At 36.6% G+C, this 72,089-nt stretch overlaps 3 protein-coding genes across 8 annotated transcripts in view; 2 read left to right on the top strand and 1 right to left on the bottom strand.

Moving 5' to 3' along the window:
* Positions 1-7,523: 7,523 nt before the first annotated feature.
* LOC104601365 (Eukaryotic aspartyl protease family protein) lies at positions 7,524-9,744 on the bottom strand. Its single transcript, XM_010264660.3, has one exon. It carries the CDS (start codon positions 9,554-9,556, stop codon positions 8,171-8,173), a length of 1,386 nt encoding a protein of 461 aa, XP_010262962.1. The 5' UTR covers positions 9,557-9,744; the 3' UTR covers positions 7,524-8,170.
* Positions 9,745-41,619: 31,875 nt separating this feature from the next.
* LOC104601364 (cytokinin riboside 5'-monophosphate phosphoribohydrolase LOG7) lies at positions 41,620-45,690 on the top strand. Its single transcript, XM_010264658.3, has 7 exons — positions 41,620-41,842; positions 42,904-43,001; positions 43,725-43,755; positions 44,236-44,335; positions 44,479-44,549; positions 44,977-45,120; positions 45,414-45,690. Exons 1-7 carry the CDS (start codon positions 41,735-41,737, stop codon positions 45,504-45,506), a joined length of 645 nt encoding a protein of 214 aa, XP_010262960.1. The 5' UTR covers positions 41,620-41,734; the 3' UTR covers positions 45,507-45,690.
* Positions 45,691-69,757: 24,067 nt separating this feature from the next.
* Positions 69,758-72,089, top strand: part of LOC104601363 (transcription factor E2FA-like) — a 10,847-nt gene continuing 8,515 nt past the window's right edge. For all 6 annotated transcript variants that reach the window (XR_016082995.1, XR_016082994.1, XM_088899154.1 and 3 more), the window contains exon 1: positions 69,758-70,296. Coding sequence is in view for 4 of the 6 variants with exons in the window: in XM_088899154.1 (XP_088755280.1) it covers positions 70,108-70,296 (189 nt within the window). In the remaining 2 variants the exon portion in view is untranslated. The remainder of the gene's footprint in view (positions 70,297-72,089) is intronic.

Genomic DNA, 72,089 nt, shown 5'->3' with positions numbered 1-72,089 from the left:
ATGAGAAAGAAAAATGAAGATCGATTTGGAGATTTAAGCAACCAGATTGTGTGCAATATCAGAATGCATGGAAGCAGCAAAACTACGCTGAAATCCGGGAGATTCATTTACTTCATTTATTAACTACCGAAAATAAATTTACTTCATTCATTTTCACATAAACGTATTAAGTGTCGGAGTACTAAGAATTGATCGACCCATCTGCAGGAAGATACCCACATAATGAGTGTCTCAGAGATCAACTACGGGACCAACAGCACTACCAATGTTGTGATCAAGCTCTATAGAACCCAAGGGTGCAGGAATTGCTACTAGCGTTTGGTGGTGGATAGTCGATATCAATAGCCCCCTCAACAATCCACAAACGTTTCACTTCCATGAAGTATGAATAATAATGGGCTCTAGCCCAGGCTCATTACATTAAGGCCCCGTTTGGGGCTCTAGCCCAGGCTCATTACATTAAGGCCCGTTTGGTTCATGAGAATAGGGGTCTAGAATCAGAATCGGAATGTGCTAGTTCGATTCCAACTGTTTTGTTGGGTGGAATCAGAATCTCATTTCCATTCCTGCTAGACTGGCCTTCCCCATTCTCTGTCCTTCGGAAATGAAATCTCATTCCTGCTGATTTCAATTCCCATTCTCATTTCTGTCTAAACCAAACAGAGTATGAGAATGGACCATTCTGATTCCCATTGTGACCAAAGTTGATGTGTAACCACATTAAGATTAGATACTGTATTATCAAAAAACATTAACATTAGATACTGACCCAAGACAGAGACCCAGTCTGCTGTAATCAACTAATCATCGTCCTAAGGGATGCAACTACATTTCCAATTTGTCTCTCTTTTTCTCTAGGGGTGCACCTCAGGGCCTTGGGCCGGGGTCATTCAAATATGACAAGTGCTAAACCTGATCCCACCCAAGTTGCATCAGTCCCTACTCCTAAGTTTTGATGGAGAAATTTTACTTTCCCAATTGGTGCTAGGAGAGAACCGAACAGAGGAGAGACCAAGAGCTAATCCTGCTAACCCTATACTTTGCTTAAACATTGTAGAAGCGAGGCTAAATAAGACTCATTCTTGCAGAAACAATCAAACAACAGTCCATATATTAGTATATTGGGTTCGATTATAATACCTACGGGAAAGATATGATATCCAAAAAAGCTTGTATCTAATCAACCAGTATCATAAATGTGTTAACCAATCAGATGGATTTTATTAAAATTCATGGGTGGAGTTTTGATTAGTCAAATTGAATCTTTAAAATAAGTCTTTAAACCAAGGCCTTGATTTACACCAGTAAAAGGGTAAACCTAGGTCCAACAAAGACTTGTTTGGGCCTGCACCCAGTAAAAGGGTAATCAAGGCCTTGGTGTAAAAACCTAGGTCCAGCCTGCGGGGCCTAGTGTAAACCAGGCCCATATCCAGGAACAATAATTTGAACTCACTGCCTTGTATGTTGGTATCAACTAAGGCTTAGGCCTTAACTAAATCGAGGCATGTGCCTCACTATCTTCCAAAATTCTTATTATCTAATTGGAAAATACAAAATTCCAGTTTGGCCTTGAAAGAGAAAAAAAATTGTATCCCAAAATGCATGAAGAAATTACAAAGAATTTTAGTTTGATGTTTGGATGTATTAGTAAACTAGAATATGTAATTAAGTAATGGATTAGTTCATCTCAAGACCATTAATTTGATAACAGCTGGTTTAAATTAAAATTTTATTATTTTGTCTTTTAGTGAAAGGTTTTTAAGGAGCTTGGGGCTTGTAGCTGAAGTTGAATGGATTACTAAAGCCTTAAATATTTTATTACAAAATTGTTTTATCTACTAAAACACAAACAAATAAATCATTCAATTCAGTCACTTCAGCGGTTACCAAATGGGAACCTAGTGTAAGTTTTATGCATATGGTTTGGAATTTGACCCGATTTTCAAAAGGTCTCTTTAGTTATTGTGAAGAATAAATAATTGTAGTACTGAATTTGTTTTGGCAAATCAAGAACCAATTAATTGTCTATGCCCAATGTGGGGTGTATCCTATCGTAACCATAGCCTCTTGTTAGAGTGAGAATGAGTTGAGGTACCATGAATTCTAAAACCATTTTTATGGCAACGTCTTGATATTCCTTAAAAGAATCCTACAAATTGTTTTGCTCCTGATATAGTTTTTCAATGTAAAGGGATTGGGTTTGGTTAGACCAAACCCGAGCCCGAGCTTAACCTAAACCAAAGCTAACTTGATGCCACCCCCACTGTAGTTAGGGAGCACGGGTTTGCCTAAATCCAAAGCCGACCCTCCAATGGTCACATCTGTACTAAACCTGACCCAACTCAATTACATGTAGTTTCCAAACCTGTTCTGACCTTATAGGGTTTAACCTAATACTCATCCAACCCAACCAATGGCTTTTCAATTATATTTTTATTTCACGCATTTTGAAAATTTAAAAGCCAATAATTTAAGTCAGAATTCATCCTCTCCTATATGGTAGGGCTAAAGAATTCTGAGTTGGATTGATCAGTCATTCTCCCAAAAAAAATTTCTAAAACTTTAAGATTATAAGATAAAAATCATAAAATATTACAAGAATACTCTATGCCATGACCCATTGACATCCCTAACTGTAGACTTGAACTGCACTGCAAATAGAGTGGGCCAAGGCAGTGCTAGAAGAATGAAATGGGTCAAGAAATGGAAGGGAATTTGGAGGAAAAGGAGAATAGATAAAAACTAATAAGAAAAAAGACAAAAATACTTAAAATCCATATAGTAAAGGGTCACATCATGCCATCTAGCCATCCCAAGCCGATCCAATCTGAATCCAATAATATTGTAGTACAAAATGTCCATATCTGCACAAACATTATCAAATATATGTATTAGATAAGCTGGATCGAGTTTTGGGTTTATTTTATTTATTTTATCGAAGGATTCTTCACTTCTAGATTCATAGAAGTTGAATTATTTTTTTTCATGTTTATGAGTGGTGATCTGAGCAAAAGGAAAAAAATAATAAAGATAATGCTAAAGGTTAGATCCATACTCAGTTCCTCCCAAGACCAGGGAGGCAGGGATGATAGGGACCAGCATTAGATGATGGCAATTCATAGTTTATTACTAATAATATGATATCCCAATTTGATCCAAATCAAATTTAATTTGACTCAATATGCTAATGGGTTTGTTTGGATCTAGGAATATTCTATATATTTGAATCCAACTCTTTAGCTGTCCTACATGCTTGTTTACCTGATTAACCCATGCCATTGGCATTCCTACATTACATCAAACCAAGCATATAAAGGTACTTTTGTGTGTTCAAGTGTCAGTGTTAACTATGCACATTCACAAAGAACCATACATGAAGATCCTAGAGCTTTTGTTAGAAAAACCATATAACTATGAAATTACTTAGACAAGGAGAGTCTACATCCATGCATCACCACACAAATCACGGCAGCAACGGTATCAAATTCAGTAATTCACATCTCAATCAACCCCAAACGCTTCAAATTCGTTCTATATAAATCAGGGTCACACAAGTTATTGTCAGCAGCATTGGATACAAGTGGTTCAAAACAGGCAAACTGTCAACCACACACCTCATAGGCTCTCCCACATTAATTCAAATATTAATAATGGATCCATAAACTTGATTATCAGATTCCAGCTCAGAAGGTACAAAAATGGGACCCCATGATACACTAGTGCCAAACAGTCTAGCTCCTCACGTAGACTTATTGACACTGATATGGGCCCTCCCCTTCCTAGTTTATATAAATTTGTAAACTAGTAAGCATAAACAAACAATTTCTGCACCGTATGTCTAAGAACAAACACGCCCTTCATTCACTAGTTATCAAAGAAACCTTTGCTTACCCGTGACAAGAAGCGGATATTTGAGTCTTCAGACTCTATTTCACCAACCTTGGTCACATCAGAAGGACCAAACTTATATGCCACCTGTCTGTTTCTTGGTGTTTTGGGTACATTAATAGTTAAGGTCGTGTAACTCTCACCCGATTTGATTTTTTGGGTTGAACTCGTTTCTTCACTTCATTTTGCTTTTTTATTATTAACTGGTGAATGAAGCACGGGGAATCGGTAATGTTAAATTTACATTATGGAATCAATACTGTTAAATTTATATTTATTAATATTTTAAATAATTATTAAAATTTTAAGAAATTTTTATTTCAAAAAGTAGCTTTTCAATAATTATTAGAATATGAATAGTAGATGGTTAATGATTTAATGAGATTGATATGGTTGTGGATAACTATTCTTACATTTTCTGCATTTTTTTAATAATTGATTGAAAATAGTGGTAGTGGGTTGTGGGCTTTAGCAATAACTTCTCAGAAAATACCACGTGTCTAACTTTCTAAAAAAATAAAAAGGCCATGTGTATGAGTGGTGGGGAGTTGTAGCCTAGTAGTGGGTTGTGGGATTTAACAAGAATTTCTCAAAAATTGCCACGTGTCTAGCTTTCTAGAAAATGAGAAGGCCAATTATCTGAATGGTGATAATTAGCTGAGCTTTATTATTAGAAAATGCCATGTGCCTAAATTTGAAAAAGCCACATGTTCGAACAATAGGATTGTAGCCTGAAATCCTTCCTTTAATATATATATATATATATTAGATTTTTTAGACTTGAGATAGAGAGGATCAAGGTTCATTGATTTTAGCATTGTTATATGTAAAAGGACAAAATTAGTAGGAATGGCAACGGGGTGGGGTGGGTTCAGGTCCGGATTAGGATGGACAAATACCATCCCTGATCCCTAAAGTTTTGGGTTTCACCAAAACTCAATTAATGGTCAAAAAACCTACCCCAATATTTAGTGTACTTGGAAAGGCCTCACTGGGTTGGGTTGCGTTGGCAAAGGCCTCAACCTTAACCCAAATTTCAATATCATCCAAACCCAACTGACCATTTTCATTTGGGTTTGGGATAACCTGGCCCAAGTTGCACCATTGTCTACGAGCTTAAGGCTCAGTTTGGAAAGAGTATAAATACAAATATGTATAATATTAAATACATATAAAACAATACAAAATACAAGATTAATTTTACATTCTATATATTTGTAATTATTCTCTTTCCAAACGGAGCCTAAGGTTTCATTCCCAGCAAGAAGGAAAAGAAAACCCCAATTGCCTGGCGGATTCATTTTGGTCCAAACTATCATCACTCTTGTATTGTCATGTATTCATCAATCCTTGCCTTGACTTAGACTTGCAGACTTTTTGGTTCCCATGGCCTGAGTTTTCTTGCAAATGACTTTGGCTGGTGGATAAAACTGCTCAATGGGCCAACCTTCTATGTCTTTTAGTTTTGGTCTTTTGTTCACTCCTAGGGTAAGAACAATATCTTCATTCCTTTTAGGGGAGAAATACGTATTGGACCTTTCATGGGAAAGTAAACTCTCATATTGGACCGACTTCCAATTACCCATAAAAAAATTGGACAGACTTCCAATTACCCATAAATCTTCTTTGTCACAGTATGGTTGCTATGACCCTTTTGGGTATACATTTGTCGCTATTATCCATTTTCTTCGGGCAAATTTCGCCATGAAAGTTTTTATTCTTTGGGGCAATTTTTCAAATATCCATAAGATACAGCTGTTACAGTTTGACATGCATCTCTTTTGGGCCAAGGGGCATGATACATACGAATTGGGCTGATACATATCTAAATGGTAAATAAAACTTCATATTAGAATTACATGTTTTTAAATTTAATTAAAGTAAATACAAAATTACAATTAATACTTTGTATATAAACTTATTTTGCCTATCAATTTCATTTATTTTTTTGGTAGAACTAGCCCAATACCTGCAAACGATTGACAAAGACCAGAGAATAGAGAAAACAAGATGAAAATGCGAAAAAAAAAAAAAAAAAAAAACTCGAGACAACACATACAAAATTATATCATTGAGCTTATAGCCTACCTCATAAGGGAGGAAGAGGAGCTGAAATTATAATATCCTACAAATTCACTCTTACAGATAATTCTGAAAAGAGATATAAATGCTTTTTGACTTTTTAGAGGCTCTGAACAGACAAGGTTGTTTGTATTGGATCAAACCTTCAGCATCTGAAATTTCTTAATTTTACTATTTTACCCCTAAAATAGACTATTTGGTAATTTTGAGTTTATTTTGTACTATTTCATAAAATATAATTTATTAAATTCAAAATAACATTGAAAAATATGAATAAAATATGAATAACATTGAAAAAAAATTAAAAACTTATTAAAATAAGAATAAAATTGAAAATACGTATAAATTTATAAATTAAAAATAAATTATCAAAAGTTAAAATAATAATGAAAATAGTAATAAAGTCCATGAAGCAATGAAAAATTATTTAATAATTATCGAATTATTAAATTAAAACTATTAAAATATTTAATAATTAATATAAATAAAAATTATAAAAAATAAAAAAAAAATTCTTAAAATAAAATTTGAATGCCACTACTAAGAGTTGTAATGGTGGTGGTGGAAAGACAGAGGGAGAGAAAGAGAGGGAGAGGGAAAGGGTAATTGAACGTCATTGTTGAGAGTTTTAGCGGCAGTGGCAAGAAGACTGCGGGGGGGGGGGGGGGGGGGGGGAGAAAGAGAGAGAGGGGGGGGGGGAGGGAGGGAGAGGGAGAGGGAAATCGAACGCCACTCTTAAGAGTTGCAACAGCGGTAGCGGGAAGACAAGGGGAGAAAGAGAGAGGGAGAGGGAGATCGAACACTGTTGGTTCATCGCCAGTGAAGAAGAAGAAGAAGAAGATGATGATGATGATGATGATGATGATGATGATGATGATGAGAGGGGGGAGAGAGAAGAACAGAGGGAGAAGCTTGCGGTGGAGATCGAAGAAGAAGGAGAGAGAGAGAGAGAAGGGCATAACGAGAATGGGTATTTTTGTCTTTTAACACAGTCTGGAAAACATCTAAGCTCATTAAGTCACTGGTCCACCTCTTACAAATTCAGATCTGAAAATGCATTTCAGATCCTTTTTTCATACTCAACCCAAACATAGGTGGCATCTAAAAAACAACATTTTCAAACTTCAGAGGTTTGAAAAGTATTATCAAACGCCACTTTAGTCTATATTTTTGCATTAGTCAAAGAATCCATATGAAAAAAAAAAAAAACATAACAATAACATATTTGAATCGTCGGACCCATAAATTGAATATGAATCGGGTCCATACTAACACCCCTCTCTTTTCACCACAAAACTACTATAAAATTTTGCCTTTGGATTGTTTTCTGCAAATGCAAATTGGGACATAAAACAAACTACAACAAGAATTCAATAGACACGACCAGCATATATATTCACGTATATTATTAGTTCGTAATAGGTTATATAATATATTACTTGATTAATTGAAAATTTTTCTTTAAATTTAAAAATCATAATAGGTTATTGTGTGTTTTGCATATAAACGTAAACAGCAATGGTTCATGTTGCTATGAGAGCTTCACTATCATATCCATGTGAATGTCAATTATTTATGCATTTGCCTTCAACAAAATAGTCCATAGAACCAACCAACAATCACATAGCAACGTCAAACAAAGTGTCATCAACAATGGGCCCAAGGCCCAAAACAAACATGCGCCACATCCGTTAACTAGCCTTTTGTATCATGGTCCACTTTCACTAGAGTCCAACCATACGGCCCAAAACAAAGAGTGCTTCTGTTATTCTGTATCGACGACTTGGCTCAAAACAAAGAGCACTACAGCCATGATAGCAAATATAGCATCCTTACAATTGCAACGCAATCCATGTTACCCAGAACCGTCCGATTGGAATCAACTCAGAAATAATTGACCACATGCCACCGGGGCTGAGGGCTTATTAAGTATCCTACAACATCTTATCAATCAAAGCACGAGCTCTCGACTGTCTGATTGGAATCCAACGCAAAAACGTTAATGGGTTTAAAAATAATAATTACAATATCAACGGCCAATATTACTCTAGACACTATGGAGTGATGATTTTACCATGTGGCCAATCCTCCACGTGGCAGAAATACAACAATTCTTGTAGGGAATTTTACACGTATCAGTGCAGCAAAATGACGTAACGTAACGTACCGGCATCTAGACGAAGCCGACATCCTCCGATATTCAACAAATCTGTTGACTAAACCCTAACCTGTCGTTCTCCAGATCGTACTCCACGTAGAAATTTTGCTGCTGATAGTTCCCCAGTATAATAGACGGTCCGCCCGATACGCCTGTGTCGGGGACAACGTCATCCGACACGATTGTCATGCAAACCACGCCTGCCTTACCGAAGAAGGAGTAATAATTCGCCAACGGTAAAGCCATCTCCGCACCTCCTTTGAAGTGAAAAACCAATTCCGGCAGAGATATTGTCTTTTCGGCCGATACATTGAAACAGGGACGCAACCCAGTCATGGTTTCCATATCAGTTGCTCTGCGGTAATGAGATACCTGGTTCTCGAATTCCCCTGCGACCAAGTCGAACACTCGCCTCTCCATGAAGGTGAACGTCGACCCAGAATCTATAATCGTTCCACCATTGCCGTCCGCTCCCAACGTGAGATAATCGTACGGGATCCTGACGCGTTTTCCGCCGACGGTGATTTTTCTGAGGCCGACGTAGTAGTAGACGGAGAATGCGTGTCTTCCGGTGGTTGGGTTCTTCGCGAACGGGGTGTATGTAAGGCCTTTAGTCTTTCCGCCGTCGGAATCTGACCCACCGTGCAACACAAGGGTGCTGCTTTCGGTGGTGTCGTCGAAGCGGTGAGAGACAAGACAGTAGGAGAACCTCTTCAGACCGAGCTGGGAGGGTAATGAGGGTGACCCACGACCGAAGCCGGCGATTCCCGAGGGTTGACGGGAGGAGAAAAGCGAGCATCCGACAATGAAATCGGGTACCTTTGTTTCGGGAAAATCGAGTATGTCTGAGAGTAAAATCCCAGCCGTCGAACCTGAACCATAGATAATTGCGTAAGGTGGGCAGATCTGTGTACAGTTACTCAAATTGGGGTCGCAGTCTCTGCATCTGGATTGAACATCTGGGTCGTGAATCCAACCACATTTTGGGTTTTTGCAGCCCAAAACCTTCGCACTGGAGGATGCTTTAGGGATGAAAATTGGGTCAGTCGTGAGATTCAGACTTGAGAAAGGACAATTCTTGCAGAGATAGCGATGGGTGCAAGGGAACCAGACCAGATCACTACCAGTATCCATGACAAAAGGGATGGTTTGAGCGGGAGTACCGAAGCTGAGCGGAATTGAATAGCCACCATAGCTACGAGCGAACAGAGGAGTTTTGGTGGGATGGGTGTCAGGTGGACTTTTGATGTGTTGGGCTCTGAGTAAAGAGGCGGAGACGAGGTGGGCGACCTTCTCCCATGGATCTGGAGATGGATTGTTGTTGAATTGTGAGAGAGGGACTGTAATGGTTGGCAATGAAGAAATGGAGGAGAAAAGGGAGAACAGAGAAAGGAGAGAGAAGAGAAAAGATGGGGATGAAGAAGCCATGATTTTGCTGTGTGGGAGAGAGGGATGGACTGGACAGGGAGGAGTTATACTGTTATAGGAATGTGAGCATTAGTTGCTTTTTTGTTTCTTATCGAAGTAACCAAGAGAGAGAGACTGAGGAGTCAAGAAGACGCAGAGAAATTGGCAGTGGGGAATCGAATTTGGGGTGGATGATATATAATAATAGGCCATTGCGGGGGTTAGAAATAGCAGAATTGCCATGTCTGTGTCTGTGTAAACTGTAAAGATAAAATCTAGGAATAAATGTTTATCACGGGTTTGCGGGATGACTGGTCTATCAGACTATCAGAGGGGCCTGGCCATCACATGTACTCGGTAGACGACTCACATGGCAAAGAAACTTCATAATTAGTGTTTGGACTGGCTCAACCATTCTTTCAAGTCGAAATAGACATTTAAGAATTTGAGAGAAGGGATTTCAGTTCACTCCGGAGTCTTAGACTTTTATTCCCAATTCCTCACTCCAGTGATGAAATGAATTACTTTGATCAGATGGAAACTCTTTGGATTCCAAGGACATTCACATAATAAGGAGCTGAGCTCTTATCGTGAGAGCATTTACATCTGCCTATCACTCTTAAGAACTCATATTTAACTAGGAAAAATATGATATGATAAAGAAATACAAATTCAACCAGGCTTGCTGTTTGTTTTAATTTAAATCCAGCTCCAAACTATCAACCACTTACACCTATAGTCAGCTTCTCTCCTATCACATATTTTGGTTTTGGGTCAATAGGGCAAATGAGTTGATATGGCCATCAACTACTTACACCCATGCAAAGTGGAAAATTTACCAGTGCTTTTAACCTGCCTTTGACCTGGTGCATGGTCAAAAACCGTCTAATTCAGACGGTTGGACTATTGACCTGTGTGATCCGATGATCGGATCATGGGTTGCACACTATAATTTTACATTTCGATGTTTGATTGAGGTGATTTTTTTTTTAATTTTGAATAGATTTTTGATATCTATGTGTTCTAAGGTGTCATAGGTACTTTGCCCCATTTTTTTTCAAGAATCCCCTTTTGTGGCCTCAAATTACAATTTTTAATATTTTTATAAATAAAAACTTTAAAATAAAATTAAAAAGTATAAATTAAATATAAAATAATACATATATTATATATAGACCATAATTATATATTATTTATTGATAAAATACATATATAATTACATACATAAATATATATATATATATATATATATGCGTGTGTATATATGTGTGTGTTAAATTTGGCATGGTCTGACCCGTTCGATCCAGATGGTCGGACCGGTGATCCATGTCAAGAGGCAAAAATGGTTTGGCCTCTAGGTAGGTTTTTAAAACACTGAAATTTACCACTATATCTAGTGAAGAACAAGGTAAACCGATGATCAAGGGGTTGTTTGGTTGATCGGATTGCAGGGCCTACAAGACTATAAACACTTAAAAGCCTATTTGGACCAGTGCCTACTATCAATTATTGTTAAACAAGCTATAGTTAACCTACCTTTCTCTCTAGTCACAATAATAGTCCCTCGCCTTGCTTTGCTGTACCAGTGCAATTGGACTTTTGTCAAACACCTACTCTACAGAAACTTAAAAGGGCAAATTTGTGTTTTTCTGCAAATTTAGGGATAGAGTTGTACAAACAGTCGTAGGACAGCAGAGCATGGGGATCGTGGAAAAGTGTAGGTACCCGTTGAATACTTTCTGGGTGAAGAACGGCGATCTAATCCGAAGTCCTTTGTGTGGAAGTTTGGAATCGTTATTTTGCTTTGGGCCCATGGGCCCCAGAGGACCCACGAACGAAGGTGCTTGCCTCTTTCTGGGCACATGATCCATCACCGGCCGCGAATATGGAGGATTGCGTCATCTTCACCGCAATTCCTTAAGAAAACTCACTGGATAGTGGGCCAATCAGGACACGCCACATAAGCTTGATAGGTGGACTACGACCACAGTAGACGTTTGGACTCAAGATTCAAGAACCACTAGAGTCCAAACACAACCTTACCGCTACAGTGCGACGCGCACCATTGTAGTGCGATCTACGCGTACCCATTACCATTAATCCATTATCCCTTCAATGACCATACTGTGGCTGTATTTGGCTGCCACGGACATTATTTATAAGTTGTACGTGCCATGTCGGCCCATGGGCCATGGTTGGTAGTTTACTACAATGACAGATGCTTTGGACCGACCCGGAGGCCCATGGTGTACAACGGATCTCTGACCCGTGTAGATAAAATAGGAGTAGAGGTCATTTGAGCCTGAATTCAAAGCGATGCATGAAAGTTTTTACTAAATATATACGAGTTATGTCGAGTGATATAAGATCAAACCGTCAAAATGGTATCTTAATATTAATTAATCTTACCTCTCAAAATGATGTATTAAGGTTTTATTTAATCCGGTTCGTCCAAAAAAGTATTCTCTTAAGGTCAATGAATTAATCTCAACCATCTGATTGATGCATCAAGGTTTCAAATAAATTTAGGCTGCGTTTGTTTGCGGTGTAAAATGTCACCACCGGTTTGGTTTTGTCAACGTCTGGATGCAATGTAAAGCATCATCAGCGGTTCAATTTTGTAGACGTTTGGATGGAGGTTTGGTTTATATTGTAAATCGATATAAAACATTATTTATAGTGAAGTTTTACACCGATTGTCGATGTAAAAACTACATCTGTAATTTTTACATTGATAGGCACATTTTCAATGCTCACTTTTTTCAAGGTTCAGTGTGAAACTCCATTGATGAGATTTACACTCTAAATAAACACAGCCTTAGGGTCCATTTGGTTTGCAATTGGAATCGAAATCAAAATCTATGGGTTATCAGAATTAAAATGATCTATTCCTCTCACCCTTTCAGTTCAGATAAAAATTAAAATTAACTGGAATAGACTCTAATTCCTAAGGAAGAGGAAGGGAATGGCCATTTCCTTCAAATAGAAGAATCCAAAACCACAAAAAATGAGAATGTAACTTACGGTTCCAAATCCCTATTCCCACAAACCAAAGAGACCCTTTGGTGGATGAGATTTATCATTTATCCATTGCCCTAAGATATTACTTTGATGGTCTAGTTTTTTTCCTGAAATTTTCATGTATTATTTGAATGGTTGAGATGAATTAAAATCTTGGTATATTATTCAACAATTATCCATTCACTGGTAACAGCGTCAGTGATGTGCCAAATTTTGGGAATCTTCTAATTAAACCAGACAGCAGAACCGCAGGAGATTTTTCTGCTGGGGACCGTTGAAGGGTGGGGCCCTGTTCTGATCGCACGGCTAAATGTTTAAAGGATTCATACAAGACAAATGCAAAAAAGTTGAGGAACGATAAGTACAAGTTAGGAGGATCGAAACGTAGATTAGATAAAGGCAAATTGGTTAGAAGCAAGTGCAAAAAGGGGAAGCCAGATTTGGACAAGTACGGCTGATCAATTCATCATTCAGGAACCAAGAAGTGTTTTCAGATGAATCAGATCAAAGTAAGACCACGTTGTCCTTTACTACTTTTGAAACCAGTAATTCCTGGAGTGAGGAGAGATTTTCTGGTCTGAGCTTGGCCCAGTTCGATTCAGAATTATAGGAATAATCCTAGATACTTGGAGTTTCGGGCCAGATTAGGCTTTAGGCTTTATCTACAACAATAGGTCCTATTTTGCCCCAATTCTGACTTGGTCCATGTTAACCCCAATTTGTGTACATTTTTAGAATTTTACTTTATGAATGTATAGGTGGTCTGTCGCTCTATTGTTATATGTTGCTCTTTCTCGGTGTAAAGGCTGTGTTTGGTTTGGTAAGAATACAAATATGCATGAAAATGTAAAATTGGTTGGTTTAGCAGCGATAAATTTTGCACAAATACCAATTTCAACATTGGAATCTACCATTTTTATATTGACCATGCAAAATTTACATTCATTTTTTTAAACAATTTTTTATTTCATTGTCTATGCAATATGCCAGAAAAACAAATTTTCGTAGTTTTCAATACAAAAATCTATTCTTTACCAAATATAGGTTAAATTGAAGCGAAGTACAAATTATCCTTGATTCAATTTTTACACTCTTACCAAATGCAGCCTAAATTCATGAATTGTACCAAATTTTGTTTGAGCTAACATCTATGTGATTTTGGGCCTTCTGGGCTAACATCAATCGGTGAATTTTGCCTATGGGGCTTCAAAAAATAATATTTGGTAAATCACTGGTTTTACACATTAAATAAAAAATCGACCCAATAGACAAAGAAATCTCAACCCAGCTAACCAATTCAAGTCATCAAAGCCCACTTTGATGACTTGGAAGCAGAAAGGTATTATTTCCTGTCATCTCCTGCCTCAAAAGGAAAGTAGATATTCTTTGGAAGTAGAAAGGTATTATCTCAAATTATTTGAAGAGGAGAGATCTGATCAAAGGAGATTGTCAGTATCAATATGTTTTCAGAGAAACAAATCAGGCCGTTGGCTGACTTGTTCATGAGGCTCTTTCTTCTTTTTCTTTAGATTTTAGCGTCACATCTCTTTCCCCTTCTCTTCTTCTTATTTATGACTTTTGGGGACGACGTACTACCCTGTTGTGTGCAATACATTTCTATTCTTTTCAAAAAAAAAGCCCACTTATTACGTGGCAAATTGGATATACAATAACAACCAATTTGGGTTGAATTTAACAAACCAGCCAGGCAAGCCAAATTATGATTGTGACAATTCAAGCATTTATGAAGGTTAAAACTGCTGACCATTTTTGTTATTGACCATCAGCCCAATTGTTACCTAATGTACTGAACTTTGTATCATTCTCCTTCTTAAATAAATAAGGCAAGAGATTCGGTAATTGAAGTAAAATAAAAAAAAAAAAAAAAGAGGATTAAAAGCCCCGATCTTCTGTTACTTACAAGATATATACACTACATTCAACACTATCCACATAAAAATTAGTAAAGATTAATTATTAGGGAAAATTCCCGATCAGTACATTTTACTTTGGGCCTAGTGCCACTTTAGTCCCCAAACTTTAAAATGCGACAATTCAGTATTCGAACTTTCAAAGCATGATAATCTAGTGATTGTCATTAACTAACTGTTAATCAGTCGTTAAGTGGCATTTGAAGAAGACACAAATGCCCTTTGAGTGTCATCTAACTTTCTTTATCAACCATCCAAACATTGACAAAAAATAACAGTCCCAAATCCTTGCCTCTTATATTTAAGAAAGTTGGGGTCACCAGAATACTCACTCAAATGTGACTTCAACTTTCTTAAATGGAAGAGGTAAGGATTTGGAATTGTTAATTTTTTGTCAACGTTTAAATGGTTGATAAACAAAATTAAATGACACTTGAAGGGCATCTATGTCTTTTTCAAATGCCACTTAACGGTTGATTAACAGCTAATTAACGGTAGGTACTAGATTGTCACATTTCGAAAGTTTGGGTATTGAATTGTCACATTTTAAAATTTGGAGACAAAAGTATAGAGTACTAATTAGGAATTTTCCCTAATTATTATTCAACTACATAAACCAAGTAACTTAAAATTTCCCCAGCAATAATAAATAGGTTGAGATATATGGGAACCCTATAACGTAGTCCCTTATATAACTTGTAAATATACTAATAATTATTGTAATAGTTGGTATTTGTTTTTTTTTCTTTTTATTGATAATAGACTATTGCATAGATTGAACCATAAATTTATTTGTCTTATACCTGAAAATCATGTTTGTTTCAAAGTACAAGATTACAAATTCATCATTGTCTTCTATAAAGTCAATTTTAGATTGGGTCATTTATTAGAATACCCCCTGTAGTTTCATGGATTTACTTAAAGCCTAACCTATAATTTTCATTTTACTAAAACGCCCCTATAATTTACAACCTATTTATTTAATCGACCTTTCATTAATAACTATTTGTTTTGCCATCTAAAAATCATAACATGATGACCTACCTATACTGAGTTGAAAATCAAAAAAATGTTCAAGGGCATGGGCCCATGGTTGTTTATTCCAAAAGTACTGCTAACACTTTTTCTTATAGAAGACAAAATTGACCAAATAGAGCAAAAACAGAGCAGAGGTTCATGTCTTATTAGGGGCAAAAAAAATATTTTTTATTTTTATTTTATTTTGATTAAATTTATTTTAATAAACAGATGTTTGGGTTAAAACTGTCATTTTACATTTTCATCTTTAGTAAAATGCAAAATCCATAAAACTACAGAGAGTGTTTTAGTAAAACATCGTTCTCGCAAACTTGTTGGTCTATTAGACAAATGCATCTCCCCTACTCGAGTTGCCTTTGAACCTGTAAGATGTATGAGTGATAATGTTATCGTTATATATGAGATGTGTCACTTTCTTTGACATAAAAAATGTGGTCCTGGATGCCTAAGGTCATTTTACTTAGGAGTGATGTATCCTCATTTATGAATGTATCTCTATAGTGCCTTTTTCAGTATTAATTAAATGGTACACCTAAGGTCATTTTACTCCAACATGAGGTCTTAGACAAAGAGAACCTTAGCTCTAATCTTTTCATCTTAGCTGTGGAATTCTTAACAAAGTTGTTACTTAGATCTGAAGAAGAAGAGCATATTCAAGGTATATATACAAACTTTTCACCAAGTTCTTTCTATTTCCCATCTATTCTTTGTGTATGATATCACGATTTTCTTGAGAACCCATATATACTTAGAGGTAATTGGTTCTAACTCAATTTAAGGACATGCTAGAGTAGGTCATTAATTGTGAAAAATCCAAACTTGTCTTCAATAAAAATTTCGTTGCCAAAGAGAAGACAAGTTTGGATTATTTAAGTTATATATACATATATTTTGTGTTATTTTAGAGATTAGATCTGGCTTTATTTGTAAATATTTGTATTTTAATAAATTTTTTGGTAGATGCATTTTAATAAAATTAAATTGAAAAGGTTTCTCAATATTAAAATGGGTTGTCCTACATTATTCTAAGTGTGTACTTTTAGTAAAAAATATAGACTTTAAACCAATTTTACTAATAAATGCATAATAAATTTGAAGCATATATAAGCATAAATTTTCTAACTGAATTGAATGGGATAATCAATATCAGATTGCATATCCATATTTGATCCAATTCTAAATGGGTTCAACTTGGATATCCTAAACTAAATTGAACTCGAATTCAAATTGGGACAAACAGTTTTGTAGCCCTACGCTTAATATGGCCAAAACTCATACAATTTGCTTTAATCAACTCCGAAAGAGTATGAATTCGGCTTCAGTTAGTACAATTTGTTATGATTTGGGAATATCTGTGCTTTTATTTTATGGGAGATATTCTCAATGTAAGATTGCAAGAGGGTGTTTGGATGGTGTGAACATAGACTTGCAAAGGCTGAAGCCAAACTCTTATCCCCGCATCGCAAGCCTGACTGCATTTCTTTCTCTCATGATATGCTAATATATATTTTCTCAAAACTAATTTCTAAAATCCTATTTCTGTCAAAGAACCAAAACTTTAATTTGCAAAGGCGTTTCCAACTTTTCAAGCATTTTTGTTGTCAATTCATTGTTCATCAAGTCCAATTGGCGCCCGTGGTATTGGTTGTTGCACCTTTTAATATCGATTTAGTCAATTTATCGTTATCAGGTTATTTCAGTCAATTTATCAATAAGAGGGTATTTTAGTCAAATCCATCACTTGTGGGGTTCACAATTATAATGAAAACATTGACTAATGGACATTCTATATTAAATCACGAGGGCAATATTAACATTTAAGTGGAAACTAAGACTTTTAAGAGAAGGACCATTGACAAATGATTCTTACCAGACGGTATCATCTGACTTTTTAAACTTGAACTGATTTTTTTTTTCAAGTACAATAAGCTATCTTACCTGATTGCCAAACACAACCCAAACTCAACTTGATGTAACCATATTAGATTGGGTCTAGCTTGAGTGAACATATCAGGTTCCAATCCATGTATTTGTTCGGGTTGAAGCAGATTGATTACAAAGCCCACATCCGGTTCAATGGGTCACTTTCCTTCCCATCTTGTTCCAGGTATTCCAATGTTGCTGGGCTACTTTTTATTAATAGACATGGAGATACATTTTTGTCGATGCTATGTCATGTGTAATGTAGTTTTCAAAAATCATGAATAGAGATATCGATGATATTGTGTCATATAACTTAGAAATAAAGAACCCGTTTGATTCGTGGAATAGGGGTCTGGAATCGGAACCAGAATGGATTGTTCTGATTCAAATTGTTTGGTTGGACGGAATTGGAATCTAATTCTCATTATTGTGTGGAATGGCATTCTCCTATTTGAGAGAATGGTCATTCTCTGTCTTTCCTTTGAAAATGAAATTCCATTCTTATTGATTCTAATTCCCATTCTCATTCCTATCTGAATCAAACAGACTATGAAAATGGACCATTCCGATTTCGTTTCCACCTACAAACCAAATGGACCCTAAGTTTATCATTAAACGTGTTCACCAACTAATGCATGAGATAAATATTTACAGTGAAATATTCATAAAACATCTATAACAAGTAAAATAATAAATTTGAAGAATCTACAAATATAGCCTTCACCAAAAAGAGGGGTACTGAGCATGAATAAGTATCAATTGGAACCCCAGGGGGAATAGGTCGGGTCAGGTTTCTACCATGTAACTTTTGTTGAGGCAGCTCTTGACAGGTGAAAATTTGGGCGGGGTGGGGTTGGCCTTTTGTCAAAACAGGTTTCTATCATGTTTGGAAGTGCTTAAAAATAAGTATTGATTCGAAATAAGTGCTTATTTGGGTCATTAATCACTCATTGGTATTTGGAAAAAAAGCCTGAAATAAGTATTTATTTTAAAAATAAGGGTTTATTTTTTAAGTCTAAATTTCCAAATTTTTTTAAGTGCTTATACAATAAGCACTTATTCAACATTTTTCTTCCAAAATTATCCCTAGTTGAATTTTAAAACCCCACTTATAAAATTATCCCTAATTGAATTTTACGAAAGTACTTTTATGAAAGCACTTTTACAAAAGTACTTTTGTGAAAGCACTTGTATAAAAGTATTTTACGAAAGCATTTTTATAAAAGTATTTTTACAAAAGCATTTTTAAGAAAGTACTTTTATGAAAGCACTTTTATGATTTCGTAAAAGTACTTTCGCAAACGTACTTTTATAAAAGTGCTCTCATAAAAATACTTTTATAAAAGTGCTTTTATAAAAGTGCTTTCATAAAAGTGCTTTCACAAAAGTGCTTTCTTAAAAGTGTTTTCGTAAAAGTTCTTTCATAAAAGTACTTTTATAAAGTGATTTTATAAAAGTGCTTTCAAAGGATATGTTTTGAAAATTTGAAAGAAAATGAAGGACAAAACAGTCACAAATGCTTATTTAAGTGCTTATTAAAGAAAAAGACTAAACCCTATTTGATGATTAAGTACTTCTTAGGAATACTTATTTTAACAACCACTTAAGGTTGTTTGGTAACCCACTTTTCAAATCACTTATTATGTTTTTAAGCACTTATTGGGGTGGGAATGTTTGGTAAGCTACTTTCCCCATAAGTGCTTATATTGATGCAAATGACAACTTTAGCCCTCACTTCACTCATACATATATATAATGCTTTTCACATGCTATACTATACATTTCAACTGAGAGCCCACATGGACCCCACTTCATGACGATTGGGAGCCCACGTGGATCCACACATGAATCGCCATGTGGACTCAATTAATAACAATAATAATCATAATCATAATAATAATAAAATAATAAACAATAAATAATAATAATAATTATTTGGCACTTCACCGAAACCCTAACCCTAACAGATTGATCAATCGATCGTGATCGATTCATTGATTCGTCGCCATGGGAAATGCAGAAAAGCTAATGAATCAGATCATGGAGCTCAAGTTCACGTCGAAGAGCATCCAACGCCAAGCTCACAAGTGCAAGAAGGACAAGAAATCCGAGAAACTCAACGTCAAGAAAGCTATCGAGAAGGGTAACATGGACAATGCTCATATCTACGCAGAGAATGCAATCCAAAAGCGCACCGAACAAATGAACTACCTCCGCCTTCTAGTGACAGAGTGGGACTTTCCACAGAGGCTGCCTTTCCAACTTCCAACGTCCTCTCCCTCTCTATCGATTGTCATTCGCCACCAGAGCCACTTATGTCTTTCGATCTGTCCAAGACGGAAAAGAAACTAGAGAATCTTTGAAGAGAGTTCCGTGATCGAGTAGGAATCTCGAAGCTCTGCAATAATGGCAATTCTCTACACAGTGGTGGCGTGAAAGACAATCGTTCTGGCAGAGTTCAGCGCTATCTCTGGGAACACAGGCATTGTTGCACGAAGGATCATGGAGAAATTGTTGTCTGAAGCTGATACAAGACTCTGTTTTTTTTGAAGATCGATATATATTTCACATACTGAGGTCGGATGGTCTCACCTTTCTATGCATGGAGAACAACACCTTCGGACGACAAACAGGGTTCACCGCCGATCGTCGCCAATGGACTTGCAATTGGTGCGCCACTACTTGGTTTTGAGGTTCGAATGAATGGAGAAGGAGGAGGTATAACCGTCACGGGAGTATTTTAGGCATTATAAAAAATTATCAAGGACTGGTTTACATCTCACTATTATGAGTGCTTTTGGCATCCCTAATTGCTTCAGTTCCGAGTCTCTTTCAATTTGCATCTCACTATTATGAGTGCTTTTGGCAACCGGCAAGGATGAGACTTCCTCTCATAGCCCAGAGAAAGGCCGGGCTGCTTGTAACAAACATCTTAGGCTGTTTTTGGAGATTTCTCATGCACCTTATCTCACTCAGTCCCTTATTTGTCCTTTTTTTTTATAGCTTATTTAATTTCAAATTCAATAATATTCCAAACAAAAAAGAGAAACTCTTATAGCACCCTTCCCGTCTTAGAACAATATCCTCATAGATAATTTTGAAGGCCCAAAGAACCGATTCTTCATTGAGTGTGGTTAGTTTGGTAAAAATTGAAATAAAAAGTAAAAGGAATATTTTTAAGGATTTTATGAAATTTGTTTTTCTTTGGCACACCATTAGGATCCTTGATCAACCCCAAACACTTGTTTTTCTTTGACACGGGATCCTTAGTCTTGTGTTTCCCAAAAGAAATAAAAACAAAAAAAATGAAGAAAGAGAGAAAAGAATAAAAAACTTATACCACTAAAACTTTAGTTTTTCCTTGAAGGTCATAAATCTTAGAGTTAAATCTTGATATCAACCAATCATGTTAAAGTCTGTTTATTTTTCATTGATTTATATTTCATAAAATATATTTTCGTGTTTAACAAATTGTATTTACCCTCACATTCAACCAACTGCATCTTTTGTTGTATGTTAAATCTTAGAGTTTCAACTATGGTACATTCACTAATTAATGTTGGTTGTATGTTAAATCTTAGAGTTTCAACTATGGTACATTCACTAATATATTTTATAAAATATATTAATCTGTTTATTTTTCATTGATTCATATTTCATAAAATATACTTTTACGTTTAATAAATATAATTTACCCTCACATTCAACCAACTGCATCTTTTGCACCATAATATATTTTGCCTAAATCTTATCTTTGAGTTCTAAAAATTATTCCCTCGAATACCCGATTTAAAGAATTAAACACAGCACCCGACCCATGCCCCGCCAAGTTGTACCCCTGTTTATTAGCTTCCAAGCACCTCAGCTTTCTCAGTTCACATGCGCTGAAAAATAAATGGCCTTTTAGGCAGTGGCATAAATACACATAAAAAACAAAAGATAGCAAGAATTGGCAGTGACTATGGACTACTGAGTGGAGTATATACTGGGGCGGTGTTAAAGCTTACCTTACCTTATAGTTTCTGTTTTACTAAAATATTCTCTATAATTTATAATCAATTTACTTAACTGACCTTTCCATAGATGAAAATGAAAAATGACAGTTTTAATCCTATCGTCCATTCAAATAAATTTAATCAAAAGAAATTAAAAACAAAAATAGTATTTTTGCGTCTAATAAAACACAAATAACCACTATTTTTCTCTATTTGATTAATTTTGTTTTCTATATAAAAAAGTGTTAATGATACTTTTGGAATAAATAACTATGGATCCATACTCTTGAACATTTTCCACTCAGTTTAGGGGTAATTTTAGAATAAACAGCCATGGGTCCATGCTCCTGAACATTTTCCATTTACTTTAGGTGGTCATGTTACTACTCTCGGATGGCAAAACACTTAGGCTGTGTTTGGTTTGAAGGAAAAAATAAGTAAAGGAAGGAAAGGGCAGGAAAACCTATACAAGGTTTGTAAAGGTTTTCCTACATTTTCCTTTCTTTCCCTACCTTTTCCTTCGAACCACACTTGCAAGGTATAAGAGGTGTTTTAGTAAAATACAAATCATAGGGCAAATTAACTGTTTAAGTAAATATGTAGAACTATAGGGGGTGTTTTAATAAATGATCCTAAATTTATTTATTTATTTCTTTTGCATCCATTATGGTAGAGCACATTAAAAAACCACATGTTAGAACAGTGCAACTCTTTCATTGCTCTAATATTTGTACCTCTCTATCCAATTCTCAGATAGATTTGGGCATTGAAATCGTCTCCCAAAATCCATAACAAGTCAGGTTTGGCTTCACCCAAATTTGACCCCGAAGATGCATTAGCCTGAACCTGTTCCAACCTGATTGAAAGGTAAGGAATTATCAAACCCGAACCAACAGTCTCATATATAATATAATATATTTAGACTCAAAGAAGCCTATATACATGAATAGTTAAATACTGCAATGTCAACGACTCAATGGGGTTGGGTTCAATTCAGGTTTATTTGACGCAAAACCCGATTAAAGTTGACCCAACACTAACCCAATAGGAATTAATAGGAATTGGGTGAATGTGGATTTACCACTCCTGTTTCAATGAACCGTGCAAATTTGAGTATAAATATCAATATATAGAGTGTAAAGATTTGTATTTTGTAATTTTATACTTATATATATTTGTATTTATACTCTTTTCAAACTAGCATTCAACTTCACTAATTTATCCATCCTTGTCAGAACCATTGACATAATAATCTGAGCAAAAATTAAAATTGGGTTCAACCCTAATAAGGCTTTGGAAGTGGAAGTGGTTCGGTCCAGATCCAGACCCGCCAAAAGGACCAAATTAGGCCTGGCAAATGAGAATATATAAAGCAACTTTTTTCTGGACCAGTCCCGATACCAGTTTTTGTCCACACTCCACACTAATATTTATGTCCACATGCTAGATAATTGGACTTGAACCCAGACCACAGTTACTCAGTTAGATGTCCTGAGATGGATTCATGCTTGGGACATATTATTGGCCCATTATTATTTTGTTTTGGTTTATCATCGACAAATCCAATAAAGACCACCCGTACAAGCTGAATAAAGGCCACTCGTATATTTGAGTTCAATAATGAATCAATTTTTTCATATAAAAATAAAAGGAAAAATTATTTAAACTTGTGAGTCTCATGAACTAAGTTTCACTAGGTTCAAGTTTGGTTCGATTAGTAAATGAATCTACATATTGAACTCAAATTTGGTTCAAAGATTGGTTTAAACCAAACTAAATTGAAGTTTCCATGAATCCAGTATCTAATCCGTTTTGAAATGTTCAGGTCAAATGTATTTCTAGAAATTATACTTTAGCTCCTCATAAGTTGGCTCAGGAAGCTAAGTTGTTTGTTGATGACTTGATGTTATTATTTGGTGGTCCAGGGGGGGGGGGGGGGGGGGCATTTCCTTACTTAAGCAATCAATGCCTAACTTGGAATCACCCTCGATGATGATCAGCCAATTCCTAAAATTGAGAGCACAATTATGAACTTCCCAAATAGCCGAAGCCTCAGCTAGATAAATTGAGGACATACCAATAAGATAGGCTTTAAGTTTCAGGTCAAGAACTCCTTCAAAGTGAGTGATATTAAGCAATACATGCAACATAACACAGACCATAGAAGCATCAAAATTAATTTTAATGACACCCCACTGAGGACTCATCCAAGACATAGGCAACCATGACTTGCCAAGAGAAAAAAGGAATCCTCAACATTTAAAGCGGAATCAGCTTCCTGTTAAAAATATTATATTTTCTATAACAACCATAAAACAATGACACTTTCTTCCGCATCTAATAAGTCATTATTATTACCACCAATCTCACATTGATTTATTAATTTCATCAGAGCAAATAGTACTTTAAAAGTATGCAAAGCAATTGATCCACATCTTCATCATCCCCATCTTCAGTGTTTATTCTGGGCTTGATGTGAGTTCAGCCTACACCTAGGTCTATTTATGACTAAAATTGGGCATTTTGCACTTAAGGTTTGGGTTTATGATATTCTTTTTCTTGGCCAGATTTAAAATGAACATTTTAAGAGGGCTGCTATTGCCTGTGTCCACTCTCCTTTTCAGCAAAGAAGAAGGAATAATTTAGTCAAAAAACTAAGGGTACAAATCCAATACCTAATTTGGAGAATTTATAGGCCCTAGATTTTCGTCTGGGCCCATTAACATTTTAACAATTTCCCAACTCCAATCTATCCAAATTGCACCCCCTACTAAAAAGCCCAAAGAAAAACAACACCACCGGTGTAAGCCCAAGAAGAAGAGGGTTGTGTAAGATAGACTGCCACATTAAAATTTTTGCCAAATGTATGAATCCTCATTTTGAATAAAAAGACACAGCCAAACAAGGGTCATATAACTGAGATCATATATAATTGAGATAAAGCTTAGATGATGATGAAACATTAAAAATGCAGGACAGAGCAATATAGTTGCACTAGCAGATCAAGCTTGTTTCCACTGTCATCAGGCTTGAAGAAGTTCATTGTTGACCAGCCTTGTCATTTTAAGGCATTTTAGCCAATAATAATGCTGATGGGCTGGATTGGAATGTGACGGCGACAAGGCATTTGACCTGACAACCACGCATTTATGTTATGTGGATTCCAGAAAGGCCCAGAAGTTTCTCTCTTGCCACCTTGGCGCTCCATTACGCATATAGCGTACACAAGATCAATACCTGGCATTAATAAACAAATGGGCCAAACTTGGAAGGAGAGTTGTACTGGATTGTGAGACAAACTTGGGCTTACTACTTGATTTTCGCCCAATTTTGACCTGATTCTGGCCCAGCCCATGTAAAAAAAAAAAAAAAAACAAAAAGCAGAATCCAATGCATTTTGTATTCCTGTTTCTAGATGAGATGATGATTGGTTCATGTGCAAATTTATTCATACATGAAACATTTGACTCAAGAATCCTCCAAACCTGTCAACAACTACATTCATCTGATAGATTAGATAACTAGATAAAACTGATTTTTTTTTCCTTTCATTGGACAAACTCAGCATCTAAATTCTTTGTTATTAAGTGTTTGGGCTCCATTTTTGTTATTTTAAACCAAAATGGTTCGAATTCCTTGGCCTATTTCCTAGCAGCTTGTAATGGTGGGAGGATTGCAGAAACAAATTAAAATCAGATTACTGTAAAAACTGTTCTGATTTGAAAGAAAGAAAGGTAGTACCTTAATCTGCTTGATATTGGGAATTGATTTCTACAGCCACAAGCAGTACTACGCTTAAGATCATGAAGTTCTAAGTGCCCCATTGAGAGCTAAGCTGGTTCAGCTGCTATCGAAGGAGGCTGAAGTGGACAGTCCAAAAAAAGAAAGGAAAATTCCCGATAAATACCCTGTATTTTTGGCCTAGTGCCACTTTGGTCTCTAAAACTTTAAAATGTGACAATTCAGTACCTAAAATTTTAAAACGTGACAATTTAGTACTACCCATTAACTAACTGTTAACCATCTGTTTAGTGGCATTTGAAAAAATAAAAAATAAAAACACAAATGCCCTTCAAGTGTTATTTAATTTTCTTTATCAACCATCTAAACGTTGACAAAAATTTAACAGTCCCAAATCTTTGCCTTTTCCATTCAAGAAAGTTAGGGTCACGTTTGAGTGGGCATTCTGGTAACCCCAACTTTCTTGAATAGAAGAAACAAGGATTTGAGACTGTTAATCTTTTATCAATGTCTGGATGATTGATAAAGAAAATTAGATGACACTCAAAAGGTATTTGTGTCTTTTTCAAATGCCACTTAACAATTGGTTAACAGCTACTTAACATCAAATACTGGATTGCCATGTTTTAAAAATCAGAATTTGGAGACTGAAGTGACACTAAGCCCAAAGTACATGATACTAATCGGGAATCCCTCCTTCATACCCAAGTTACTCGTCATGGCTTTCATTACTTGTTAGTACAAACTACAAACTAGATTAGTTCAAATCCATAGCTTGGTAGCTTTGGAATATCCTTTCAAGTGTATGAGAAGTCTTCCAAGGAATTACAACTTTGAATTAATAATATTTTGCGTAAATTATAGACTGCCACTATAACCCATCCTAAATTTTCAGATTCTAGCATTTTGCCCCTTCCCTGTTAATGGGCTTGATGGTAGATGTAAAATACTAAATTGTCCTTTTGAAGTTCTACATTTGTATTTTTTTTCTTTTTCTTTGCATGCATTTTTTTTCATTTCTGTTGTGTTTATTGTTTTTTCCAATCTCAAAAGTTTTTGTATTTTTCCTGTTTTTTTGTATTCCATCTTTTTTTGTTGTATGTATGGAATTTTCTTTTTTTTTTTTATTTTGTTGTATCTTTCTCTTTTTTTGGCTTCTCTGTTTATTCTTTGTTCGTTGTGTTTCCCATATTTTTTGCAATTTTGGCCCACCTGTCACTGTTCCAACTGTACAAACCAATAAAGATTTATGAGGTGGAGTGGAGTGAACAATAAAACCCCTATTTTTCAAGGCAATATTGATGTTGACGCCGGAGAATCCCAAATTAGTACATTAAAAGGGGGTGTTCTTCAACATGCTGTTTCTCAATTTTTTGTGATTTCAATAAAAATGGGCCCCATTAGTGGTTTAAGAAAACTTCATTTTCTTCAAACAAGAAAAAAAAATAGAATACTTGTTTTTTGTTTCTTTTTTTCAAAGTTGAAAGTAGAAGTGTGTTTCGGAATTTCTGGTTTAAAAAATAGTGCTTCTTGTTGTTGTTCTTTGATATCATGTTTCGTAAGGCATTAATATTCAGATTGAAAGCATCTTTTTTATTAATTTCAATTCACAAACAAGATTTTTTTTTTTTTTGGTATCAGACTAAAAATATTTTCACTTTGTTGATGATGAAAACATACATCAAACAATACATTACTTTGGTAATTTCAATTTTTTTAAAAAACAAGGAAAAAAAAAAAGGATTGCAAGAGGTATCCCTTAAGAGGAACAATGTGAAGTTGAATTTTGTGAAACAAGGCTACTAAAGGATGATTTTGTGATTGTTGTTTAGTGAAGATCTTCAATTTCAAAGACTCATTAGCAAATTGATTCAAATGAATAGACAAAGTGCTTCTAGGATGAAACAAACAGTGAATACTAAATATAAAATTAGCCCTAAAGTCAATCATGATGATGTAAGACCTGCAAGGCAAAGTCATCAGAGGAAAGGACTGACCAAAATCAAGAATGGGTGACAGTGGAGAAAAAGAAAAGGAATCGCAAGTCTGAGAAAGAAAGTTTAAGAGATAGTGATTGGAAATCAATAATAGGCCGTTTGAAGATAGTCAAGAGTCCCAAATACTAAGTTCTTGAATGCCTTTTGTATTAGGTTTTTCATTTGAGTAGGAAAACCAAAATTAGATTTGAATTTTCGTTGAGGCTGCGTTTGGTTGCAATTCAAATTTATTTGCACTGATATGAAACTATGGTAGTGTAAATGGCTTGGGTCCAAGTTCTGATTTATTTTTGTTTTAAATTTGACTGTATTTTCTTTGATTTCAGTAAAAAAATGAAGTAAAATAAGACTTGAAGCAGAATAAATTACAACCCAAAACAAAATCAGAATTGAATTTGCATTCTTTTCATTAGCACTTTCATGCATTTGTATTAGTGCAAATAAAATTGTACTGCAACCAAACGCAGCCTCAAGAGTTGATGGGATCAGGCCCATTTTTTGAGGCATGGAGGCCCCTGAAATGCAACTCCCAAGAAAAGGCAAACTTATAAGTTCAGTTAGATATACATCGTTTAGTTCAGTAAATTGTTCCACGGAGTACAACTGTACAGTATCAATAGTTGGGGAGTTGATGGGCCTATAATTTCCTGCATAATGTCACACTTCCTTAGAACGATTGAATTGTGATGTTTGAAGGTTGATTTTTTGATCCATTAGGCCTGTAAATGGGGCCCATCAGTTCAAACGTGTTCCCACTTTTTGAGGATGGTTTAGCACGTTTAAGCCTAACCATTTTTAGGCATTTCAACCAATAATGTAAATGGGCTCGACTGTGATGTGTTGATCTCAGTGGGCCTTCCCTTTTGGTTCATGCCAGAAAGGCCTAAAAGCTGAAATCCTACCATCTTATATCAACATCAGCTTCGAACTTAACTCAGACGAATCAAACATACTAAAGTCATCTATTTCTTTGCTAGACTTTGCCAATACGTAATTGGGTTAGTCTCATTTTGATGTTAGATTACACCTCATTAATCAATAAAATGACCCAACTTTTGTCAAGTTTGGGAGCGATTTGTTTTTGGCATTTAAGTCAAATTTGATCCTATTATAAAGCTTTGTCCAACTTGATTCTGGCACAGCCCATGTGCAGATAAATAGTGAATAGAAAACAGCAACAGGAATCCCAATCATACTTTCCAATAGGATTTCTAACCAGTAATTTATTCACGTTCATGTCAAGGATAGTTATAATTTTTTTTTTTACATAGATGAGTCTTGATAATAGAACCACCTTACTTAGACACATGTAACTGCATTATTTGGCATTTGAGATCAGCTGAACATTTAGAAATTTTTACCTCCAAATTTCTACCCTTGTTATTATTGGGATAATCCAAGGCTTATCCCATCTATATGGGGTTAGGAACATGAATCCTGTTTGACCATTGTGTTCTGTTTGTTTGATGCCATGTCCATTGTCAATCTATATAAATGTTTTAATTTTTTTTTTTTTAATTTATTTCGATCCCTTCAATTTACAACAAATCACTTCTTCTAACAGGTGATGCTAATGATATTATATGCATGTTACCAAACCATCTTAGTCTAATCTCTCTCATTTTATTGTCTATGGGAGCTATTCTTGGATTCTTTCAATCGACTTTATTGTCTGTCCCGTCCTTTCTAGTTTTTCACTCACCCATCTCATTTTACATATTTCTGTCACACCTTATAATAGAGCCTTTGACAAATTTCAAAAGTACTCATTCATGAATTTTGATAAATAACACCTGATTGGCTATCACGTTTATGATATCAGTTGATTGATCAAAAATTTTTTAGATATCATATCTTTTCCATCCCATAGTCGAACCCTATTAAAAAACTAAGTAAGATATTAGATGCAGATGAAGGAAGCATCAAAACAGCTCAGTCTGATTTTTTTTTCCAAACAGCAAAGTTTTTCTCTAGATTTTAGATACATATTCCATACCATACAACAATTCCTTTTCTATGTTTTTTCCCTTTTTTTTTTTTAACAAACCAGCATCATTAAGTGTTGTCTTGTTGTCCTCAGAACTCATTACATGCTTGCAGCGAAAAAACATGTTTGTGCTTCATGGATGTGTATTATTTTAAACCAAAACAATTCCAATCCAGAGTCCCATTTCCAAGAAGCTATGCACTCCACAGTCTCCACTACAATAAAATACCAATATCTAAGTAGGAGTGTTTCATAGAACAAGAGATGTCTTGTGAGAGGGCTCAGATGTCATTTGGTGGGTAACAACTATGTTTGTTGGAAACATCAAATTTAAAATCCCATAATACCATATAAAAAAAATCAAATTAATATGGCTTGATTTGGTTCTCCTTATCCACCACACTAAGTGAGTTGCTTTCTTATTAAAATAATGAAGTGTAAGCAGAAGCTGTCTGGTAATAATGCATTTTTCAGTCAAGTTTGTTAGACACAAGAATATTCAAGAGTTCAAACCTCAAAAAGCTTGGGATAGACCAACTTACCAACAGGAAAAAGCATGCATTTTCATTTCCCAATACTCTTGGGATCGTTAGTTTTTGGGTTTGTTTCATTCACAAGAAAAACCCACCCCAAGAGTTAATTATTCTCCATTGAAGGGAGAACATGTGCAGGCATGAGTCTTTAGGGCTCTTAGCTATGTAGGAGATGAATGCCATTGGGCTTCTATCTTAGGCAAAAGTGCAATAATACAGGGGCCCTGATGAAGTGGGTTAGCCCAAAATTCAAATGGTGATGGAGTGCTGAATTTGGATGTTTGTTGTAGAGTTGTTAGATGTCTTACTGCTTTGTCTTTTAGTAATTAAAATGGATAAACAGAAAATTGGGTTGATTGTTATACACCTAAATAAAGACAAAGCAAAAAAAAAATCTATTATTCAGTTACTTTATCCGTTATCAAACGGTCCCTTAACCAAACACCTGCTTTATCTTTGTAAACCAGCTTCATGTGGCTAAGAGTTGTTCCTTGTCCACCGAAAGAAGTTGATGCCGCCTTTATTGTTCCTCCACAAAGAATAAAGAAGGATTTGAAGTACATGTAAAAAGCTTGAAGGAGTCATAAAGATTGATTACCACTAAGAAATTTGTCCCATACTGAATTATTAACTTTTTTTTTCCATTGATGATCAGTCAACAACTTTTGAGAAACAGTAGAAACCTTTTCATGAATGATTTTACTAGAAAATAATTTTTTTTCCTTTGAGAAATCCCCCTTATTTATCTTTCATCTGTAGCTTGATATATGGACAACCATGAAGTTTTCTTTTCTTTTTTTTTGGAAAATAATTAATTGAGTTGGTTTATTTACTTCTTGTTTTCTTACTCTCTCCACTAGCTAGTTTAAATTTATTATAGATTATTTGTGCTAAATAGAAACTTCAAAGTTCAGACTTGTTATTTTAGGTGTAAAATATATTGATGACGTTTTACACTGAACTATGAAAATAATGGTTTGCTTTTTAAAAATAAGGATGGATGAAAGAGTATAAAGTTTTACATCGATAAAATCGATGTAGTTTTTATATCGATTATTGATATAAAATTTTAAAACTGATGACATCGATTATCGACATAAAACTCCACTTCATCCAAATGTACGCAAAACTAAATCAAAATAGAGTTTTAAGTCGATAATAATTATACCATCTTTCCAAACGCCTACAAAACCAAACCTATTTAAATTTTACATCCGTTGTTGATTTACATTACATTTTAATATATCATGTGCTGAATAATTGAACAACAAATTTGTTCGAACTCGAGAGATTAATTTGAACCAGCAATCTCTTGTTCCATGTTGGTATTATCTATTTATGATTCCGGACAATAACCTTTATAAACCTTTCATTTATTTTTGAAAGTTTTATCTTTATTATTTTATTTAATTAACTGCAAATTTCTGAAGTGGGCCAGTCTAGCACAAACTAATTCTGATTCTTTGGTTCAAACGGATAAGCTATCACAATATCATAAGTTTGAAAAGAAAATTATTATTACTTAACGTATAAATAACCAAAGAAAAAGAAAAATAAAAGATGGCAATGTATGTAAGTACCCCTTTTATCATGGATAGGTAGAGTAAGTAAAAAGTAATTTCTCTTTGGTATAGGCTTTACATTTATTACGCAATATGTTGTCAAAGGAGTTAAACAAGATTGATGCAACGAATCCTTGGTATAAAGTAACAATAACTCACAATCTTTTGTAGGACCAATAAGGTTTATGAAATTGTGCTTTCAAAGTTACAACAAACAACCTGGTCTATTTCAAAGCATCTGGAAAATGCATTCGGCCTTTTTTTGTCTACATTGGAACATATCTTAACATGTCACAGTCCCAAAAATTTTCTACTGTAAATCTCATGTCATCAGTGTTCTTTTTTTCTCTTTCTTTTTTTTTTTTTTTTGTCTACTTATATTTAACACCGAAAATGTCTAAATGGAAGCATCATTATCAACAAAAAGATGCCCATGCTGATGTGTCTGTGGGAGTGGGGCCAAATTCTATGACCATATGACATGTGGCAAATTAAGGGAGTAAGGAGGTCAGTTACCAGTTCCAGTCCCATAAATATATGACGACTCCCATGCATCGATCTACAAAACAATCCATGAACGACCATCTCAAGGATTCAGTTGCAGTGACCAACAACTAATAAACCCAGAAGGCCAGAACCCCACCAACCGAAGAGAAGTAGAGAACAAAAATTCAAAGATCCAGGGATTGGTCAAGAGAAACAAAACGATCTAAAACAAGATTTTATTTGTCTGAGAATGTTGCCAGGAAAGGAGAAGAAGAACTTGCGTCTTTGCGAGCTGAACGTCGAGAAGACGCCTCTTGTGCTGCTGCTGCTGCTACCACCCATCAAATCCCCACGTTCTGAAAGCGATGGCCAGTCTGCTTTCTATTCTTTATCTCCTTCCTCCTTCCTCCGCCTCTCGTTCGTTCGTCCACCAATTTGCGCGAGAATTGAGGGCAGACCAGACCAGACAGTGATGGGGCCGCCTGCATCCGTCGGTGCGTTGCCGGCTGCTGGTTGCACGTGTGCCTAACTTAATTACGTGGGCTCCACCACCTATCCAACTACCTTCTTCCTGTTGACGCTTTATCTCCCTTTATTTGTTTTTTTGTTTTATCATCTTCCTCTTGTGGATGTGGGGAGCCCGAGCTCCGGAGAGAAGAGTGAAAGAAAGATAGAAAGATAGAAAGAGACGAGAGAGACTCTCTGAGTTTGAGCGTGACAGGTTTCAACTTTCCGCCATGCTTCCTGCTCCCTCTTAAATGCACCCTCATCATCACTATCACCTCGTTTCTCTCCACGAGTCTCGATCCAACGGCTCCTGTCTATCCACGTCGCTTGCCGATTAAAAGTAGTTCTACGTGTCACGCATGGAAGCTGGAAACGACGTCGGCACGAAAGCCAACGTCAGTGGTCAAGATGAGACTCCTGCTCTCTCTCAACCCCATTCTTCATCAACCCATCAGTCTCCAAACTCCGCTTTCCGAGGCAGACAAAAGAAAGGAAAAGAGTAACAAGGAAGGAGAGAGAAAGACATTCAGCCATACGGCAACAAAGGAGAGAAGATGTGTTATTACTCTCTTTCTTTCTTTTCTTTGTTATTGTTGTTTGTTGGGTTCATTCACTCGGTGTAAGAAATGAATGTAATCGAAAGAGATCCTCACCCAACTAAATCCAAACCAGAAAGTTCGTTTCTGGTTACTCATTTCCCCATAATGACCAACCTGCCCTTCAATTCGATTCCCCCATGTTCATACTCAATTGCCCGGTTAGCAGTTACCGACCTTCTCTTCTTTACCTTTCTATCCATAATTCTATATTGTATTTTTGGATTTCAAAGGGATATTCGGCATCTTCCCCTTTCAATTAAAATTAAATGCCAGCGGAGGGCCCTGCTTCGCATGTGCTGAATCGAACCGTCGATCCGTTGATCTTTTGATCCGGTCTTAGCGAAAAATTATTGAATTGGTCAATCATCTATTGACCCGAGCACCTGAACTATTGCTCGTTAATTCGTTTAATGGTTTTTGGTTATTTTTTATTTTTTATAATTAGAAATCATTTAAGCAATCGATTTTATTTTATTTTAATTTTGATCTTTAACTAAAAATTATTGAATCGGTTAACGACTCAGGCAGTCAAACCATTGATTCGTTCAATGGTTTCTGGTCAATTTTTTATTTTTTTAATTTTTGTTGTCAGAATAAGTTATTTATTCAAACCGAACAATTGAACCGTCGATCCAAAAACCGATGGCCATAACGGTTCCGTTTTCAAGTCATATGAGTCACACGCATAAATGACATAACACGTATAGTGCTGCTGCTTAATGGACTTCACACACACAGTTTTTTGCCTGTAATTTTTGTTGTCAGAATGGGTTGTCCGCATTTTTTTATTTTTTTAATTGGGAGCCGTCCAGGCAACCAGTTTTGTTTTACCCCAATCTCGGTCCCTTTGACCCGTTCAATGGTTTTTGGTCGTTTTTTTATTTTTTTTAATTTTTGTAGTCAGAACAGGCTGTCCATTCGAACCAGACGATCAAACCATCGACCCAAAAACCGGTGGCCATAATGGTTCCATTTTTCAAGTCGTATGAGTCACACGCTCAAATGACACAACATCATGTTTTTTAAAACTAACCCATAGATCGAACCGGTCAGGGGTCTAGTTATCCAATCGAACGGTTCAACTCAGCCTGTTCTTACCAAAAAATAGAAAACGATCAAAATCATTCGAGCGGTTCAATATCTAGTTATTAACAATATTTATAATAGCTATTATATATTTATATAATTAGATAATTATATATATATAATTATCTTATCTAGTTATATATAACAATATTTAGGAAATGGATTGTGGATTGTTCTCACGAGGGAATTTACTTGCACGAGTTGATTTCATTTTCTGCACAGAGAGAGCACCCCAATCCTATTAATCTTATATATATAAATAAGATTAGGGACCAGTTTTGAACTATTCAGCTTTAAGATCTCCTAAGCTGTATTTGGATGCCATGTAAATCAAGAATTTATGTAAAATTGACTTCGGTTCGATTTTATAGGCATTTAGAAAAAAGATGTAACTACTATCGAAGTAAAATTTCATTCTAATTTAATTTTGTGTGCATTTAGATAGAATTGAGTTTTATGTCGATAATCGATAACCGATGTAAAAACTAACAAATTTTACACTCTTCCACCATCGTTATTTCCAAAAAACAACAGTCACTTTTATATTTTTTTATTAAATTATTTCATAACTATATTTAATACATGCATATGTGTAAAACTCAAAATTAACTTTGAAAATTCTTCAATTAGGAGGGAATGGACGTCAATCAATCCACACCAACAAATGTTACACTACTCTCTTGACTCCACAAATTGTAAAAGAATGAATATATCTATTCAGGGACAATTATATTTCAATACAAGGTATGGGGAAGTGATGAGAAAAGAAAACCTATTCAGGGACCTACCTAACTGTTTAAGCTTTTAGACTGAATTTCTCTCAACATCATCATAATGGTAGCAAATAGGTGCATCATGATAAATTATTTTCTTTAAGATAGAGATTTAATTTTAGAGGCTTATTAAGATGTTATATAGCCCCCATGACACCTATAGAATGTGAAATCTAATTAGGGTTTAAAAAATAAACTCTATTTGGGGTTTATGTGCTTCAATTAGAACTTTTGTTTTCACTCTTTTGTCTTTGGTTGAGATCATAAAAATTATACCTTTGAGGTATGGAACAAAATGTAATTCAAATTTTCATACAAAATGATAAATTAAGGGTTGTTCGATAATGTGGACGTTTTTGTCTTGACAAACAAAACAATTGCCTATGTCAACAAAAACACTTTGTTGGACTCTCTTTTATCCGTGGTTGAAATCATAACAATGACATCTCTAATTAAGCTATGAAACAAATTGTAAAGAAATTTTTTTACACAAAATTTAAGGACCACTTGGGGGTTCCAATGTGGATGGTTTTGTTTAAAATAAATATGTTTTTTGCAACATTTTTTGAAAACAGTAAACACCGCCTAATTGGCATTGATGTGGTTTTCTCATAAAATGGCATCACTTAGGCGTCAGATCAGAAAAAGCGGTACAACCTCTTATTGGTTACTAATTTTTTAGAAAAAAAAATGTTGCTCTAGACTATGCATTAGAAATCGGAAAAGTGTGGTATGATGAAACACCAAATTCAATGTTTTGTCCCAAACAACCCATTACTGCCAGCGGTGCATTTATATGGCATCATTTTAGATATTGGATAATATAGACCAATGCTAAAAATAGTTATATAGCACTGGTACCAACAGTATATATGACAGCACCATTTCCAAACAAAAAAATAAGCAGTTTTTTCTGTATTCTTAGCACTGATGCCAAACACCCACCTAGTTCTTCCCAAAAACAATGTCATCATTTGGTTGAGACACTTTAGATCTATTCAAAGTTTCATGTACCATTTGAGACCCAAATATTTTATAAAATACAAATAATAAGTTCTAAAACTCTTTTAAAGCATACATCTTAAAATGTCCATTCGGTAATAGTAAGGGTCCAAGCCACCCAAAAATAAAATGGAAGGGTCCCAGGGCAACTATAATTTCTACCAAAAGTCTCGATTCGATGAGAAAATTAATCTATAATCACCCCAATTCTGTTTGAGAACAAATACAAGAGTCATAATCCAATTGGGATTCTTTTGATAATGTTAAGATTTCATTTGGGAAGAGTGCAAATATGAATTCAATGCATTGTGGTTCAATTTTGCTAATGTTTGGTAAGAGTGCATTTATATATTGAAAATGACAGTAAATACAAATTTCAAGAATGGATGCAAACTTTATACTTATAATGTTTGCATTGAAAATGGATGCAAAATTTACATTCAAAACTGAGGAATGTTTTAAAAACTGTCCATTTCATTTCTAAAATTCACATTTGTACTGTCACAACTAAAAACTATTTGACAAGAATACAAAATTAAACCAGCTTTACATTTTTATGAACCACACATATATATGAATTTATACTTTTTTTTTTTTTGTATTTGTCTGAAACTAGCATTTTAATTTATGTTATAAGATTCACCAGCATGAAGCCTAACTCAATTGGGAGTACGTGATTGCAACACTTGCTTTCTTATTTTAGGATTAAAATTCTCTATTGGTATTTGCAAAACACTAAGATTACACTCAATTTACATAGTTGAATCACATTATTTACATATGTCCTATATGTATACTAACACAAAAATCTCAAGTCTCACCCTAGTGGTTGAGATTTTACCACCCTATCCAATCGTAACCATGCATGGTCCAACCTATGAGTGAGTCACCCACCGAAAATACAACATAAGAGATTGTTCAAGCAAAGTATAAGCGATGGCATTAATTATGACAAATGCCCTTATGGTGTTAGACCAATTGTACAACAATTTAGTTAGAAATGGAGCATATCCAATGTTAACCTTTATTCAAATGTGAAAATTATATAATTATTGTTTTTGCTTAGTAGATTCATGCACAAATGCAAATTCAACCCAAACAAATTATGATTTTTTTTTTCGCTGAAAAACCAATAAAACATATTGGAAAAATTTTTTGACCTGTTTCTATAAGAAAAATTTAAGACCAAAGTCGACATTTTGAATTTAAAAAAAAAAAAAAAGTGCAATACAACTCTTCTAAGATTTAAACTTACATTGGTGATTTGGAGATACTTAATTGCATAGGGCATTCCATTTGGGAGGAATCATAAAAGTCTTGAAAAAATGCACATGTTCTTATTGTAGCAAAAACCAAAAATGCAAAACGTAGAAATTAGGAATAATGGCTTCTCCTTCGTCCAAACAATTCTAGGCAGCTGGTTAAGTGCAAAAATCTGAAAAGCTCAACCAAGAAGCTTCACCAAACACGACCTTAGTATGAGAGATGATTGACTTGCAATTTATTGTACGACATAATCTTGGCCATACTATACCTATTTTATACAAAAAGCAGCATGTAGCAATATTTTTGTCAATGATTGTGCCTAGTCCAGTACTATTATCTATGATTTCTTCAGAATATTTTTGTCATTTTAAATAAATAAATAGTATATTAAATACCACCATCTTATTTGCTATAAATTATAAGTCCTTTGAAGCAAATAATATACTAAATGCTACTATTTGTGAGATTTCCCTTGTCTGGCAATTTTTCTTTTCAGGTGAATAGCATATTAAATAATAGTATATGTGTAAGATTTCCCACTTCTCCACTTTAAATTTTGGTTCTCACCATTTTCTGCTTCTCCTTTCATAAATTTTCAAAAAGCAGAAACCATCTTTTATAAAACCCACTTGCCCCTTTTACAAGTATATATAAACTCTTCTAGTAGATGCCAACAATTAATTACCTTAAGCTTACAATTCAAATGACTGTGAACCCCTTCAAATTTTTAAAATATGTAAACTGACCATTTAACAATTTGTTAATATTTTAAATGTTTAAGATGCATAGACAACAATTCGACTGCCTGGGACGGATAAATTTTTAAGCTCTCCCAAACACCACCTTATAATGTGGAAAATTGCAGCCAAATATACCAAAACCCATCAAAGTGGTCTATGTATAAACCTTCCCTTTGAATTTGATTGCCAAAGTTGTAAGCTTTTAATCCAAACAATGGTAAGATATGGAACGTTGGCAAGAGAGATCATTTACATTTACACTGCATAACTCTTATTACAAAGTTGAACGAAGAAAACAAGCATCGATGCAATATTGCAATCCAGGTGAGGTGAGGTGAGGTATCAGACCCAAAACGTTGTCAACCATTTTGCAAGGTTGAAGGGTAATACACGTAATTTTGAGTGATAGACAGTGACAGAAATGGAATATGCGGGCAGGAGTAAAGTAGTAAACTAATGGAACTAAATACTAATGGACACAATAAACATGGACATTGCTTTTAAGTCATTGGGATATAGACGTCGTTGCGGCGTCCTTAGACTGTGGAGTGGGGAGAGAGAGAGAGAGAGAGAGAGAGGACATCGTTAATCAAATTAAATTGCGTGGTTCAACAGTTGAAGCCAGAGGTGGGGAAAAGCAGGGTCAGTGTTTAGTACAAGGCACCGAATCATTCCTCGACAAGCAAAGGTGGGAAGTAAGGACTAAGGACCGATTCTGATTGCCTTTCCCAAGAGGAACAAAGCTCTCCAATCCGACCAAAAAACAAGCAACCCAAAAAGAGGACTCAGAGATGAGAAACCCATCAAATAGAATGAGAATCCTGAATGAATATCCACCACCTTTTGTGGAGAAAAAGTGTTCTCAGAGGATAGAATCGAATGAAAAATATATCATCAGTCATCACCACAAGCATCAAACGGTGGTCATGGTGGAACATGCAAAAGCCTCACCGCTCAGTCTCTAGTAATATGGGGTGCCTTGGCTATACATGGACTATGGATTCTTACCAAAAATGTGTTATCTGACCCCACTTCATAGAAGGGGCTAGTTCGTGGCAGGGTATGGTCAAACCATGTTGGGTTTGGGTTAAACCCAAACCAACCAAACCCAGTTGATGCTTGATATTCGTCCGGCCAGTCTGTTGTCCAGTGCGAGCAACTGGAACTGGAAATAATGATCCTTTATTTTCTTGTTTTCTGCGGCGCCGATCCATTGTATTTGGATATAGAGTCGGTATTGTTCCCTTGTTCATCCTTCTTCTTCACGGGTTTTTGAATTTTTCTAAGCACGTCAGCTTGTCCTTTTCCTCACAATAAGTTGAGGTGGGAATGAACAATGGTGCCATATATTGTTTGATTGGGGCTAGCTGCACCAGACAAAATAAGGAAATATTGGACTGTTTAATTTCCAGCCTAAAATCATGGCTACTTTGCTTGTTAGAAGTTGAACCGGATAGGACATAATAAATCCAGAAACCTTGTTAATTTGCTTGATGGTTAACCGGTGGTTCAATCATTCAATCCATAACATATACAACAATGAACAATGTCCAAAAGAAACAGAAGTTGAAAAGCTCAATGGGTCACCCCTCATCTGTTCGATCTTATGTTTAAGTGGATTGTCTGTATTTTGTTTGGGGATTTAATTCTGTTGAGACTGAGAGAGTTTTCAAACCACCCAATGGCCTCCCATTGTCCCAGTTCAAATTGGCAATCCGTCAAACACAGGATTGTCTATATCACCCCACGCTTACTTCTTTCACATGGTGGGACTGTTTGGCAGATTTGAATCTTTAGGCCCACAGCCATGTTACTATGAGGAAGATTAATGCTTCTTTTGGATTTCTCTGGATTACCCATCGAGTACACAACCATTTTGGGTTTTTCTTGCTTGATAAATACTACTTCTTCATCATCATTTTGGTTTATGTTTTTTCATTCATGGGCTTCACAGTTATAATTATGAAAAAAACTGTAATTAAGGAAGGTTTAATTTTGGAGAGTTGGAGCTTGAAATTTTACGAAACGAGGGGCTACAATTAATTGATTAATTTGAAAGTTTTACAACTGCTGAATTGACAGAACTGAATTGCTTTTGGTTTGTCTTATAATGGATATATCAAGTAGTAATTAATATAACGAAATATTTAGGGATAAAATAATTATGCCGACATGGTAATTAGCAATGAATTAATTTTTAGCCTATTTAATTTTCTCACTTACACAATTGACTAAAGTTATTCTCATATTTTATTAATAAATATATATATAGAGAGAGAGAGAGAGAGACATTGAAAATAGATAAGGAGAGATTTGAATAATATGTTGCTCCTCCTTTGTGGGAGGGATATGAATGGGATTATTATGAGAAGACAAGCAATTATGTAAGGAGTCCTACCTCACTGAATATTCAGTGAATGGATATTTAAACTAGTCTTCCTTTTAGACTGTTTTCACACATGACAACTAAGTTCCAACCTGAGATGGATTTACTGGGGTGTCTCTCTCTCATCTCATCACCCTCAATTTATGCTTTGTCTATCTTTGACAAGAACAGGTAGAAATCAAATGCACAGTAATAGAATATTTGGGCCAATTACAGTAGGCCATATCAGCTCCATACCCATAGGATCCATGTATCAGGCTAGCATGCATAGCTTTTTCCATATCATCTTTCCACGTGGCAAAAGCCCTATATTGACATAAAGATGAGATATCTGCTTACATTTGGGAACCTCGGATTTTTTAGGCAAAATGAGTCCCTTCTATGTGGGTCATAATCTATTACTCACCCCACCTCCCTTTTTCCAGTTTGAAACTTTGAACCACCTCTGGGCTGTGAGAGAGATGCCTTTGGCCCTTTGATTGCCTTTTGCATATGGGGAGCAAGGGGCCCTCTGAATTGCTTTGTAGTCTGTCCACTCCCAACATTATATGCCACCACGTACTGCACCTTGTCCTGCATGTTGCGTGATGCCATTTAACTGATTTTAACCATTTAACCCATAAAAATACAAGCTTGAAAACAAAAAGAAAGAAATGAAGTAAGAAAGAAAGACCCTCTCTTTTACCACAGGACGCAGGGCAGGAAGTAAGCAAGAGAAGAGACTTCCAGATATTAATTATTCATCCGTTTTCAATATATATTTAAAGGCTAATCAACTTATTAATTTTCTTATGGGGCCTCTTATCCATAGCTAGAGAGTAGCAATACAACTCCCCAGAGCTACAAGCATTAGATCAACAGAGTGACAGACCACAAAAAAAAATAAAAAATAAAAAATATGGGGTCTTTTGGATATTAAACCACATCTAAACCCTTTTCATAATTAATAACAATAATAGTACTGAGATAGATAACTCTACATTTTGTCTTGTGAATGTTTAAGATTCTTTTTTTTTTTTTTAATTTTTCTCTGCCAGGAGAGGAGGTCCAGGACTATTATTCAAAGTATTTAGTATTTTAGAAATATATTAAGTAGTGGAGAACATTCGAAGCCCACCATTGACATTGGAAGGAAGGCTTACACGTGAGCAGAAGGCAAATAAAGAAAATAAAGGACCCAACCAAAAAAGGGAAGAATGAGGAATCCAATATTAAAATAGAGAAAAAATAAAAAATATATATTTTATTTAGTGGTCAAGTGGGAATGATCATTTTGTTCTATTTTTTTCTTTTTTGTTTATTTTTAATTTTTCTTCCTCGGACAAGGCCTTTTAGTCCTATTTCGGTGACTATTTTGCTTTTCAGAAATTATATATATATATATGTAAATCAGTAGAACTTTTTAATTCTTAGCAAAGTAAAATAAAATAAAAGTTCTTATTTCCTAGGCATGATGTAAGAAGAGTGGAGGGGGCTTTCTACGAGGGCTCGGGTGGGGGGGGGTTCTATATAAAATGGAATAGAACTCGTTTTCGGCTCATCCTGACATCCTTCCTTTTGTTTGAAGATATCGTTAGTTCACACAGAGAGGGAGGGAGAAAGGACAGAGAGAGACGGGAGAGAATAATGGAGGAGACGAGATCGAGATTCAAGAGGATTTGTGTGTTCTGTGGTAGCAGTCCAGGGAAGAAAGCAAGCTATCAAGAAGCTGCCGTTGAGCTGGGGAAGGAACTGGTAATAATGGGTTCTTCTTTATTCCTGTCAGTAATAGCTTGTACTATTGAAAATTTTACTTCTTTCAGGGATGAGCTCTGAACTGGGATTTCCTTCCACAGTTGATAAAAAATTCAAACCACCCAATGAAACCAGTTTTGAATGCTCCGTTTATCATTTCAGGATTCGATTTTGTTTCCGCCATCATTTTTGCTTTGCTCCGGTTCCATTTTCGTTCTAGAAGGAATCATGGGGTTTCTGAGATTGGATTTCATAAATGGGTTTTTGGGTTTTTAATTGTTTGTTCCATTCAAATGGGTAGTCTTTATGAACATTGATTTGTATGTGTGTGAACTGTGGAGTGGAACTCCGTCTCTGGTTTTCCTTCCTTTTGTTGCGGGTATTTGTTAGTGCATTTATAGCTGTTGTTTTCTTATAGGAGTGCAATCTGATCTAACTCATCTAAGACAAGCTTCCTTTTCTGTCTTCGGGGTGTCGTCTTCTGTTCCGTGGCGTGTTGCTCGTCTTAATTCTCTGCAAATTTTTCTTTCTTCTTTGGTGGGTATGTGAGTGTATGTTATAACAAACAGGCTTTTAACGTGGGATTATTATTGTTGGTGAATTGCTGGGCTTCTGAGTTTATTTTTGGCATGAGAGGTTGCTAGCTGTAATCTGCCTGTCTGCTTAGCAGCTTTCTTGCATGATCTCTCTCTCTCTCTCAGTCTCAGAGAGAGAAAAAACAAAATAATTAAAATTTCTCCTGCTTTTCCCTAGGGAACAAACGTGCTACCTTGGTATCATGACACATTAAGCATGTTTTCTTGAGTACCTCCATAACCCATCCACATACTCTTCTCACTCCCCATGACAAAGCTCCATGTTTTTTGTTTATGGGTTCCATGAATATAGATCATCACTGGCTAGTTTCTCAGGGTTCTAAATTTGACCAGTCTTCTTATGATTAGTGTATCAGTTTATTTAATGTCTCTAATATTTAATTGATAAAATAGTGTTGGTTTCCGATCTGATTATTATGACTGACACCTCCTGCTACGTGGGTTTACATTTCGATGTGTTTGAAGGTGGAGAGAAGGATTGATTTGGTTTACGGAGGTGGGAGCGTAGGACTCATGGGTCTCGTTTCTCAGGCTGTTCATGATGGTGGGCGCCATGTTCTAGGGTTGGTTCTCTCTCTCTCTCTCTCTCTCCTTTTTCTTATTTGGTTACCACAACAAAGAAGTTCATAAGATTAGTGCCTTGTATTTCATGATTTCTGCTTCTGGTTTAGTCGATTTGGTTCTTGTTCTTATACTAATAGTTACTAATGGTAAGCAACAGTTTTTTTTAATTATTTTTCTAAACCATGACATGGGAATTCCTCCGTTGTTTTGTTAACTTTATTGGTTGGAATGTCGGCATATATACTTCTTTTCAACAAGGGATTCTTTATATGAGTGGGTCTCTGAGTACTGTAAATATGACTCCCATGCATTTAGAAAATTGTTCTTTTGTCTAGAGCAAGATCAAGGTATCTGTTTCACTTGGTTCTTCCAACATTTTGTGAGCTTTTCATCAGTATGATAAAAGTGAAATCAGTTTTGGTCTTGATAATGTTAGTACATTCTGAAACAATGGTTAGGAAAAGCTTGGTAAAAGCTTCTTAACTTTCCATTTTCTTTTCGACAACTGTGGAAGTGGAAAACTGAAGAAGCTTTTTACCCTTTCTTAGTAGAAACATATGAACAGTTGTGTTCGACGGTAATGCAATTTTTGTCTACTGATTCTTCCATTGGAAGCCAAGGTTTCTTTATATTTCTTTCAATGCTTTTGTCCAAGAGTTAAAGGAATGCTGCTTGCTACGTCTGGGTAGTAACTGACATGAGTTGATGGGTTTTGTTTGTAGGGTTATTCCCAAGACTCTAATGCCCAGGGAGGTAACTTCATATTGACTCAACTTTACAAATCCCTTTTAATTTGCATTTAATTTGTCTGTTAATAAGCATATTAAACCCTGAATCCAAATCGACATATCGCTTCTGACCCGCTTCAGTGTCCTTTTCTGGCTACTCTCATTTCTTAAGCTGTATGCTCTCGATTTATTAGTGTTTGGGTGGCTTCAAGAATTAGAAACAACAATATATGTTGCGTTTGGGTGTGGGTCAAATCTGGTGTTACGGGCTTTCAAAACTACGAATTTGAATTAAAGTGGTGGGAATTCGTTGTTAAAAACAATAATGTTGAAGGAGAAATAATTGTTAAGATGTTTGGTAGGTTGGCTTTAAAGAACATTGCAACAGTCTTCACTCTGTTCATGATCAACCAATGTCTATGTTCTAGTGATTTATCTGCCCCGAAAACCAAAAGTTATTCAAGCATGCAAGTGTAGAAAATATAACATGGGTGTGGCATTGCAGATAACTGGTGAAACTGTTGGGGAAGTGAGAGCTGTATCTGATATGCACCAAAGGAAAGCTGAGATGGCTCGTCAAGCCGATGCATTCATTGCTCTTCCTGGTATTGACTGAATGTTTAGACCCCCTCAGATTTTCATTTAATGAGTAGTCAATATAGTTTTCTTGCTTAGAAGTCTACATTACAGTATTATTATTTAATGTACCTTGAATTATCATAATTGTAGTTACTATTTTTAACATCAGGTGGGTATGGGACCCTTGAAGAATTGCTAGAAGTCATCACTTGGGCCCAGCTTGGAATTCATCAAAAACCAGTAAGCCTTTCTTTTCCTTTAAACAATCTGTTGGGTTACTGGGATGAATGGTTTCCATTCTTATCCACAATAGCTTAAGTTGAAATACCTACAGTTTCCATTCTTTGCTCTCATTTCCTTGAAATGATCTGTGTTCGGTTATGCCTTTCATGACTGCATCAAGACAAAGATAAAAACATCTAATATGCTAGCTTATGTTTCTTTCATCCAAGCTTCGATACATGTTTTTTACCTTTTCTTGCCATCTTTTAACCTTGAGTTTGTCACCATGGCTGAGAGGGTTTCTAATTCTATGTGTGGGAATAGCTTAGAAAGTTGAAAATTTAGAACTCAATCAAAGGCCTTGATTGCTGATGTCTGGCTGTGATGTTTTGCATCATTGGGGGTTTTAACATTATTATTTTGACCAAAGTTAGCATTTCTGCAGGTGGGTCTCTTGAATGTGGATGGATACTACAATTCCTTGTTGTCTTTTATAGATAAAGCCGTGGATGAAGGATTCATCTCTCCTACCGCACGATGCATTATTGTATCTGCCCCAACGGCAAAGCAATTAGTGAGGGAACTAGAGGTACCAAACAACAAAATAAAGAGAAGAATCTCCTAGACAATTCAAATCCTACTTTTAATTTTTTGAGACGTAATCCCTTGTCATTCCTTTTATTCCTCCTGTCTATCCTTTTTACTTTTGAATCTGGGGATGTTTTGACTTGAGATACCAACTACTAATCTTGTGTCATGTTATGCTAAAGAAATGAAGTTGGGTATGAAAATCAGAGATCTTTTCTGTTTCTTTTAGTTTTCTTTAGCACTGAATAGGGAAAATAAGATTCAACTCGGTATTGTTCCATCTTTGTGTATCAGGAATACGTTCCGCATTATGATGAGATTACATCCAAGTTGGTGTGGGAGGTGGAGAGACTAAGCTACGTCCCAGAATCTGGTGTTGCTACGTAACATGGTGGATAGATGGATGGGGGTGGAGTGTATATGCTTCCTTTTGGCTTCTTAACATACATATATATAGAATTCTACTTACATCTACAATTTCGGGTATAGTTATTTTTTGGTAAAGCAATGTGGAAAATTGTCTAGGGAACTTGGTGTTATTATTAGAAATTTATAATTTCCATTCTCTCTCTCTCTCTCTCTCTCTCATCCTTTTTAGAGGGTGCTTTATTGAAAGTCCATTCATGAGGGATTGGTGAATTAAAAGGTATGAATTGAATCACTGATTGTGGATGAATGGAATTCATTGTGATGTGGTGGGACAGTTTTTGAGTGCAATATATGGATAAATATATATACATGGCATCAGTCAAAGTTGATGGCCAAATGCCTAAGATCATGTTACAAGTGAACTCTTGGTTTTCAGGTCTTGGTGTGAACCCATTCATTAATGATGTTTATTCTTCATAATATTTTAGGGGTTTGGTTGGAAGGACAGACACAACACACTCTTAAATGTACTTTTTTCGGATTAAATGTTTTGTCAATTGTCAAAATCCCCATCTCTCCCTTTTGTCTCTGACCACAAGATTCCTTGTCGTAGCTTAATGGATTAAGCCCTGTAGAGAAGAATCAGGATTAGGCCCAAAGCTTGGGCCTTGGAGGCTAGGTCGATGACCCAACCCAAATGACAATAACCAGTCGGGCCCACGTTAATTGTCATTTTGTCCTAGTCAAGATGTTCTCGCCCACTTGTGTGGGGTCCCCTGATGCCAATTAACAAAATTGAAGTCTACGCAGCCTCTGAAACAGGCCCAGACGCGTATCCAGCAATAGGAAATCAGGCCATCTCTAGGATGGATTTTAAAGATTGAAACCTGAATCAATTTGTAATCATGATTAATACTTTGATACCCGAATCATATGGTTCAGAGACCTCAGTCATGCTTGTTTTCTGGTTCCTTGGGGGACCCTCTTACTGATGGGAGTGGGATCTATCTAATGGTGGGTCCCGATGTTCTGAGCATCTGCTACTGGCAGGTTACAAGGACACAAAACGAAGACAAATGTGATGCACAGATTGATTCAGAACAAGTCAGAACATAATTGGGTCGAATCGGCGGTCATTTTGATTCTTTGTAAGCATAAAGCCACAACCGGTTTAATCGGATCGGATTTAGATACCCATGACGGCCCGAATCGGAATAAGGGCCATTTGATAACAGCTGACATGGAATTCTTACTGAAGCTGACAGCCTGAAGTTATGAAGTCTACTAGTCCAAAACAAGCAAGGAAAACGAGGCTGGAGAAAGATTTGATTGTCAAAAATTATTAGGGTAAACTACAGATCCAGAACCACCGATGCATAAATGCTTTAAAATTTTTAAACTTTAGGATGACAGATTTCATCCCTCTAACGCGTAAAAAATGAAAAAAAAATGGTAAAAAAAAATAAATTTGAGTATTGGTTATATACATACACACCAATACCCATTTTTAGGTTTCGGATGTATTAATATTTTAATCCTTACTCTGAAACAAGGTTCAAAATATTAATATCCATCTGGCCGATATGTGTTGTATCGAGAGCTTCTCGTACGCCCTATAGAGGGTGTATCAGGGTTTTGACTGATTCAGGGAATAAACAGACCTTAAACCGGATTTTAAAAAAAATTACTGATACTGCCTCTATTGACATTTGGGCGTATCAATATCTTGAACCTTACTCTAAGCTTTGATTTGCAACAATAACCCTCCTGAACTTTGAACCAGCACTTTGCTGCTGGATGGGATCTGCTAATGGGGTTGATTGTGAATAAAATTACTAAATTCTCCATTTGAGATTTTGTAGACAGAACAACAAATACCAAAACGATGAAAACCATTCCAAAACACGAATCCTCGAGATGTTATCAAACCATCATTTTTCAAGGCATCCTCAATGTGAACTTAACTTGGATGAAAAGAAATGTTAAGAAGAGAAAGATGTGAGTTATGATTTAAAATATATATATATATATATATATATATATAGTTAAAAAGGACAAATGGTATCATAAAATGTGCCATAACCCAACAGTTCGGGGGGAGGGGGTCTTTTGTCGCAAAACAAAGCTCCGGGGCTGGCACTAAAACGTCACTACCCCTAAGTACAGGTTGGCTCTATAGTTTACCCAATATTTCAAGAATATTCTTGCAATTCTGTTTATACTCTTGTGCTACCCTCATATTTTCATCCAGTACCGTTGGATTCCATCTCTTTGTTTCAAGGTCCACCTATAATGAATGATACAAACAAAACATACAATACAAAACTAGTGCTGCAACTTGGGCTGGCTTAGCCCCAACCCAGCCCAAAAATGTAGAGTTGGTTGATGTTTGGGTTCGGGTTGAAGAGTATGGACCCAACTTAACTTTGGATTGGGTTAGGGTTGAAACCATGACCAATCCGAATCAACCTGAACATGAATTGATTTCATATTTGCAGTTATAAATAGTATACAATTATGTATTTATGCATCAATAAATGTATATTTATATATGTTTTCCCAAAAAATATGTGTATTTATCTGTATATACATATGTGTACATATATGCATATTCATTGAATATCAAAAGTTTTAAATTTACAATTTTTTTTTCCAAACATGATAACCATCCTATTTTACACATAGTAATGCTAATATTAAACTAACATGAACCCTATCCTAAGCCCAACCAAAGCCTTGTTGGAGTCTAAGTAATAAGTACATTTAACAAAAGGAAATAGAGAAGCCGGGCCAGTCTAAGCCCGACCAGAATGCAACCCTGTCCTAATCTATCCCGAAGTTTTAGGCTTGGATTAAAGTTGACCCAACCCGACCAGACTTGCACCCCTACGCAAAACGATGGCCCAGCTATTGTACACAATCCATCCATCTTTAAGACCCCGTCAGTATGGTCATCTCAACATATCCAGATCCAAGATGCCAAACAGTCCGTTGTCCGTAGTCCGTAGATAATCAACCTCTTTCATTATAATTGACTAAATAATTAGAATTTAGAACATAGAGCAAAACAAACCCCAATAGATCTTTCTTGTTACAGGATTTGGTGTAAGGTTTAACCAAGTCAACAAAATCTTAGTCAGCGATCAAACTCTCTTGTAAAGGGTTGGTCAAATCAATGCCATCAGGCCATGGTTGACCAGATTTGGGCCCAAGAAGAAAATGGTGCCCAAGACCTTTTAGGTTGGATAAGGATCCAAAATGTTTACTTTGCCAAACGTATAGGCGATTTTAAACAAGGGCTGAAATCATGGAATAAATGCACTTCTAGGGAGATAAACTGTCAACAACAAAGAGTTAAGTGAAAAGCAGCTAGAGTAACGGGATATGTAGTTTAAAAGAGGGAAGAGATGTTGTGGGCCTGTGGCCTTGTGGGTGCAAAAGGCAAGAGTGAAGAATTCACATCTGTGCCCCACAGCACATCTCAACTGTGAATTGGGAACATCTCCCAATGACAATTAATGGAGATGTTTCCAATGCACGCTGAGATGTGCATGTGGGGCACACATGTGAACTCAAGAGTGAAAAGGCGAAGGGATCAGCATGGGGCTAGATCGAAAATCAAGAAGCCTTGAGCAATTACTTGATCTAAAGAAACCAGTATCACCAGATTATCCCTCAATTAGATGAACCAACACAAAGCACCTAGACCAGACGAGCTTCAAAATTTTTCTTCCAAAAATATTGTACAGGGATGGGTTTGAGTGTTGAAGATGCAATGCAGGAATCTTTCCAATCTGAACGAGTGTTTAAAAGAATTAAACAACTCATTACCTTGATCCCAAAACCGAAAATACCCAATGATATATCTCACTATAAGCCAGCCAATCAATTTATGCAAACAAGCAATACCTCGTACAAAATAATTGCCCAAATACATCAATAACAATAATAGAAATAAGGAACACATATTTTAATAGTTTATGTGAAGTATGAACTAGCAGGATTTGGTCCAACTCGATCGAGTCCAATGTGAGTCCACTTACAAATGGACTAGACTCAATCCAGCCCAAATCCAATTTAATCCATTAAAATGTAAATGGACTGTATTGGATCCAATCCAAACCGAATGAAATATAAAAAAATATAAAAAGCATTTTTGTAAAAACACTTTTTATGAAAGTACTTCATAAAAGTATTTCTGTAGAAGTGTTTTATAAAAGTACTTTCGTATAAGTGCTTTTGTGAAAGCACTTTCGTAAAAATGCTTTTATAAAAGTATTTTCATATAAGTACTTTTATAAAAATACTTCCGTAAAAGTGCTTTTGTAAAAGTACTTTCGTAAAAATTCTTTTGTAAAATTGATTTCATAAAAGTACTTTTGTAAAAGTGGTTTCATAAAAGTGCTTTTATAAAACTGCTTCTATAAAAGTACTTTTCGTAAAATTACTTTTATAAAAGTGCTTTCATAAAAGTGATTTTATGTCAATTTTAGTTTGGTTTCAAATTGGACGAGTTTAGCCTCATGATCAAGTTATTGGAAATTTGGTTTAGGTCCAATTCAGACTAATAAAAATATGTACCAATTTACTTTGGATTGGTACAATCCAATAATTATAATAAATCATCCAAATCCAATTTAATAAGATTTAGATCAGATTGGATCTACTCCAAAACCAGTCGGACACCCCCAACTACCAGAACTAGGAGTGCAACTTGTTAGACTTTTGTCAAAATTTGAGTGCGTTTACGCTCAAGCCTGAAGCAGTGTAAAGTGATAAATCAGGTCAACCCGAGTTGCACCCCTGGTCCGCAACACACTTGGGAAATGTTGAAAAACGACATAAGTTCAAAATTATCTGTTTAGAATACTAGTATAATTCTTGTTAATATTCATGGATACATAAATTTTAACAAATGATAGACTTTTTAGAAGAGAAAATGTGTAGAGAGCTACAATTTAGGGCCACGTCATGCAATCATGACAACTTGCTAAAGCATGGTGAAGTGGTCTCAGCTTATTGTCTTTCAACTTATAGACATGGGTTCAAATCGTGTTAGTTGTAAGTTTCATTCTATCAAATTATGGCTCGAGCAGAAGTTAATTATATTCATTGAAAAAAAAAGGAGCGCAAGCTGCCCACCAAAGCCCCTATCATAATGATAATAATCGATACACTGCCCGCCATATTGGTTGATTTTGGAATGGAATTTTTGCCATTCCAAAACTGATAATATGATGTATCATCCAATGCGTATTAACATTCCAAAACTAATAATATGGAATTTTTGCCATGAGGATTACTAGATTCTTATAAATATATATATATATATATATATTTCTGCTACATTCATTTTTGGTCATATTCATGATTGCCCAATACTTGCTCATACAACAATGTTGCTCTATACACTTTGGCTGCAACACTTAATTTCACCCCAAAACCCAAAATCCATAGGTGGAGGTGTTGGTAAATAAATCCCAAAAACCATGGACTGAACCATAAAATTCTCATTTCTATGTGAGGCATCACTTCAATCTCTCCCTTACTACGGATTAGGATTACCAAACCAAGGTAGAAACGGTCACTCTTGCTCTCTAATCCTACTTATACCATCCTATTGTTAAATTTACATTGCTATATTCTACATTTCTACTCCAGTCCTACTTATCTTACAAGTTAGAACCTCTTAATTCTAGAGCATCTTTCCCAGTCTAGTTCACATTCAGTCCCAGTCTATTTCAATCTTGTTATTGATCTATCTTTGAATTTAATCCTAGTGCTGACCCTTGATGAAATCCCATTGCAGCTATAAACTCTGGTTTCTCTTCCCTAGCTATTCTAACACCGGAAATTGCACTGTCAATCATACAGAAAAATACAATTCCAATTTTTTATCAGCAAAAAATATAATTGCCATTATTAATTTCTTCCACCCTAAAAACGTCGTCATTACCTCAACAATAAAAAAAAAAAGGCCATTACCCAATATTGGTCCCAGCTATTTAGAGTCTTGGGAGGGGTGACTGCATACAGTCCTAACCTCCATTAAGTGGCTGGTCCAAGCTATTTACCATTAATTTCTTCCACCCTCCATCTCATTAATTAAATCAGTTCCTTTGTTCCTCTTCATTTTCACCATTACGTATTGTAGAAAGCAAAATTTATAATAAGAGACAATGGGCTTAATTGTGAGCCCACAAAAACTGAAAATTTTAAAATTGCTTACAACCCTATTAAATGAATTGGCTAGTGGGCTAGCTAAAGCTCATTTAGATTAAATTAGGTGTCCCATTGGTGCTCCCTCTCTTTAAGTGAGAAGGCCAGGGCCTTTTCACCTATTGAGAGGAGATAGTTGTATTTAAACTCCTTGGAGGGAGGCTTCAGCCTTTCATGAGAAATTATGTCTTAGACAACCACACTCCTAGAGAGTCCTAAGAAAGTCCAAAGAGAGAAGACAAGAAGAATTCTCATGTAGAAAGAGGAAGAAAGAGAAGGAAACCCCACTCCCACGAGTAGGTGAAGGTAAGGCTTTTCTGCAAATATTTCCTGCAAATGCCTTCTATTTTCATATTGTGTATTCTTCTCCTTCTCTTTTTCATTTAATTTTCAAATTTTACTTGTAAGACAAGAAGTAAAGGAAAAGAAACCGTCTAAGATGAGGTGCTTATACTTGGTTTATTATGGTTCCTCTACCAAAGTAGGTTAGGGATTAAGTCATCTACAGCCTTGTTCACAAAGGCTTATTATGGCTCCATTCAAATGCATATGAAGAAAGAAAGGAGGGATAAAAATCATCCACAGGTCAGATATTCAATCTGATTGACTACAGCTCCCTTCCCATATGCAAAGTCCAGAAGATTGATGCCATCTACCATTCTATAATTAAAGTTTTGTTTCAATTGATTATAACTTATTGTGAAGAAGAAAGGAGTGAAAAAAAAAAAAGAAAAATTTATACCAAAGGATGAGAGAGAAATATGATATTGTAAAATTTCTCAATTGTATTTTTTTTTTATTTCTCATTCTTGTAAGATTAAAACATATAAAGAAATGTAGATGGAAATTTCTTTTCAAGAATTCTTATTTTTATTTTTTTATTTGTTCTGTATGTTGATTTCTCCAAGCCATAATCAGAAAGATATTCCTGCTCCCTTCGGTCCTTGCAAGATGTAATTAAGGGAAACTATCCATATGATTCCCAAAAATAATAATACTAATAATCAATTCAATTGAGTGAATTATGTTGTATGAGGACTTTTTAAAATTTCCACACCAACATGTATCTTTCCACTTCTTCTATTCTCAACCCCTCAATAACCCGCATTTACCTCCCCTCCAATTCACCCCACTACTTTCCTCTACCCTATGACTCCCTCCTGACTCCATTAGTTCTTTTCTTCCAAATCTCTCTCTATGACACCGATTTTATCAATCTCCCCAAACAGGCACCCTCTTTTCTTGAACATGATAATGAGCCTTCCCAACAATTAAACCTGACACAGCCAAAAATAAAGGGAAACTGCAAATGTTCATACAATTCTTAAACGCCACTTTGTTGTTGGGCCTTACTCCAAAGAGCTCACTCCAGAGTCTCAAAAATCTTGTTAACATAAACTAATTAATGGTTTTCAAAATCCTTAGACCTGCCCACCAAACCACTTGCTTGGTCCACCTCTAACCATCATCTCAACATTCCAATAACTCGGTGGCTTTCCTTGTTTGATCAAAATTCACTACCAAACTTCTAATCGCAACCTTGATGATCATTCAACCTGCATGGGCATCTCAGGAATGATTAAATCTCAAGTCAAGGAAGGAATTGCAGCCTGGATCTGAAGTTTCACCACCCAAGCAAATGATAAGATAACCAAAACGGTTCTCCCTGAAATCTTCACAAAACACATTAGGCCAAATTCTACTATTGCACATTGCTTTAAAGTTTAAACCCAACAGAAGATTAGGAGATTCCACCTAGACTAGTATATTTCTCCAAATTGGACTCTAACAAACAACAGTTATTAGGGCCCCTACCTCTTGCAGAAATCCAAAACATCTTCACACATAAAGCAAATTTGTCAAAGGAAATTTACATCCAAACTCCCCTCAATTATGTACTTGAAAACAAAAGAAGAAACAAAGAACAATCCCTCAAGAAAATCATCTAGACTCGAAATTTAATAAAGCACAAGCAAGAAGTAAACAAAGAACATATAAATGTGTGTTTCTTTTTCTACTTTTCTTTTCAATATGATGTCGATGACATGATGCAAAAGGTAAGACCCTAAGGCTCAGTTTGGAAGGAGTACAAACGCAAATTTGTAGAGTGCAAATACATACAAAATACAAGCTTTTACACTCTACAAATTTGCATTTGTACTCCTTCCAAACTGAGCCCAAACTGAGCCTAAGGCTGCGTTTGGAAAAGATGCAAATGGGTTGTAAATTCCATTTCAGGGTAAATTTGCACTCTGCTTTACTTTTGCCTGTGTTTGGCAACATTACATTTTATACATTGACAAATGGCAGATCAATGCATATTTACATTGATAATAAGATGTGAAGTACATAATTAAAAAGAAGTAAATTTGCATTTAAGTAGGCTTTTGATAAAAAAAAAAAAAAAAACATATGCTTTATTGGAATTCATGTTTGCATCCCATTACAGCTAAAAGTCTGTTTGGTAAGAAGATAAATTTGTCAGTGCAAAACCAACCCAATTTTGCAATTTATATGAACCGTTTTACACTCTACATATTTGCATTCACACTTATTTGCATTGTTTCCAAATGCAACCTAAGACGTAAAAAACAGGTAAAGAAAATCTTGTTGTTCTTTTATTCTCTGGCATGCTACACCACTCTTTGGCTGCAGCAAATAAATCTTCACTTTGGTTGTGCGACCGCAATATTTTCTTTAAGAGAAGTGTGAGCCTCAGACCTCCTATCTAAATTAAAGACTCCAGTTTATTTTCAGAGCGAGAACTCTTGGCCTTGCCAAGTTTGTTGACAAATTGGTAGTTGGAAGTAGTTTTTCAGAGACATCAACACTCCTTTTGTTTTTTGCTTTTTTGGATTTCAGGAATCATCAGTTTTGGCACCAACAGTAACATTCTTTGAAAGGTTGAGGTAGAAATCCGTCATGTCACTCTTTTTGATGACCTTGAAGAGAAAATGGACATGTAAGTCAAATAGTTCTAAATCAGAATGAACAGAATAGTTATAGGGATATCAAATTGCAGAAGATTGATAAATAATTCTGCAACAAAGAACATAAGAATGATTCCTAATCTCTTGTGCTGTTGTTAATTGTTTTTCTTCCCTCTTTGGATACATTTGGTCTCCTGACAGGTTGGAAGAATTGTTTAACCTTTCTGTTTTTAGCTGTACTAAAACGAGGGGCAGGATCTTGGGGAGATGTATGAGAGCAGCAGTAATATGGACAGTTTGGGAGGAAAGAAGTTCAAGAATATTTGAAGAAAGAGTATGGAGAAAAGAAGCCTTGGTAGAAATCATAACCTTAAGAGTGGCACAATGGGCAAAAAGTTTGTAGCTGTTTTTAGACATTAAGGTTGAAGACTTCTTTAGGGCCTGGTCTATTATTGTTGCTTCCTCTTCTAAAAGACAAACCTGCTGAGATGTGGTCACCCCAATTATGCAGTTGGAAGAAACTTTGATGGGAGTTGTTTGGGTAACCCGGGCCCCTTAGGTGGGGGGGGGGGGTAATTAGGGATGAGGAAGGAAACTGATGCCCGAGGTGGTGCACGAACTGAGGAGAGCAACCAAATAGTCCTTGTTGGCAGGGCGGGGCCGAGGTACAAGGACGAGGCTGCATTTCAAGACCTGCAATCAAGAAAGGAGAAGTCAGAGGCTCGAGGAGTTATCCCCGGGTAGATACTTCGATGCTCAAGTCAGTAGGAGGTGATGGTTGGTCAGACCGAGCTACAGGGATGCTGGTCCGAGCAGAATAGCAGTATGGGTGTCAGAAGTGGCATCCCTTACCTTGAGCATGGAGTTCCTTTTTATAGCCAAAGATCCATGTCCTGGTCAGATTGGACTTACGGGATTGTCGAGACGAGGTTAGTCGCCAAGGTATTCGGGATAGAGTCCCATTCCCTAGCGGAGTCGTCTTCCTTACTTCCTCTTTATCCACAGTTGTGCTCATCTGTGCGACGTGTAGCTGACGTGCCATGTGTCTCTCAGGACCAGCTCATCCATAACCCAAACAAAAACATTATAGCGTTATGCTTCGGGCCTACTGAATAGGGTGATGTGGCAAGAGCATAATTGTTAACTACAGTATATAGGGTCAAGAAGGCAACGGAGTTGGGCATTGAGAGGGTGATTCGAGAACTATTGTAAAATGGATAAAGAAATGGGAGGGGTGACATGGCACCTAAGGAATGATTTCAGGTGATTTAAATGGTTATTAAAGGGCATGCCAATTAGAGTTAAGTGGGTGAGAAGAACTGCCAACAGCTTGGCAGATGGTCTAGCTAAGCAAGGGGTGCAAAGAGCTCAATGGTAATATCTGGGTTGAGTAAGCTTTTCTATAGCTATATTTTTTCTTTTTTTCACAACCTCTTGTATTCTTGCATGTTTTTAATTAATGAAATCATATATGTATTGCTAATAAAAAAAATAAAAAAAAGAACGGAGGAGCAGTAGGAATGATTCCACTCTAAACCCTTTAGTTCAGGGCAATGCAACCAATGGGCAAGCATATTATACATTTTTAGTGCCTCCTTGTGCTTTTGAACTATGGCTCACACCTCTGGGTAGTGGAATACCACACATCACACCTCCACATTTTAAAACATTGGATAAAATTTATTGCTAAATTATTTTCCACTAGGACACTTTTGCATAACATTTCCTTTTTATCTCGTAGCTTATTTGGCATAAACAAATAGCTAATCTATGAGATGAATCCAATTTTTTGTATCAAACATCATGTTGCGCAAAAAAATTTCAAATGGCACAAGAAAATAAAGCAAAAGCAAAGCAAGAGAAGAGAAGAAAAACATAGTGCACACAGTTTTACATGGTTTGGCCTTTGGCCCTATGTCCACAAGTGATGGAGGAGGAAAGATCTACCAAAGAAAATTGTAATGGAAGGTACAAAGGTTGAGCGATTTCTCTCACACACAAAAAAACCCTAAATCCCAATACACCCAAAGCATTCATTCTCACAAATCTTCTATTCCTTAGGTGGCTTTACTAAGGCCCTGTTTGGCGCATCTTTCTACGTAGGCTGTCAGCTATTTGGAAGCCCGACACCCGTGTTTTGGTCTTTTCCCGTTTGGTTGGAAGAAGATCTACCTGCCGAAATAAACACGAGAAGCCCATTTTGGGCTAAATTTGGAAAGCTCCAATTGAAGCTTTCCGACTTTTTTTCATCTCGTCTTTGCATGAAAAGACGTGCCTTGAACCAAATGGTCTATGGGCTGCCAAGATCTTTATGTAAAAGCCCACTACGTCTTTTGGCTATTAGAGCTTCCAAAATATATTTCAAAAAAGACTTGCCAGATAGCACCCAACTCTCAAGCTTGATGCTTATATAAAGATCCAATTTCCTCGTGCATGGCAGCCAATCACTCAACAAAATCAATGAAAAAATAACTTCTATATATGAGTCAGATTCACTAACACCAATTGTCTCTACCATTAACAAAGCATAAGCAACCAAATATGCATAACCATATCTCTATAGTGGTCTAACCTTTCTCCTTTGTCTACCTCTAGCAACAATATATTATTCCTCCTGTAATGTTTCTTCTACTTTAGTAAAAACAAGCACCTAAACTAATGAAGACTAAGAAGAGGGAAAAAACTTGCACTGTAAGAGAGTTGAACTACCAAACTCTAATTCCACCTTCATAACCGAACTTTGTACTTTATTTGCACCATAAGAAACAAATCCTTACTTAGATGAAGCATGGCAAATTCATCAAAAGCAATATCTCTATAAATTATAGAATTTGGTGAGTTGGGATCAAGGCACCATGACTTATATCCCTTCACACCAAGTACGTAGGGTTGTGAATAGGTCGAGTCTGTTTTGGGACATGATGATCCTAGTCCCAAATTGATTATTAATCGGGACTAAATCACAAACCCAAAACTATCTCAGTTAATAGTTAGGTTTTTCAAGCCCAAACCCGACATACTTGATTATACTAGAAATTATATTTATTTATTTGTGTAAATAACAACTTAAATTTTAAAATTTGAAACTATAGCCTTAAATAAAAATGATAGTAAAATACTATATTGTTTATATGTTAATAAATAAAATACTTTTAACTAATATTATTTTATTTATTATTCGTCAAAATTAACATTTCAAACATAAAATATGATAAAAATTATATGAAAATTAAGAAAATCATATATATTGAATCAAAACTTACCCAATTATTAATCAATACAAAATCATTGAATCAAAACCGACATATTCAGCTTGGTTCAGTTCGGTAATCAAGTAAAATGAACTTGATATTTTGCCACTAGTTGAATCGACATATTCAGTTTGGTTCAGTTCGGAATCATATATATTGAATCAAAACCGACATCTTCCAGCAGGTCACTAGTTGAACCCTCTACGCCAACTTGATATTTTGCCATGTTGCTTATCAGTCGACTTGCAGAGGTGGTTCCAAGGTGGCGCTAAGGTTGGGCATGAAGTGTCCAAGGTGCTCCCAAGGCTTGCTTTTTGCATTGCTAAGGTATCACTTGGTTGTTTTGAGGTGTCACGTGTTAACATGTCACCAGGGGGCCAAATCACCCATCATCAATTGCCCCCCATTCACGAGTTGAAGTCGGTTCGACGAAGGGAGTAATTTCTTATTAGTCTTCGGTCGGTGGTGGCTCGCCTGGTAAGTTTGCACCTCGCTGATTCTGCTCGCCCAATTCGGCTCGAGGGTGGGTCAGGGCGTGCGGCAAATTTTGAATTTAAAACTGGGCGTGCAAATTTCAAATTTGCCTAGGATCGGTGCAACCTTCTCAACTGTCGATTTTTTGCCAACACACCACAGCCGTTGGATTTCCAAATCCCAGCTATAAATAAGGGGGCCCCGGATGGGGTCCCATATTTTTCTGAGATTTTCTTGCAAGAGAGTGAGTTGAGAGATTGGAGGTGAAATCTGTCGTGAGGTTGTTGTCTGCTTGGCGAGTTAGGTCCTGGTTTAGGTGAGGTTGATTTCTTTCCCAAAGATCCGGTGAGTTCCTTTCCCTGATTTTCTTTAATCATGTTGTCAAGCAAGTCCGAAGAGGGGTCCTCTCCTTCTGCTCAGGCCGAGGTAGGGTCTCTGATGCAAGATTGGCGAGGTTTCCACACAGGGGCCTTGACTTCCCATCAAGAGTCAGAGCCAACCTCCCAATTCCGTCCTACCGAGCTGTGTGGGGAGTAGGTCATCGGTCTGTTTTCCATCTTTCAAATGCCGCATGATTACAACTATACCCTTCCCAATCTGGACCAATTTCCATGGAGTTATGACCAAGGTGAGGTTTGCGTTTTTGAGGAAGCGCTGATCGCTAGCCTCCAATTCCCTCTACATCCCTTTATTATGGAGGTGTTGTCCTACTATGGCATTTCTTTGGGGCAGTTTCATCCAAACTCTATTCGGACCCTTGTGGGGACAATCTCTATCAGCTACCACATGGACTTTCCTCTTAATATTGACATCTTCATGGGGTTGTGCCATATCAAGAGGGTTACCAACGAGTCCTATTGTTTTTATTTGAGCTACTACCAAGGGTGTAAGCTTCTGGAGGGTTTTCCCTTGATGGTGAGGGACTGGAAGGACATGTACTTCTTCATGCCTTGGGACAACGGCTGGCCCATGGATACTACCTGACGAAGTAGGGCGAGGAATGTTTCTAAAGTCAAGTTTGATGACAAGTTGAGCCTCATGGCCAAGCGCCTCGTCCGATGGTGGATGATGATAGATCAATTTTTTGTTGAGCCTATGCTTATCTGAGCCGGCCTCAGTCCCGTAGGTAGGTTCACCTTGTTGCTGAGAGTTCCTCCATTGATGATACACATGTATATTATTTTTTTGTAGCTCGTTTAACTTTTCTTCCTCTTATTTGTTTCTTCAATGATGTTGAGTGCTACATCCCTTCTAGCTGCAACTAGGTGGGATTGCAAGAAGAAGAGAAGGGGGGTCGGGTCTGCAACCTGCTCATCAATGGAAGGCTCACCGGCCAATGCCAAGGCAAATCCTACTATCCACGTACCCGAGGTCGCTAACCTCAAAGGGGGTGGTGACCCTATGCTTGCTGAGCATGCTCAAGTCTTCTAAGAGCCAGCCACACCAACATCCCAAGTCACCCCTGACAAGCAACATGGCATCGGTCCTTCACACATTGAGGCACCACGATTCATTCCTAGCATTGATGTTTCAATCGTCAATTGGCTAACTAACACCCAGGTGGCTTTGCGGATGGGGAAGGGAATCCTCCTTCCTAAAGACTCCAAGTACTACAACAGGCTTGACCCTGTAGGTATGATCCTTAACTTCAGCATTTCGCTTCCTTTTCATGTTAAGCCCACTAATCCTTCTTTTCTTCTTCTTTTTCTTTTTTTATTGTGTAGGCGAATTCAATGGATCAAGTCCTACTGAACCAGGTCACTGCGTCCAGGCATGAAAGGCATGAGATGCATGCTAACATAGAGGCCCTGCTTGCCTAGTTAGAGGGGGCTTGTCTGAGTGCTGAAGAGGCTCGTCATAGCGCAGAAGAGGACTGTAGATGTTGCATAGGCATGTAGCGCCAACTGGAGGTGGCCAAAGGGACCATCGCCAATCTCTTCAATGAGGTGTGGTCTAGGGAGCGCCTACTAGAAGAGAGGCAAACAGAACATGCCAATGATATTCGTCGTGCTGAATTCGTTGCAGTCGTACGCTTTCGCATGTCGCTGGAGTATATTTTGGCACTCTCACCATTAGGTTAGTACCCAACAAGATAGCCATTCAGGTAGACAAGGAGCCTCTAACTCTTGAAGAGGAGGATGGTGATGAAGCGGAGGATGAGGGGACAAATGAGATCACTGACGAGTTAGAGTAGCTATTGGTGGACGTCTCTTGTTTTTGTTATCCTTGAAGTTTGTACTTTGAGCCTGCACACTCATTCTTCAAGTCACTGCTTTTGTTTTCAGTTGGAATCTATCACATCCTTTTTTTTTCAAGTAGTGGTGTAGCTTGTTTTTCTTTAGTCAATGAGAAGCTCTCGTTTCTTCCATGTGCATTGTCCCCTTTGTGCCTTTTATTTTTTTGTTTTAAAAAATAGGATAAGTATAGAAACGCAAGCCGAAGTGCTAAGGTGCACATGGCATTTTCTCGACTCTATATGCATTCGAGCTACATATCTTATCGGCTAAGTCGAAACGCTGCCGAGCTAGGTAAATGGGGACCAACTTGCATAGATCGGTCTACCTATTGCTAATGCGTCTCGAGGTCCGCTTGAGGGATCCTTAAAGCTGAAAGCAGTTTAACTTCCCCTTAGAGTTCAGTTTGACCAAGTCGCCAAAGCAGATGGTCATTCTGTAATGGCTTTTCTGCTCAATGCAACTTACATTTCTGTAAACGTTGTCGAGCTACATATCTTATTCATTTTCATTTCTTGATCAAAATAACGAAATCAAGATAACTTAGTTGAAATTAGTAATAAAGCAAATATAAAGGATATGGAAGGGAAATAAAAGGTAGAAGAAACTTAAGAGACCGATTGATTTGTTGGAGTAGTGGTTTGGAATCGGAATCAAAATGGTTCCAACTGTTTGGTTGGGCAGAATTGGAATTCTATTATTGATGGAATGACATTCCCCCATTTGAGGGATGGCCATTTCCTCCCCCCTTTGCGAAGAATGAAATCCCCTTCAAACTGTTTCCAATTCTAATTTTGATTCATGTCTAAACCAAACAGGTTTTGTGAATACATCATTTGGTTTTTTTATTCCAATTTTAATTGTGAACAAATAGACCCTAAGATTGTCAATGTTTTCAACCCATGGTCAAACCAGTTGACCATAGATCTGGTCATGTTTATGGGTCTGTTTGACCCCTGAACCTTTGCTAATAAAACAATACTGACTTGGTTAACGATTTGGGGACCCAGTTGAACCACTGACCTGTTTGACCAGGTCAGTCGGTCAAAGGTTAGACACTAATTTTTTATTTTTTCTATATTTCTTGCCATTTTTGTTGTATTGATAAATGTGTAACACAAAAAACATGTCCAACTTCGGGCTGCTCAGATCTTCATGCAAAAGTTCAATGCGTCTTTTGACTATTAGAGCTACGAAAAGATCTTCCCAAAAAGACATGCCAAACGGGCCTAAGTAAGCATGAATTTGCCTTTGATTTTTTTCTTTGTGTCATAAAATTTAAATTATTATAATGATAATTTGGACATTTGATGCCATGACAAATACAATATCCTAACTTCCTAATCATTAATATGAGATAGGCACATGATAATTTATGCTTTAAGGTTATGTTTGTTTTGATAGAAATAAGAAAGAAATAGAAAGTTGAGGGGAAGTTGAATTACACAAGGCTCCTTAGTTTCTGTTTGGTAAGAGTTCCAACAACAACCTGGTGTAAATATCCATCCCCTTAATTAGTTTGGCTTTTCTTTATTTGTTTGCACAATAGGTTCAGTTTGGGAAGATTATAAAAACAAATACGTGTGGTACAAATACAAGGTTTTTCACTGTACATATTTGCAATATTCTTTCCAAATTGAGGGTGTTGCTTCCATTTTCAGTTTGAAATTTGAAGTTGAATCATGTTCATGCTTCTTGCAAGTAGAAAAATTATGAAAAGCCTTAAACCATTAGAGGCCAAGGATCCAGGATATATATATATATATATATATATATATGTATGTATGTATATATTGAGGAGTTCAAATCATCATCGTAGATCTTTAAACATTTGGACTGAATTTTTTGGGCAAAAAATTAGACCAAGTATTTGCATACATCGATCTATCAAAAGGGTGGTTTTATATATACTTGGATCTGTGACCGATCTAGATTTTCTAATCAACATGTCAGAAATCTGGTTGTTGCATGTTTAAATCATATATTATCATATTGGGACATTCATTATTGCTATTTCTTTTTAGTTTCATCTCATTCACTCACTTCTTTTAACTTGGATTGTTAGGAATTCTAAGGTTAAGACCTCAACATCATGAGATGGTTATAAGATCTATCGATCCAATTTGCCAATATCTCCACTTGTTGAACAGAGAGACACTACCTTGTTTTATTCTTCATCCACATCTTATGGCCATGGAAAATCATCCATTTTCCCCTCTAATTTAACTTTGTTCTCGCTAATATATATAGTTGGGTTGTTAATTGTTGTTGTTATAACAACACCAAAGATATATTACTCCAAGGGTGCTTTAATTTCACTATCTGGTCTCTACTAGCAATTGTTCCTCAAGCCCTTGTCTAGCCAATTCTTCTTGAATTTTGATGTTTATGTGGCCCAAGAGTCACAAGCTTCTAGCTAGAGACAGTGGTGGGAATGAAAATAACTAATGGACTCCACTGGTGCATTGATGAAGGGAGAGCGATGAGTAATTATTTAGGACAGGGAAGCAATTCTTCTTCTCTGGTATAAAGACAAGGTGTTTGTGAGTGATAATCAATCGTCAACTAAAGGAGCTTACAATGAAGGCTTGCTTAATGCATAGCTTACCCAACTTCAACTTCAATGGCATGATCTAGTTCCCTTCCATCAAACAAACAACACTAAATTTGCATTCACATTTGCATACATCACAACCAAACAGTCAAACACACCACTGGAATTTATTAGTGTCAAACTGAATAGGTTTTGCATTCATCCTCTATTCATACCAAATACAACCTTAGACTCATTTTGTTTGTAGTGAGAATTTCATTCATATTAATGTAAATACATGGGGATGCAAATGATTTGATAACCTTGTCTCTTTATCCCAAAAAAAAAATTGACCTTAATGTATTTGTTTGTGGCTTAATGAGAATAAAATTATGTGGTCACCACCTTATATAAAAAAGAATGTAGGTAAGAGGGGTATTTGTTTTGGAGTGAGGTAAAATGCAAAATGATGTGCGAGAGAAATGATGTAGGAGGAAGATGGTGTAAATTTTTCATCAGTTGTTGGGATGCAAATTTTGCACTGTAGTGAAGCAAATGAGACAAAAGGTACAAATTTTGTAAGTTAGGAGTGTAAATCCTAGTAATGAATAAATGAATGCAAAACTGAACCAAATGCTAAATTTGTATCTAGAAATTTGCACAACCTTAAGAATTTCCCTTAACTTTCTATTTTTCTCTTATTTTCTATCAAAGCAAATATGTTGCCAAGGTAACCTAACCCAAGAGGGGGGAGAATTGGGTGCTACAAGGTTTTCCTCCCCAACAAAAGTCCTTTAAAACATCAATGATAGTGTGTGCAGTGTGACAATGATATTACAATGTATAGAATGAATATTAATGAACAAGTGAAAGAATAATTATAAAGAAACTAAGAACCCACATGGATTTATAAAGGTTTGGCCAATGTTCTCGTTTTAACCAATTGCTAAGACCCTTTGGCCAAACGACTGGCCATAGCACACAACCTTCATTAAGGTTACTTTAAAACATCAATGATAGTGTGTGTAGTGTGACAATGATATTACAATGTATAGAATGAATATTAATGAACAAGTGAAAGAATAATTATAAAGAAACTAAGAACACACATGGATTTATAAAGGTTTGGCCAATGTTCTCGTTTTAACCAATTGCTAAGACCCTTTGGCCAAACGACTGGCCATAGCACACAACCTTCATTAAGGTTATACACTCGGATTAGACATCGGCCCAAGGCATATGATTCTTTGAAAGTCATATGCTTAGTTGCCTTTTTGACCAAGGCAAGAATTCATGGGATCTCAACCATTGTTAATGAGTGGTCTACGACACCGTCCTCAGCCTCAAAGACCCTCAAAAGAAGTAAGTCTTTGTGAAGGCCAAAGAGTCGACATCAGCCCTTTACTTAACACAAAATACGATAACAACACACTAAGCAAATAATACTACTCCATCAAGGCAAAAGCACTCTGCGACCTTAGCTGTGTACCATTTTCTAGGCTTTGGCCACATGTCACTTCGGTCTCTAAGTCCCTAAGAAAGAACACGTCGTGTCGGCTAAGGCAATCATCCCCCTCCCTTTTCACTAAGGCAGAGGGTCCCAAGACCTTGGCGACAAGAGTTGGCCTCGACTTAAAACCTTAAGTTGAAACACCTTCGCGAGTGGCTAAGTTAGGAGTTACAAGTTTCTTACAAAATCTGCCACTTCGGGGGAGGCATTGTCCCCTTGCGTGAGAGAAAAGAAAAATAGGAAGAAAAAAGAAACAACATGTTTTTGGCAAGAAACTCAACACTTTTGGTCAAAAAATTTATTGTATTTTCATTCAAATTATTTTTACAAAAAGAGGCCTCTAATTGGGGAGGTCGAGACCGTTACAACACACACACACACACAAAAGTCTATGAAGAAGGGAGCCTTGGCCCTTGGCAAGCATCCTCATTCGGCCTCAATATCAACATGCTCATTGGCCATCACCTCCTGCTACGTGGGTTGTTGAGCGTTGTCCTAGCCCTCGACCGCCTGTTGGTTCTGGATGCGAGGACCTAGCTAGCTAACGTTGAAGTCTACAAAGAACGCTAGCACTTGAGCACAAGTATCCTCGATCCCCTCTAAATAGGAAGTGGCGCCGAACTCGATCAAATCATCCTTGTGTGCCTCCGAGGCCTTGTACTCATCCACAGCCTGAGTGGATGCCTCCTGAAGCTTCTACTCCGCCTTGTCTAGTGAGGCCCTTACAGCCCTCAACTCCTCCCTCTTGGCCGCCACGTCGGCTTTGATCTTCTTGCAGCGCTCCTGTTCCCTACGAGCCATTTTAGTAGCAGCCTCTCGGCTTGCCCACTCCTCGACCAACAGGCACTTCAGCTATTTGATCTTCTCTTGCGACCTCTGTAGCTGTTGTATCACCACTTCCATATTGTCACAGAGGCTGACAATGCAAGAAGATGTCTATGAAGGTGTAAAGAACTCACATCAATTAGAAAAATCTAAGGCAAAAAGAAGTGCCATGAAGGAAGGTCCAATCCTACCTCGGCTAGCTTGTCGAGCACCGTGTCTTGGACGGCTTGGAGGGAGACCTAGGTCCGCGACTGACAGTCTCCAGTAGGAAGCATGCTAGTGATCAACGCGCAACCAATGCCGACATTGCTCAAAGAGTCCCCCTCTTTGATGTTCCAGTTTGGGCGAAACACACAGCGCGCCGCCAACGGAATATTATCCTACGGGTCCAAGGAGTGAGGCCCCAACTATCAAGACCCCTCGACAACACATTCGGCTCGACGGTCCTTGACATTGACCTTTTTCGCCCTTAGATCTTGGGGGACCTCGGCCAGTTGCTTTGGCTTGGCCGCCTTTCTCTTCTCGGCCTTGGTATTCCCTTTTGGCCGAGGTGGATCCCTCCCATTCGGCTTTCGTGATGTCCTCTTGGCTGGACCCTTCCTAGACTTTGCCACTATAGCTTGCAGCAGACTCTCCTTCAAGCCGCCGTCCATCTCTGCAAGCAAGAAGAACAACTGATGTTAGAAGAACGACAATAAACGTTGAATAAGTGACACAATAGATGATAGTAGGAGTGCCCATACCAAGGGGGGGGGGGAGAACTAAGGCCAACCAACACCAAGGCCTCTTCCTCCACTAAGGGCTCAGTATGAATCGTCCCAGTCATCCGAATCTGATTCATCATGGCCGACTCCTCCTTGCTACTGTACGGCTTGATCCTCTCGATTAGCGAGTTTGGTGTTCTCTAGCCAGACCAAAAGGGCCAACCTTGTAGGCAACCAGTGAAGAACTTTTTCCAGTTATGGATGGACGACGGGTTGTCCCCTACCCTACCCCGTCAGTTCTGGAAGTACTACAAACCTTTCTCGTCAGGATGCTTCCTCAATGCGAACAAACCCTAGAAGACGTTCTGAGTTGTAGACACATTTTGGAGGTGGGCCATCACCAACACAACTACTATGGTCTTAATGGCGTTCGAAGCAACCTGGCTAAGGGTAATCCTATAGTAGTTAAGGAGATATGGGATGAGGGGAGGCAAAGGTAAACAAAGGCCGAAGTGGACACACACCTCCCCCTCGGGGGGCTACCACAGCTGGTCACTGACATAAGGGACTTTAACCCTATAGCCCCCGGGATATGGTACATTTTGGATAGAGCCCTCACTTTCTTTGTGTCGAGATCACTATCAAAATCAGAGCGGGGGTAACGCGTTAGTGTCGCGCCTTGTTGGAGTCACTACTGTCGCTCCCACTACTAGTCGAGTTGGAAGGAGAACTGCTAGGGTCACTTCAAGGTAAAGATTTAGATTACTATTTTTGGCTATTAAAGACTAAGTTCTGAGCTCTCGTTTCTTGCTTGGTCCGACTCCTTTTTAAGCACACGACTAAATTGACCGTTAGAGTCTTCACCCCTGGGATAACACTTGGGGCCTCTGATGTGTATTCTTCTTCTATTTACAGATTGGACCTATCGACCTCAAACACTAGGAAAATTATGTTCTTGCCCTTAGCTCCATATTTTGCAGTAACATAGTTCCTCTTTGTTTTTTTCTTGTAATTTTTCACTTTCTTTCTCAAGTGCCATAGAAATTGGTTTTAAATGTTTTCCTTGACTCCACTTTCCTCATGCGGTGCCGAGATAATCACTTTCAGCATATCTCACTCTTAATAGTTTTTATTTTTTTATTTGAATAAAATAGCTTTTATTTTTTTTGTTCCTTTTTGAGTTGATTTCCCTATTAATGTTTCCTTGTTATTAGTTTACTTTCTTGATTTTTTTGTTATTATTATTGTTATTTTGTCTCTCATTGCAATTTTCTAAAATTCTTAATGTCATTGCAATTTTTTGTTTTAATTTGTATTAATTCACCTTAGTTTATTAAATCGAGAGTGCAAAATTATAAATCCACTCTTACCGTTACCCATTAATGTTTTCTTATTAATAGTACAATTTGTTGGATTTCTTTTTGACTATTATTATTATTATTATTATTATTTGTTGTCATTGAAAATTTTGTAATTTTATTGGTGTTATTTCAATTTTTACTCGGGTGTCAAAATCAGTCTACTCCATCTATAAATCGATATGTATTGGCCAGGCTTAGTCTTAATGAACTAGTATGTGGCCTTCGACAACTTTCCGCACTTTGTTCTCACTCTCTCTCTTCTTTTTTTTTTGTCTTTATTCATCGATGGCTTTTGAAAATGTCTCTCTTGTCTTCTCTTGAGCTATGTTTGATTTGAAAGATAAAAAAATAGGGAAAAAAAAAGGAAAAGATAGGTTTTCATACCTTTCTCTAAGGTTGTATTTGGTTGCAATACAAATAAATTTGTACTGATGCAAAACTATGACAGTGTAAATGATTCAAGTGTAAATTCTAACTTATTTTTATTTCAAATTTTAGCTTATTTTGTTTGATTACAATGTAAATGAAATAAATTAAAACATAAAGTAGAATAAAATAAAATACAAAACAAAATAAAATGAAAATTTACATTTTTTTCATTTGCACTTCCATGCATTTATTGCACTGCAACCAAACACAGCCTAAGCTTTCCTTCAATCCAATACCCTTGACAAACCAGCAAACTATTTGAACCTAGCTAGTCATATGGGCGGTGAACAAACACAATGGGCTTTATAGAGCAAAAGTGACCTTAACGATTTATAGTGATTAGTGTACTTCTGATCTTTTTTTTTTAAAAGGAGAAGTACGGATTCGTCCAAAGCAGATTTTTGATTTACGCTATAGAGCTATAAACATTCAAAAGAACCACAACCTACATTTTATGCATCATGCCCGCCTGTGAATTAGCATCAATTCCGGGCTGACACCTACCCCGACAGTACTTTGAGGCTACTAATTCTGACTCGACTCTGGGCTGATTGGTCATTCTCCCTTTTCTAAATGCATGTTGATGATTGTAATTATAATGACTAGAAGTCTAGATGCGCAGGGATTCTTTGGAAGAGCAAATATGTGTGGGTTGATATTAGGGGTGTAAATCGGGCAGATTGAGCTGGGTTTATGTTCCATCGAAGCCCAACCATAAGATTTGGGCTTAAAGAGATTTGGGCTTAGGTACATTATACTCTTTGTTTTTAATGTTTTTTTTTTCTTGTATTACAATTTGAATATGATATATAAACCCATTTTGCTCTTTTTAATGGTCTTTAGTTGAGGTTAGCATTGCCCCTGGCCTCACTAATAGAGTGATTATGCCAAATGATATATTAAACTAGCCCGTGGGCTAATCTATTACAAGATCAGATTTACGCAAAGAAGAAGATAACTCAGAATTCAGGAATTTAATTATTGTGATAAAAATTAACAACCCACTTAATCCACACCTATGCTTGGATATTGGATGTTTATTTTAGTTGCACTTCATCACAATCACTTTTCCATTTAGATTTGTCAAAATGATTATATAATATGGAGGCGCATTTACAATACTTTTCTACTAACAAACTTCCTTCCACGGTCCACCTCTACCTATGGGTCACCAACAAAGATCTATTGTACCAAAATTCCCCACATGCTCTCAATCATGCACCATGTAGAAAATCAAATGGGCTGAAGGTCACTAATACCCTAAATGGTAGGGCCCACTTGGATTCTACTCCAAACAAGGCCCATCTTCTTCATTCATGTCCCCCTACGTGGGCCCTACATAAACACCAAAATGCACCCAATTTTGTCGTTGATCCGTCGTACCATAGCATGCCACGTCACCAACAAAGAAAGCAAACAAAAAACCCACCAAGGCGGCATGGCCCAAGCAGATTTCTCATAAGTGGGCTTCGGCTGTGCTGTCAGCTGTGTTCAAGGGTTTGTTCAGCGAGTAGGACTGTAGGACTGGGAGTAAGAGTAACATAACAAAATGCGCGCCAAAAGATCGCGAGTTGTGTGTACGAACAAAAGGCGCGCTTCGCCGCTTCGAACCATTTTATTTTTTATTAATAATTAAAAATAATATGCAAAAAACAGAGAAAAAAGAAAAAAAGAAAAAATAACACGATCAGACCGTCAGATTATCCCAATCGTACGTGCGTATCATATTCCGAATTTTATTTCTTTTTTGTTATTTTATTTTATTATTTATATGTATATTTTTCTATGTGCTTCCCTCCATATCTATCCGAACTAAATTCCCTCCTTCCCTCGTTTTCTTCTCTCCCCGCTTTTTTAACCTTCTCTCTCTTTCTCTCTCCCTCTCCCTCTCTAGTCTCTCCGCTCTTCTTCTCTCTTCCCCCCAAAATCTCAGATCCCATTCTCCCTCCTCTTTTCCTCTCTAAGGCCTCCAATTTCCACCCCAATTTCCATCATTCCTCTTCTTTCGATCTTCTGAGACTCGAGGAGACCTCTTGATCAAGCCTCTCGAGATCGGCGTTGAATAACGAGGTCCAGAGAGGGTTTGATCGATTCCTTCTTCAAGCAATCGGTAAGGTTTCGTTTTTCGGGACTTCGTTAGTGGTATTTCATGTCTGGCGCCCGAGCTTCAAATCGCTCGGCGCAGCCGTCGGGGCAGATCCTGCAACCTCTGAAGCGACACCTTCCGTTCTCGTCGACGAAGCCGCCGTTCGTTCCTCCAGATGATTATCATCGGTTCTCCCGTGAGAGTCGTAAAGTTGCTGATGAAGAGGCCGATGCTATTGTTGTTAAATCTCCGGTGAGTTGGCTTGCATAGTTTGTGGTTGCGGTTTTTCTTCTTGGCTTCCACCTATGTTCTAAATTTCTGTTTGAAGAGAATTCTACTGAGATCGGCTTCTGTCAATGCTTGTAGTTAGTTCGTATTTTTCATATTCTTTGAAATTGCAAACTATTATTGTTTCTTCCTGGTTTTATTTCACGAGGTTTAAGCTTATGTTTTTTTATTGGGAGTTTCTGTGTCACATTTCTTCTGTATAACACACTTAGAGGGAAGTTAGGTAGTTGGATTTTATTGAATCCTTTGCTGTTGAGCTTATTCCTGGCGCAATTTGTTATTTGTGTACTCTTCATCTATCCCCGAATAGTTGTTGTCTTGTTCACAGCGGCTTTGCTTTGATAGTTTGATTGGTTTTAGTTTTGCTTCTCTACTCTCGAGCTATGCTTTTTTTTTTCTTTTTAATTTTTTATCGTAAGGCTATGATGGTGATTGGGATCTAAGGAGCAGCAATTGATGTTTGTACTGCGGGAAAACTTGGGCGTTAAGGTTTTTATTAGCATGCACTCTGGCGAGTTTCCACTTTTCCTGATTGAACATGTTGGTTTGAGATGTGGAATGAGGAAGGAGAAGAATTATGTTTCAGTGTTTTTAGCTGTTTATGCTACTCGATTTATTGTTCTGGAGTTTGGGTTAAGTTTATAGTAGTTTATTTGGAGTGCAAGTTTATTTATTTATGCATGTTTTTTTTTGCAGTCAATAGTTATCTACTTTTACCGGATCGCACTGTTTTGTTCATTAATGCTTCTTGTCCTTCTATTTTGAGATAAAGCCCTGGAGAAATGAGCTTCTGTGCGGATTTATTTGGCAGTGCACCATGTAGACTCCTAGGATTAGGGAAGATATTCGTGCCAGACCTTTCTCGGAGGTCTTGGTGACAAGTACTTTTAAACTCCTACTCTTCACATAATTGTGATACGGAAAGTAATGAGTATGAATCGTATTGACAAAGAAGAATATAATACACAAATTTGGGGACATAATTGCCAAATATTCAAGTGGTCTTCATTTGCACTTTTAGTAATAAGGGTTTCAAACTAGCATACTCCTATCCCTTAATATGGATTTGGCTGATAGTATGTCGTAGTAGAGATAAATCATATAAATTAGCAATGACACTGGTTAGTGTCTATGGAATTTTGTCACTTCCCTTTACTGGCCTAATTACATTCGAATAATGATCTCTAAAGGCAATTGGAAGTTGCATTCTGAGATTTGGAGTGTTGGTATCATTGAAGTTTAGCATTCACTGAAATATGTACTCCAAAAAACTTGTGAAAGCTTTGAGAATTACACCCTATGTATTCTTGCAAGACCCTAATTTCCTTTGACATGGACTTCTATGCCTTTGAGGTCCATTCCTGAATTTAGTTTGCAACAAGGCTTCATCATTTCTGAACTTCTAGTACCCTTGTTGGTATCGAGGTTGTTGGTTTGATTTGGTTAATTATTATTAAAACTTATGTTGCAACTCATGTTTGAGATGACAATTACTTGTTATTGATTATGTGGAATGATTCCTATATTGTTCTTGAGGTTATGCCATGTCCATGTTCCTATCTAATTGGTTGAACATTTAGATGCTATTGAAAATGGTGTCAATAACTTGGGGATTGTGTGAAACCCCTTTTTAAGTACAACTTGGACCTCCTCCTTACTCCTATAGTTTTCTATTATTATCTTCTGCAATTTTGAAGAATGAGATCCTCTATGTTGTAAATCACGTTTGACATGCCATGTGATTGTTGTTGTTGATT

Source organism: Nelumbo nucifera, chromosome 2 (genome assembly GCF_055504915.1).
Source record: "Nelumbo nucifera cultivar China Antique chromosome 2, China Antique-T2T, whole genome shotgun sequence".
Classification (NCBI taxonomy): domain Eukaryota; kingdom Viridiplantae; phylum Streptophyta; class Magnoliopsida; order Proteales; family Nelumbonaceae; genus Nelumbo; species Nelumbo nucifera.
The sequence above is the reverse complement of the archived record's forward strand: the minus strand, read 5'-3'. Positions and strand labels throughout refer to the sequence as shown.

Excerpts from the sequence above, each read along its gene's own strand:
- LOC104601365 (XM_010264660.3), bottom strand. The coding sequence starts at position 9,556 with ATGGCTTCTTCATCCCCATCTTTTCTCTTCTCTCTCCTTTCTCTGTTC.
- LOC104601364 (XM_010264658.3), top strand. The coding sequence starts at position 41,735 with ATGGAGGAGACGAGATCGAGATTCAAGAGGATTTGTGTGTTCTGTGGT. Across the intron at positions 44,336-44,478 it reads TGCATTCATTGCTCTTCCTG|GTGGGTATGGGACCCTTGAA; the intron begins GTATTGACTGAA and ends TTTTAACATCAG. Across the intron at positions 44,550-44,976 it reads TTGGAATTCATCAAAAACCA|GTGGGTCTCTTGAATGTGGA; the intron begins GTAAGCCTTTCT and ends GCATTTCTGCAG.